The 72,089-nt window shown below is 42.6% G+C and overlaps 3 protein-coding genes and 1 long non-coding RNA gene across 4 annotated transcripts in view; 1 reads left to right on the top strand and 3 right to left on the bottom strand.

The window, feature by feature from the left end:
• The window catches only part of nsg2 (neuronal vesicle trafficking associated 2), a 36,034-nt gene extending 5,347 nt beyond the window's left edge, over window positions 1–30,687 (bottom strand). The window contains exons 1-2 of the mRNA XM_076102508.1: window positions 30,133–30,687; window positions 13,925–14,035 (exon numbers count right to left, since the gene is read on the bottom strand). Of these exons, the coding sequence (XP_075958623.1) occupies window positions 13,925–14,035; window positions 30,133–30,261 (240 nt within the window). The 5' untranslated portion in view covers window positions 30,262–30,687. The remainder of the gene's footprint in view (window positions 1–13,924; window positions 14,036–30,132) is intronic.
• Window positions 25,259–26,334, top strand: LOC142960229 (uncharacterized). The gene is made up of 2 exons (XR_012956298.1): window positions 25,259–25,909; window positions 26,007–26,334. It is a non-coding gene; the product is annotated as an uncharacterized LOC142960229 (long non-coding RNA).
• Window positions 30,688–31,981: 1,294 nt separating the features above from the next.
• On the bottom strand, window positions 31,982–60,211 carry ltbp3 (latent transforming growth factor beta binding protein 3). The gene is made up of 29 exons (XM_076102554.1): window positions 59,658–60,211; window positions 47,308–47,574; window positions 47,021–47,181; window positions 46,819–46,924; window positions 44,362–44,448; window positions 44,066–44,182; window positions 43,795–43,950; window positions 43,105–43,212; window positions 42,963–42,976; window positions 42,821–42,890; window positions 42,506–42,583; window positions 41,722–41,850; window positions 41,058–41,189; window positions 40,831–40,959; window positions 40,531–40,650; window positions 39,761–39,883; window positions 39,483–39,605; window positions 39,166–39,285; window positions 38,604–38,732; window positions 38,144–38,314; window positions 37,986–38,066; window positions 37,621–37,749; window positions 37,362–37,499; window positions 37,096–37,236; window positions 35,395–35,523; window positions 33,877–34,038; window positions 33,690–33,779; window positions 33,448–33,576; window positions 31,982–33,264 (listed from the first exon to the last, which is right to left on the bottom strand). The coding sequence occupies exons 1-29, from the start codon at window positions 59,893–59,895 to the stop codon at window positions 33,113–33,115; spliced, it is 3,729 nt and encodes a 1,242-aa protein (XP_075958669.1). The 5' UTR covers window positions 59,896–60,211; the 3' UTR covers window positions 31,982–33,112.
• Window positions 60,212–62,788: 2,577 nt separating this feature from the next.
• On the bottom strand, window positions 62,789–67,088 carry LOC142960133 (uncharacterized). Its single transcript, XM_076101774.1, has 2 exons — window positions 65,892–67,088; window positions 62,789–65,757 (listed from the first exon to the last, which is right to left on the bottom strand). Exons 1-2 carry the CDS (start codon window positions 66,604–66,606, stop codon window positions 64,817–64,819), a joined length of 1,656 nt encoding a protein of 551 aa, XP_075957889.1. The 5' UTR covers window positions 66,607–67,088; the 3' UTR covers window positions 62,789–64,816.
• Between the last annotated feature and the right edge of the window lie 5,001 nt (window positions 67,089–72,089).

Raw genomic sequence — 72,089 nt, 5'->3', positions numbered from 1 at the left:
AGAAGCACAACATGCTGCTATAATTTGGACTGAGAGCAACATGTCCTTAACAAGAATTGGCTCCATCAGAAAAGATTGGTTTGACTGCATGGCAGGTGACCGTGTCCGCTGGGCTCTATTTGTTTCACTTCCTATAATCCACCCAGGACTGATAGAAAATCTTCTCTTCCACTCTTGCCTCTTTTTTATCCCTATATAAAATAAATATATACAAATTACTGTAAAAGGATATGGACAAAGTTACAGTCCAAGTCAGTCGCAAGATTTGAATTAAACAAAATTGTTTACATATTAATGTCATGAGAGATCACATCCTACTTCCATCCAAGTGGCACCTCAAAGACAACTTAAAATTTGTAAACTGTATTAAAAAATAAAAATGCTTTTTAGAATTTCTTGATGCCCAATTTAATGTCATCTGACCAACAATCAAAAACCTGAAAATGTTCAGTTTTACAGAAGACAAAGATTGCTGGATTCAAACCTGCTAAACCTCCTAAAGACATTTTTTAACATTTTAATATCTTTTGCTAAACTAGTCGCTAGACTAGTATTCCCTGAACTGCATTATATCTTAAAAATGAACATTCAATTGGTTCTAACAATTGTTCCCCGCTATTTTTCTCTGTCAATTGAATTTATTATACTGCATATATTCAAACACATATTTTTCCTGTCCTTTGTTTTTTCATGGCAGTGTGTGCAGCTGTAGACGGTTGTGTGTTATAGAATAAGACAAACAATCACACCGGATAACAACAGATCCAGTAGGATTGTTCCTCTCATCTCTGACTGCAGATTAAGCATCTTCAGTCTACCTATTGTTTATGTTTACCCACATCCTTCAACACACACCACCTGCTTACTTCTAACGCTGCCTCCCTCTGGGTTGTAGAAAATAATTGATTTATAATTGATATTTTCCACAAAATACACTTCCCTTTGATTATTTTATGGCTGTACAGATATGATAAATTCAAAGGCAGTTTCCTTAATGGAAGTTCTTCTTCACAGCCTATTTCACCACCTTTCAACATATGATTTCTTTCCTTTTTTTTAACACCGTGCTATGTTAGAATGCAACACACCGCCCACACTCTCACTGCTGGAACTTGACAGGCCATATGGGGGGGGGGGGGGGGGGGGAGCAGACACCTTCTCATATTCGCTTGAGGAAAAGAGGAGAATATGTAAGTGTGTGCTTGAGCGAGAGAACGGGAAGTTAGGTGTGTGTGACAGGAGAGTGGTGTGAGAGAGGAAAAATGACGCTGATAAAAACAGATAACAGCGTGACAAAGGGAGCCAAGTGAGAAGTAAAGGAGGCAGCTCAATTCCCTAAATTTTCATGGATTCTTTTCTTCTGCTCTACCGTGAAGCCTTGTGCTGACACGTCAAGAAACATGCATAAAAAAAGAGCTGTTAATATAAAATGAGAAAGTTCTTATATTAAACGCATTTTATCTTGGCTGTAATAACCTCTGATGCCTTTAGGCTACGTTTGTTGATTAATGAAATAAATGAACTCGGTGACAGGGTGAGCTAGTGCGGAGAGAAAGCATCCTCTAAAAGGACAAATTAAAAACAGAAGCTTAAAGGTCACTGGTCAGATGGCAGCAAAAGCTTGTCACTGTGAGGTATTACTAACAAAATGACTAGTGCACAAACGCATACGGAACTTTATATATTCCTTGTAAATATAATTTAATTTATACGTTCTTTTATTTTTCTTCCTTTAGTGCTACTTTTATATAGTTTGCTCTATTTTATTATTTAGATTTTACTTTAATTTAAACATTTTCTAAATCTGTTCATACATTTTCTGTGTATGTATTGTGAAGGGGTTTCATTGTGTAATCCTTTATTATATAATGACAATAATACATAAATCCTTGATTAATTTAGGTAATTTGATATTCTAAACTGTTGGTTTGTTTACAGCCTGTTTGACACACTGAGCGTCTTTTCTAAATGGCTTAATTTTAACAACGCTGTTGTGTTTCCACATGTGTATGTTAGCGCAACAGATAAAAACAATGGACAAAACCACACAAAGAGGACAAGTTAAAATGAACTGTTGCTGTTATTCTTTATTCATTCCCTCTGGAACCAACAGTTAGATGGAAATGTGTCCCACTTAAGTGTCATCGAGACACTGAGCCCCCACCTATCCATCACATGTATAAGCGTTTAAGTCAGGGATCAGCTAGCTACATACAAATGTAAATTAAATTTTCTCCGAGGCAATTTTGTAATGATGAATTAATGAAGCGGGTAACCGCATACCTGTTAGGCCAAGTGGTTAGAATCTACAACCGACAAATGAAAGGTCATGCGTTTGATCCCTGCATGTCCTTGAGCAAAACACAGAGCGCCCAGCTACTCTGTGACGGTGCATGGAATATAAATGTGTCGGTTGTGGATAAGGGCATTAGATAACTGGCAACTGGTGCAGTCTGGAACAAGATAGCAGTCATCATTTGGGGTCCAGAAGATATTTCTAGACCTTGTGGGTTTTCAGTGGTGGAATAAGTATTCCGTTTCTTTGAGTAAAAGTACCATAATAACTGTATACAAATAAACATACTGTAGTCCTGCTTTACTTAAATTTTGAAGGCAAACGCTGCACTTTTTCTGAGCACCAGAGTCCCTTTAGTAAACATCTCATTTAACTGGCAGTCTTCCCCGCGCTATCCTGGTTCTGGTTCTCCGTGCTTCCCTTCCCTCCAGTGGACCCAGCAATACCACCTGGGCCTCCAGCAGCGTGGTGTTGGTTCCCAGCGGGGCCCGGCTGAGCAGTGAGGCGAACTCTGCTCCTGGCCGGAGCTGCTGCTGCCGGGCGGAGAGCTCTTCACCTCCTATCGGAGCTCCAAAGTCTGTCCACAGTGGACTCACTTTGGGCCCCCATCAAAGGGTCACAGGGTAAACCTAAGGGGTCATGAGGTGATCAATAAGATCTGTTGTGCAATATTTTTAGCCTGATACAATTAATTAAATTAAAAACATTATGAGACTTTTAGAGGAGAAATCATAAAAATCTGAAAAGGGGCACAAGCCAAAAAGGTTGGGAACCCCTGTTTTCTTAAGCATGAAAAGTATAGTAACTGTTACATAAATGTATTGAAGTAAAAAGTACAATACACCCCTTTTGAAATGCAATGAAGTAGCAGTATAAAGCACAAAATGTAAAGTACACACACCTAAAAATACTACTACCACAGTTCAAGAGAAATAGATTTTTCTAGCGCTGTATGCCAGAAAAGACAGTTTTTTTTTTCATTGATTTTCTTCCAGGAAGATTTTTGCAGGGGTGACTGCAAAAATCTTTGCTCCTAAAGTGTCTTAGTGCAAAGATCTCTTTGTTATTAGTCAGTGGAACAAAGACAACTCTCAAAGCAGGGATCTCTGGGGAGCCAGTACCTCAGAGCGGAGTGTCTGAGATGGGGAAGAGGGATGCCAAGGAGACGTGTACGGGGATTGGGGCTCTCGAGGACTTACTATCTGGTTGAGACGAGCACAGCTACAGTAGTGTGGCAACAAAGTGCAAACACTCCACTGAGGAGATGCATCGCAAATGCCAACCTGACAAAACACAAGATCTTCCTCTGATCTCGGGTCAGCACACAAGAGCACGTCTTGATGCTGTTTTTCTTTGTATGCGAGTGTATTTTGTCATAGATCTACCGTTTTGTATAAAGGTCTCATGCATGCAATAAAGAAACAGCTCCCTCGGCAAAGCTACATCAGGGTGTGTATGTAGAATACACCAGTCTTGGATCACAGAAGTCCAGGATTAAGAAAGATTCGATCATGTTAAAACTTATTTGCCAAATATACAGAAAAAAATACATAAATGCACAAGGTCTGGTATGAACAAATATAATCTCCCTCTGTGTGGTTGTGCACACCCAGAGGTGAATGACTTACAAACACTTTGTACTTGAATGTCCTCTGTAGCCTCCTCCATAAAAGACTTGCTGACTTTCCTTTTAAACCAGGTTGGCACATTGCACTGACTTGCAGTAGCAATCTGAGAGCTCTGCCTCCTAAAAACGGTGTGTTCAAGCTGTAAAGACGATATACCATTCAGAAACCAACTTCTTTAAAAATATTAATCACCCGTGTGACAACTGATTTGTGCAGATCATGAAAAATGTAACATTTCTGATGTAATCACGAAGGATCCATCTGCTCTGATGCTTAGCTGGGAGACAAGAGATTTAAACACTGCACACTAAGAGATAATTGCTGTCTGGTGACTTGGCCTATTTGTCAGAGATCTCTTTACAATCTCAAATAACTGTTTCAGGCCTTTTCTCAGGAATAATGCTTTTTAGAAACATTTAGAGACAACACAAGGTTAGTTGTATAATGACAGGGATGGACTGGAATATTAAAGGAGTTTTGTGGGTGTGTGTGTGTGTGTGTGTGTGTATATATATAGATAGCGTTATTGTAAGGTTTTACGTCCACTGTTTTGCAGTTACAAAAAAAGTCTCTCATATGCACACAGAATTCAATAGTTCAGTGCACAGTGAAACAGTGCATGTTCAGCAGTAGATAGATGCTAATTATGCTAATATATCCCAATTAAGCAAGGTCTCTATGGAGACAAAGCTTCAAAGGTTTTGTCTGAGCATGCTGTCATATTGGTTAGAGGAGAATGTGCTCTTGGGGTATAGACTCAAAATAGCAGGGGGCCTTAAAATGACCAACACTGTCACCAATAAAATGACTTTCCATACAACTAAACTGCACTCTCTATTATGTTTCGAGGGAAACGTATTCACTTCCGGATTACGGTTGCAGTTTGAAACAGTTTAAAACATGGATAACGTTGTAAATTAAAACAATACAAAACGCCAAAAAACCAGAATGCTACAAAACGGCTTCATTTCATTTAGTCAACAAAATCATCAAGTTTAGTAAAAAAGCATCAGGATTCGTCTTAAAATTACTAGAAAACTGAAACAAAACGAAACGCAACAAACGTACTTGGTTATGTAGAGGCAACACATGTGTGATTCAGACAGGATCCACCACCCTGACCTCCTCCCTGTGCAGATTTCTCAGAGCCATTTGAAACTTATTTGTGATAATTCAAAAGCAAACGTAATCCACGCCGAAATATGTTTCCCTCAAATCGTGATTCACAATGCAGTCTTGTTGTATGGGAGAGACGGGGCTGAAATTGACAAAAACGGGAAAGAAAAAAGGGTGACGAGACAAAGACAGAAAATGCATAAAACGGTAAAATAGAATAAACATCACGTTTCCCTTTTCCAGGGACATGACGATGCTTAGTTGCTCTTAAAATATAATCTGATACTTACCCTCACACCTATAAAACATGTACACTAAGGAAATAGACAGTACTAATCAATAGTGAGAATAAATCCAAATGCACCCGATAATGTGAGCACATAAGAGCACACACACAAAAACACACTCAAAGAGAAACTAATTATGAATCAGTAATACGTCTCTGAGGAGCCACTAAACATCTGGATTGGATTTGCTAATCAGCTCCTTCTCTGCTGGATGAAGATGTTGCAAGAGAGGAGATATTATTAATGATGGGACCCGCTTCCACACACACACACACACACACACACACACACACACACACACACACACACACACACACACACACACACACACACACACACACACACACACACACACACACACACACACACACACACACACACACACACAGGACATTTAGCACACCTCTAGAATGTTGTTTACATCATAAGACAAGGTTCATTACTCTAATGTATCCCCAGCTCTCAGTCTCCTGGGTATTTTTTATGGACCTGCATATGTTCACCACGTAGAGAGCTGTGTGTGTGTGAGCGAGTGTGTGTGTGTGTGTGTGTGTGTGTGTGTGTGTGTGTGTGTGTGTGTGTGTACAAGTGTTTGCAAGTCAATGTGCTGGGTTACTACTTTATCACTCTTAATGTGTGTAACTTTGCAAGTAGTTTTGACAGATTATTTGAAATTCAAGTCTTATTTTTTAATAGTTTGGTAAATTACAAAACGTTTTTGTCCTATATAGTGTTTTAAGTCGTTCTTATTTTCAGTAATTTAATTAAAATTCTTGCATTTCATTTTTTAATATCTAGATTTCTTTCACCCCTTAAAGCAAAACATCTTATTTTTCAGATGCAATATAACAATGTAGCAGTAGCAGCAGTATTATTATTATCATTAACAAATGCTATACTTGTGTTCCCTCTTAATGGCGGTATAGAGTTTACTGCATATTTTAGATGTTTGTGTTGCGCTCTTATCCAGAGTCAGTTACAGTTACTAAATTAGCTTTAGGTATTGGATCAGTCAACATTACATGCAAACAATACGAATGCCATGAGAATCACGGGATCCTAACAATCCTGCTGATACGATCACAAGAGAGTTGTGTTCAGAGAAGAAGTATAAGAAACAAAAGTTGACAAAAAGGATTTTTGTACTTAAGAGTAGATGGAGAGATTTTGAAGGTGGATATGATTCAGTGGGGAGTGTGAGGATTTGTCTGTTAGAGGAAACCTTTAAGGGTAAAACAGATTATGGGGTGAGACTCTAAGCTGTCTGCTGAGCTAACACACCATTGTTACCATTTCACAGTCAGTTGAAAGTGAGGAGAGTAAGGTATGTCAATCAACACACTTTACAATAAAAATGATGTTCAGAATATGTGGTGTATCAGCCTTCATTTATAGATAGGTAACCTATGGAACATGAATAATATTTATGAAAACTGAACAGAAAGATGATTCATGATAAATGAAAACATACCTCTGATGCCTGAACTGCGAGTGCAGCATGAGTAACCTATGATGAGACAGGTGGATTGATCGCAAAGACAGATGTTAAACTGAGAGGAAACAACAGCGACGGGAAGGGTCAGATAGTTATCCGCAGTCTGTCTGTCTCATAATTGCTCCCATGGCTCAGCTTGTCAGAACAACAGCAGCAAAGTGAAGGACTCTGGTTGAGGACAGGGGAGCACAAAGACTGCTTGCTTTCCTTCTTCGCTTTATCATTGTCAAGATGGACAGAACAAAGCCTGGCTTTGTCATGGGTTAATGTCTTCATTTCAATTGTGGCAGAATGAACAGATGTTGACTGGCCATGAAACGAGTATGTTGCTGTTGCAAACTACAATACATTTCTGTTCCGACAACGCTGATTAAGGTTTGTTTAGGCAAAGGTTTAGGAACATCATGGTTTGGATTCAAATAAGAATGTGTTGATCACCGGATCATTATCGATTCAGATACTGACCTTGTTAAGCAGATCAGGAATGTGCCAGACGTGACCGACCAACACTAAATGCAGTTTCTGTATTTAGGTCACGGTAGGCAGTCGGCTTTTTGTGCCACACACTCCCTGGCCTCATATCACATGACGTGAAAATATTCCTTTTCTTGGGGTGGACCGTCTCAAAGGTAATAACAATAATGCCTGCTTCAAATCCGGTAAACCCACACAACTACAGATGATGAAACATGGTCTATACCTCTACTTTTTTAAACCATAAAAAAAACGTATTGACTCCATAAACTTTTAGCAGTGTGTTTTTTTTTTACTAGAAAGCATTCAACACAACTCGGCTAAGCAACAGCCTGCATAGATCATAAGATACATGTGCAAGATGTTTTTTTCATTCAAGTAATTGCAATAGTTCATTAGAAAATGGCAACAACAAAAGAAATTCAAAATGCTTATCTTGCAATGTTAAGAAATCCTTTGAATATTGCTAGATCAGCACCACACACTTAATATTGTTTCCTCCGGCAATGACCTAATCCACCAAATTGTATTGAAATATGCTAACAAGTTTTAAAGATATCCTGCTAGGTATCAGAACAAATTACATCGTTTATATTAATGTTCACAGGCAGTTTTTATCGACCCAATTATATCTATAAAAAAAATAACTGTGACCTGATTTAATCCCCTGACTAAAAATCTGGTAAAACAGAATTGGATTAGATGGTGTTGTGATAATTAAAAACAGAGGTATTTCAAAAACATCATGGACTGTTACATTCCTATCCTGAGCTGACTGATACAGAACGCTTCAACCAATCAGGCTGCATGTGAATGTCAAGAGATGTAATGCTGTCACACTGTATGGAGTTGTTTGCCATCGATCAGGCCCAGAAATCATTTTTAGCCTCGGCAACCCCCAACAACTAAGTTATTGAGTTCAGTTTTCAAACAGTTTGGATGCAGCCAGCACCGCGTCCTTGTATAAAAACAAGACAAGATGGTCAATCTTAGATGGAGCTTTGAGATAAAATTTAATATACAGAACTATCAGTTCCTCGTATATTAAATCGGTAAGACAGATGATCTATACGTTTTCACATCTGCTGATGTTGATAGGCAGACAGTCTGCTGTCCTTTGAGGTGTTGCTTTATATGGGATGTGAAACAAGAAGTAGAGCAGAACAGAGACCATCTGGACTTATAAATCATCCCAAATCACACAGCAGCAATGTTCGTCTCTGTTATCTGTCGGTCTGCCTTCTATCTGTTCCTGAAGATTGCGACTTGTCTCTCCGTCCGCCCTGTCTAAGTGTCTGTTAGCTGACACAGTGGGCCTCTCAATGACAAATGACTTCGACTTGACTCGGCAGGCTGACCTAACCAGGAAAGTGTTTGTGGTTCAGCTGAGCGTGAAGACGCACGTACTGCACTATCATTTACAAAGTTTTATGATTTTCAGCCTGTTAACAGCATCCTCTACCCGTCTGCTTTACACTGATAACTGACTTTCTTGCCCACATAAAACCAATACAACCATCATGTTCATCTGAGGCCTAAACTGAGCATCGCAGCGTGAACCAATTCATAATTTAACAATGACAGCCAGCAGTTCAACGTGTCTATACTTCAAGTGTGTGTGCGCAAACCAAGGCTCTAGGATCTAGGGATCACAACAGGCAAGTTAATTTTATCACAAGCCAATTTAGAACAATAAGATGTCTGTGAATATCTGCCAATATGAGCTGGAGCAGTTATAATAGGAACTGTGAGCGTGTGTGTTAGAAATGTTATAAAATGCTTCCCAGAGTTGAATTTCACGAGAGAGCATCAGCGGGCTGCCACTGATTGTTGGCTTGTTATGACACGATGACGAGGGAAAGAAATGGCAAACAAATGTGAGAGATGGAGATGATTGGAGGGAGAGAAAGTAAAGGAAACCGATATCTCTGAGGTCTTTTGAATGCAGCACATATTCACTCTATATGAGTATGACAGATGTGTTAAAATTCTATATTTGTATCTCTCTTGAATGTATGTGTGTGTGCATCCGTGTGGATGTTTAACTGAGAGCAGACGACGGCTTTAAACACTCCCTATAATGAGCATACGTTTAGTCATCCATACGAAACAAGATAGAACAATATGTGGAAAAGGAGTCTGTGCGAGATTCCGAACCGCAACAGTAATTACCTCCAACCTGACAAACAGTGGAGGCATACTGTGGAGGTGGTAGATTGCGGCAAAGCTTTTATCAGAAGGCGAAGTGAAAGTAATAATGGGATAATTGTTTTGGATGATGGCTGCCTCTCCCGTCGCTAACCTACACAGGCCTGCTAACTTCTGCTGGCACCGAGCGGGTTCGGCTTGGCAGTCACGGCTCTGTCATGTGGTCAGTGTTTGTGTGTGTGTGTGTGTGTGTGTGTGTGTGTGTGTGTGTGTGTGTGTGTGTGTGTGTGTGTGTGTGTGTAATGTGGTTTGTGTTGTAGTGTCCTAGGAGTGGGTGGTGCACGTGGGTTTGAAGTGTGTGTATGTGGGGCAAGAGCTGGCTAAGTGCACCTTGTTTTCTAGATAGGAAGCAAGCCAGAAACCAAGCAGGGCAACACAAATTAAATCTCCCTTTCATCAATCTCTACACCTGCTTCTCTCAATCCCTGCACTATTGCACCGGACTAATCCTTTCCTCTTTTCCAAGTCCTCATTTTAAGGGACGCTCTTCATGGCATTTTCTTTGTATCAGAAAGTCTGCCGTTGAGCTTAATGGCAAAGATGGACGACAAATAGAGTAGATGTTTTTCAGCAAAGGTCATGAGCTGAATTTAAATCAAAACCACTGATGCCACAAGAGCGCACCTTTCTTCTATCCTCAATTCAATCTCTCTTATTGGATCCCAACCAATATTGAGTTTTTGAGATATTTTTAAACGTATTCACTGCAACAAATCAGTATATAGACATCATTTTTAGGATAGGGCCGGATTAAATCTTGTTACTATGAATTGACCAAAACATTCAGTTAAAAAATGAACTCTTAAAAACAGAACATTGGGAGCCAATATAAGAGTAAATATAAGACAATTAAATTGTTATCAATAGAAACTACAAATACAAAGTCAAAGAAAAGAGGAAAACATTTTATACATATTTTTTAATACTATAATAAATATTAAATAAAGTAGCATGTGATTTGACAAGTATAACTATATTAGTAAATTATTTCCTAATATTTCAAATCAACTGTTACCAGTGGCTCATTCATCTTTATGTGTTAACTTGCACATTCATTTATTTTTAATTTATCAGTATTGTTTTTTTCTGTCTATGTGATGCAAGCTACAAAAGAGGTTTTGCAAACATTATATATGTCAACAGACTGAACTCCATCTCACTGAGAGCTCTCCAAGGTCAGTTTGCTCGACATACAGTGAGAGCTTAAAAACCTGGCTTTATTTCAGAATTCAGATAGTTAATGAGGGGGAAAACGTGCCCTTCTCCGTTTGTTCATGGAACAAAACAACTATGGGGAATACTTTGTATCTCCGGCCTGCTGGGAGTAATCAGAAAGTCAGAGAAAGAGAGGGAGGGGAGGCTAAAAGGCAGGCAGCGAGGGACAGAATGAGAGTGGGAGGGAGGGATGAGGGAGGAGTAAGAAATGACACCTGGTCCAAAGGGAGGAATCTTTGGGAAATAGAGAGGGATGAAGTGAGAAGGGAATGAATGAAAGAGGCAGAGAGGGATAGCAGGGAGGAGGGAGCACTTGCGAGAATCCATCATAGTAAATCTACTTTAAGTCCCTTCTTTCACCAAAATATAACTGTATTTTATATTCTCGATGCTTTGTTCTTCAGGCAATAATGCATTGTGGATATCAACATGTCCGCCTTTTACCCTCTCCTACCATCTACTTTCCTTGCAGAAGGATCACTCTGTATTCACAGCAACACTAGCATGGCCATATGTGTCACTGTGGATTTAAAGCTGCAACTAAACACTTGTCTTGTATTAAAAACAAGCTGCACAAAATTTCAAAATCTCAAGCATTTTAGATCAAAAAGGGAAAAGCAATGGAGTAAGCAAAACATCCGAGGAGAGGAAAGAAAACAGCAGCAGGGAAGAGAAGAGAAGTGGAGGAAAGGATGGAGAGTGGTAAGCATGAGCGAGGCGGTGAGGGAGGGCAGATTAGAGAGCATTTTACACTCTGAGCTCTTCATCCATCAACACAATCTGCAAAGCTTTGAAGAGAGAAGAGATGTGCAAGCTTTTCATCCAGAAATGTTTGCTCTGCACTGCACAGCATGCTTTATGTGTGTGTGTGTGTGTGTGTGTGTGTGTGTGTGTGTGTGTGTGTGTGTGTGTGCGTGTGTGTGTGGACTTGCCTGTGTGGCTGCAGAATCAGCTCTGTCAGTCAAAGCAAGCCGTTCAGTTGAGCGCCCCAAAACTAACCGACGTCGCACAAAACCACACAGACTGAGATGCATTTTTGCCTAACAAAAGCTGATGCAATGTGGCAAGCCAGAAAGAACAGGTGAGTCTGCTGCAACATTTTTGAGAAGTCTGATAAGCAACAATTTCCAAAGAAGTCAGCTCAGCATTGCTGCATGGTAATGTGGACATTTGTAACACTGTGTCCTGATTTATTTCCCCCAATGGCAAGTGTCACACATCCACAAGTCTGCAAAACATCTGTCAAGTTTATCCATACTCCACCGATTTATCATTGCGCTCCAACCCTACTGTATGACATTGTCAGACTCACAATGGACTGCAGAAATATCAAAATTGATGCACAAGAACCAGAGATGCTGTCTTTTTTTTTTATTCTTCCTTAACAAAACATGGCACCTACATTACCCACAATCAGCTCCCCATCTGGCAGTTTGGTCAGAGGTTCTGGTGTCTTATGCCACTAACAGCTAATGTAGCCTTTAAAAACCAATCAAATGCAAGCATTGAACACCTTTCTAGTATTTGTTTCAAATGCAGACTTCTCATCGGTGCTAATCACTGTACAAGGTTGGACGATATGACAATATACACCATCAGATGATACACATTAATTAGTTGTCAGAGATCCCTTCTATATTTCTGGTTGTATTAGGCCTTTGTGGGAAACATTGTAAATCAATGTAAAATCAATGTGTGAAGTACCTTGATTGTTCAAGTATTACATTTGATATTAATCAAAAACAGACCTGTATACATAAAACATTACTCAATTGAATTTCTTATCTGTAAAACAAATGTACAAAGCTTTGTCTGTTGTTCTCACATAGATTTAATTATATTTTTGTTTACTTTACTTAAAGCAAACAATGGCCACTTAAAGTAAATTGTAATGTATTATAAAAATATTATAATGTATAACAGCAATGGGAATTATAATACACTATGATCCTTGCAACAAAAAGTCAGTGAGTGACCAGCAATTCTGAATAATTCTGAATAAGTCATTATAAAATCATCATATCGTCATAGAAACTGTCAGCCAGACATATAAAGGGGAGGAGGTCCTTCAGACAGGTTGAGCTATATTTGACATCAGACGGGTTGAGCAGCGATAAGAGTGGAGAACATTTTCTGCCACAGTCCTGACCTGCTTGTGCTGCCAATGCCCAAACACAGAGCTCATTGCATCGCTTTCGAGTGCTAAAGTGACCCAAGTGAGATAGTTTTTTTTACTTAACCTTGACAGTATGCTCTGACACGGCTTCAGTGTAGCAGTGTGTGAATATAGCGTGTTTGTGTGTGTGTGTGTGTCATGTAAACATGCTGTCTCATCCAGACGGATGTCACAGCCTCTTTTGGTGCCCGAATCTCATTCTGTCCTCTTCCGCTTTGAAGGACTTTTCAGCAGAGCTACTCCTCACTTTACACACACACACACACACACACACACACACACACACACACACACACACACACACACACACACACACACACACACACACACACACACACACACACACACACACTTAGACCGTTGCACACCACTTTCTCTCTCCTCTCTCTCGCTCTCAGTCAGGGTTGCCATGGAGGGAGGTTTTCTTTGCTGCCATGACAACGTGAATTCTCTTTGGTCTCCCCTAACGACAGAAGAATGGAACAGAGAGCGCCTGGGTGATGTAGATGCGTTCGGACCGGTAGCTCAGTGATTCACACACACACCGCTGGAGTGTGTACTCTTTGCCAGGGAAGAGCATAGTGGTGGAAGAAGTACTCTGCTCCTTTTAAAATCCTACTTATGTAAAAGTACTGCTTACTTTCCTGCGTGAGATGATCATGTCATTACCAATTCTTCCATTTGTTTGTCAGAGTCATTTGCAGGTCTATTTCTAAACCTGGTCACACAGATTTCATTTTGGGAAGCCAAGGGGGGAAATGTCAGATGACTAAATATTCTGCTCCTCAGTATTACTTCCAACCCACACACAGGAAATGTTATACTTTAGAGTCACAGACCCAGTGCAGTATGTTTTCTTTAAGAAAGCACCAACCAAACTTTTTCCTTCCCGATACCAAATTCAGGCTATCAACTGAAAGCAAGCACCGATCCTATATCAGTGCTGAGTGAATGCAACTGATGGCGGAAAACACAGATTTATTATTATCAGTTCATTCATCACAAGTTGACGAGCTCATTACATCTTACCTTAAGTCTCTCAGACACCCCGTCAGTAAAGCTGATGGTGAACTCCTCCACCTTGGGAACCTTCAGCCTCTTCTTCTCTGTCTGGTACTCAGTGCGGGTTTTCACCACCACCTGGAGGAGGGAGGTAAACCGTCAAAGCAGTTAAATACTCAGGTATGCTAAAGGTGATGAAAGGTGTATGGATGTTATTGCAGGAGGGAACTGTCAAATGTTTTCACATTTTGAAAAAGTCACCAGACCTTTCAAAAAAATGAAAGGCAACGACGGCGCATGTACATGCTGTCGCCGGTAATTCCCATGAGTTTTGCTACATTTTTGTCTTTGGTGTCTTTTAGTCTTTATACTGGAGCACTTACGGCATATGACCGAGTATACTCATCAACATCGGAGAGAAGTAAGCGTGGGGATTGACTAATTCGTGGGGAGCGGACCTTGAGGCGATCACAGTGCAAAGCCGCCCACCCAGCCAGAACTGCAGGACCAAACCCCAAATCTCCGCCAAATCCCGAAAGTGGATTGGACTGCCGCAGGAGGAGAGGGAAGAGAGTTGAGTTGTAACCAGCTAAGACCTAAGGCTATTCCACTACTCAATCTGCTGCTGGCGAATGGCCGATCGCAGGAAAATCCAGGCTGACCCAGCAACGGTTGGTCTGTGCCTACATCTTTACATAGACCAACCCCCTCTTCTCCCCCGGCTGTACCTGGTAGCAGCCTTTATCTGAGCAGCCGCCTTCTTTATTCAAACGTTGCGGAATCATGGCCATTATCCATGAACATTGAACTGACTCTGAATCTGGCACAGACATCCTTTCCTATTGATATCACAAGCTCATTAGACAGTTAGTAAGAGAACACTAGTATAACACAGATGTGAGAGTTATGGCAGCATGAAACACGAAGCAATTGACCCCACTACTTTCAGGCTGCAGAATGTGTCTGAGACTGTTTTCTCTGGTCTAACCCACTACACACTTTGACCACGTTTGGATCGACTTACAGCTGTGAGTCAGCTGTCTCCTCTATGAACATTATTAAAACCAAGTACTGATTCAGGCTCACCATAAAAAAGAAGAAGAAGAAAGAGAAAAGGGGATGCTCAAAGCTTGGTTTGCACTTTTTCTAAGAGGCACTTTTATTTTATTCAGAAGATTCTACCTTGTTTTCTTTTACTTTAAATGCAGGCCTTAAATCCATTGTGGTAGGACTCATTTTATTCGTGGTTAAGGCTATGTCTACACTACTACGTTTCCATTTCAAAATGCATATATTTTTGCTACGTTTACGCAGAGCGTCCACGCTAGACTGGAGTTTTAGAGCACCGGAAACGGATACGTTTTCAAACCTATCCGTCTTCACTTAAAAGTAGTTGTTGTGCAGCTAAATTCTGCATTTTATAGTTCTACTACTGCCGACATGCGAGGAAGCAGGTGTTATTGGAGCGATTAGCGAGCGGCGTGTCCAGTGGTGGTATCAGCCCTACGTGTGTTGACCACATTTGACACATAATCTAGTCAACTCTAATCTAGTCAACTCTGATTTGTAGTGAATTTGATGTGTGTGTGAGAGAGCGATAGAGCAAGACCTGCAGCGTTATAACTAAGTTTGAAAAATAAAACTTCGAAAACTTTCCACAAAATGTGTCTGTTTGAGTTTATAGAGGAAGATTTTAGAGAAGATCTTAAGTATCAAGCTCTCAACAACCTTTCATTATTAAAGACTACTATAATACTTTGTTGTATTTTCTGTAATTAAGCAACCAATCTACTTCCTGTTTACACCGTCACCCTCATGCCCAGTGTACGTGAATAGTCACGTGATATTCGTGTTTTAAACAAAAACGTATTAGTGTGGATGTAGCCTAAGATAGATGTTTGTTTTACATGCAAGTTCATAGTCTAATAATATTATAAATAGTATAGTCAGTACACAGTATCAATGTATATTGTAATAGCAGTGATTTCATGGACGCATAGGATCAAGCCTCAGCTTCAGAACATAAATTACACCCAACAGCCAACACAGCTAGAAACCATCCTACAGGCAACACCGATGCCAGGCATCTGTTCAAGCTCTACTGTATGTTAATAAGGTCCAGTGACCAGAATTTAAGACCCTCAGTCCAAAGGGGAAACACTGTGCTTCGTGCCGGCAGCTAGATGGTATAAAAAGAGCCATGCAGGGCAGTACAACCCTGCCCCAGTAATGTCAGTATAACTCTCCTCAAGCAAACCGGTTTAGAGGAGGAATGAGAGGGACACAGAGCGAAGAGACGAGGTGAAACTCACAAACTCTACTTTTTCAACACTTTGGAAAGTACTGGTTCTAAATGGTAAATGGACTGTACTTGTATAGCGCTTTACTAGTCTTCCGACTACTCAAAGCGCTTTAACAGCCACGCTGATGGCAGGGGCCACCACTACCTATCATTCCTACAACATTCACACACCGTAGGCACAGCTACGGGAGCAATTTGGGGTTAAGTGTCTTGCCCAAGGACACATCGACATGGACTAGCGGAGCCGGGGATCGCACCGCCAATCCTCTGATTGAAGGACGACCCAGCTCTACCACTGAGCCATAGTCGCCCCTTTTTTCTAATATTTTATATTTATAGTAAGTTACTATAAGGAACTTTAAAGTGGTTATGCAGTTGGAGCTTCGGTGGGAGGAGGACTGCTCCGCGCCCGGCAGCGTCTCCTCCTGCAGTCAGTAGCAAAGCTTCACCTCACTGCTCCGCCAGTCCTTTGTTACTACGATTATGTTTTGTTTTAGATTTTGCATGAAAAAAACTTGTTGTCTCAGCTTTAGTATCATCTCATCTTTTTGCAGCACTGACTTCATTTAACAAAATAATCGCTTTTACCAGCCTTCTCCTCAGCCCTGCACCTGCTAAAAAGAGAAAGTGTTCCTACTGTTTTGTGCATTCACTGTATATGAATGTGCACAAGAGGATAGGGCAGAGAGAGAGAATGTGTACAAATGACAAGTCAAGAGGAGAGGTGGAGGAAGAGAAAGAGAACAATGTCTCAGTGTCCTTGTGGCTAATTGCGCTGCCTCTGAGCAGCTCTCCTTCACTTTGAGACAAAGCCAGAAACTGCTGTGCTCACAAACTGGCTCCACTATCTGAATACCAAAGCCGTCAGTTGGCTCTAGAAAGCCCTTATCTAAAGAGTTGACGGCCGCAGTAGGTGCACTGAATACATTGCATTTGATTGGACCCCTGGGGCTTTGGAGCCTTGTGGCCTTCAGTGCAGTAACACCAGACATCATAGCACAAACTTATGTCTCAATTTTGCCTCAACTTTCTCTTTCTCTGACTCATTTCACAATAATATGCTCAGGGCCCACAGGTTCAAACACAGCAGCGCTCCATGTTGCTTTATTACTCTCTCCTCACCTGTACCTCTCACTCCTTTATTTCACATTACCTAATGACGGGGCTATCAATCAAGATTGCCTCATTTACACAGGCCTTTAGCTCTCAGCAGCAGATAGGAATCTACTTAACAAAGTGCAACCTTCTCTCATTAGACAGCTCCAAATAGTCCTTGGGAAACCATACATTTATAAATAATGATATGTTGTTTTACAAAGCTTGATGTAAAAAAAACACCAAATGAATGATGCAGCCATGAACAGTCATGATAGGATTTAAAAAAAAATGTAATTACAACTTACTCACTAATTATTCCACAGAGGGAGCGGCTCATTTTTCATTTATAATTTCTCTTGAGACTTTATTTATGTGTATTTAAGTGGTCAAGTGTAATATTTTTTACTGTGGCTTTGGGGATTGCAGTCAGATGAAACATCTAAATAAGTGTTGAGTGGATTGCTTTGACATGTGTACAGACATTCGTGATTCCCGGAAGGTCCTCCAAGAACCAAAATCCCAATGCTTAGGGCTGGGTATTGTTTCAAAAATTACAATATCACTACCAATACCAGTACTCTTAATGTGATACCAGTACTTCATTAAACAGCCATCATGTGAATGGGAGATGTGTGTCTGTCTACGGGTTAGCTGATTGCCGCCCTCTGCACTGTGCTCATGCAGCATTGTTGCCGTTTGAACTGTTGATGCTGTTCGCACTGTTCGCATTATAATCTTTTAATTTCACAAATTAGACGTATTAGCTGCCTATTTACAAATCCAACAGAGCAACACATAGTCAAATATTCACAATATTCCTTTTAGCTATGTTTTTGGTCTCCATCAACTCAAAATACAGAGTGAGTTTTCAGAGCTTTTTTGCTGTCAGCAACACCAAAAAAATGAGCTGAAAGATATTAAAAGGCTTTATAGAACTGAGGAGAACTGCAGAGGTGTAAATCGATCCGTATCCACACAGCTAGAATATAATCCAGCTGAGCACAGAGTCCTAAGGAGCAGGACTGAAAACCACTGGTCATCCAACTAACAGGCAGCACTGCAGTACTGTTGGATAACACAGTGTACAGTACAAGAGTATGAAATATATACATAAATGACCACTAAGCACAATATGCATGAATGTTTTCCATTACTTCAAATACTAAAGATTGTCCCTGTTGCAGCTATTTCTGTTTTGGAGTATTTGAAAACGTCACCTTGGATCTGGGATATTTTGATGCATATTTTTTCACTATTTTCTGACATTTCATTGAGTCTCTCCACCCTCCTCTGGTTGTTGTTGTTTTTTTACAAACCAGCAATCCAATCAAGATATTGGTGACCCAGCAGTGGCTGTGACGCATCCCTGCCCAGATGGAGTCAAATCTAATACCTCTCTAATGCCTCAGCCTCTGCAGGGCCGGCCGAGCAGCATTGTTATGAGCCGCTGTGTGCGTCCGTACGTGAATGAACTTTGCTGTGACTGCACCCTGCCCCTGTAAATTTCCGTAGGTAACCCTGTAGTCGGGGAGGTCACGCAATCATCAGGCAGGATCAGGGGGAAAACAGCTGGGGTCGTATTTGTAAAGCTGCTCAGAACCGCACTGCTGATCTAGGGAACTAGACAGGTCACATGACCCAATAAATCTTGCTTTAGCTTTAAAGGACAGAGAGAATGAAACTGGTCACAGATCAGATTCTGAAAGGCTGATAAAAGCTGATTAACAATGAACTCCTTCTGGCTGGGACGGGTGATAAAAACAACCTTAAATTCAGTGAGATTAAAGAGATTAGGTTTAGAGATAGAAATCACACAAAGGGTATGGCTTCCTACTGTAACCAAGTGAAACTGACGGGGTGACACTATTGGGTCCGGCGGACCAGTAATGAGGTGCACGGGCCTGATTAGGTGAAAAGATGCACCTGCTGGCAATTCGCGGCCGTTGTCTTTCTCTCCGCCGTCACGAGCGGCTGTGTGTGACTCGGCTCTGTCTCCGCCGCCACAAGCGGGGGTGCCGAGTCCAACTACTTCCTCTCCCACAACAAGCATAGACGTAGCGTGACGCCGCATGAGAAGTTGCGTCGTTGGCGCAGTGTCTGGGAGGCATCCGTTACGGAGGGGACAGCGTGTGTTCGGGGGAGGTTGACTCGGGTAAATATATTTAGAGTGGAAGGGTTTTTCTTTATGGATGTCGTATGTTGGGAAATTGGGTATAATTAAGAAAGATGTAATGTTGTGTGGTTTTTAGAGCTTCCTGAGCAGCTTCCAATGGTAGCTGAGGGGGAATCCAAGTGGGGGTGGCTGGGTTGCTGAACATTCGGTGGGTGGAATTACAATCTTTTTGGGTTTGTTTTCTGTTTATTGGCAGTTGTTTGTGATTACTTATGTTTTTGTTTTCATTTCTTTTCTAGTTAGTGGGACGTTGCCTTGGTTTGTTGTTTTGTTTGTTTTGCTTTAAATTGTTTGAGGCCGATCTTAGTGCACGGTCTGTGAACTCCTCCTGCCCGCTAAACCAGCTGTCACTGGTTGCTTCACACAGTTAGATTGGTATTAATAAAAGATTTATATTTGTATAACACTGCTTCCTGTGTGGACGTGCCTTTACGGTGTTTTGAATCGGATTTCTGTGGTAACGGGGGGTGCTACAGTTTGGCGCTGTGAGTAGGGTAAAATTAGGCAGTGACAGTTTGGTTGGGCCTAGTGCTGGAAGGGCAGGACTGGTGCGACGGCAATAGATTTTAGACCAAGGCAGTGGGTCTCACGAAGTCTACACAGCTACAAGAGCCGGGACAACATCAAATCCGGCCGGGGTCGTCAGCTGGCGTGGACGGTGCGAACGGTGAAGATGGAATATCTTCGAGAGGAGCTAGAGGCCCTGAAAGAGAGGGTGGTGTCAGACAAGGCAGCTATGTCGGCCTTAAAAGACATTAATGACTCCTTGAATGCACAGTTGCAACAACATGGGTCTCCTGTTGCATCCAGTGCCCCGTCTTCCCTACAACCGGAGGAAACATCAGGGGTAGTGGGGGATGGTGCTGCTGGTCCGAGGGGTAGAGAGCGTGTCATTTATGTACCAAAAGAAAAAAAGTGTCCGGTGTTTAATGGGGGGTCCTGTGCTGAGTTTTATGAGTGGTTGGATGAGATAAATGCAGTTTTGGGTTATCGTCATTTTGAGGATGCTGAGAAGGCTATGTACATTTATGACCATTTGGGAGGGGAAGCCAGACAGGAGATACGATATCGGTCTCAGAGCGAGAGGAGAGACCCTAGGCGCATTCTGGAGATTCTGAAGGAAGTATATGGACAGCCTGATTCACTGACCAGATTGCAAAAACTATTTTTCGACCGGAGGCAGCGAGAAAGGGAATCCGTCAGGGAGTATTCGCATGGGCTGATGGCTATTATTGATGATATTAATCATTGTGACATCAAGCAGGCCTGGTGTAGTGACTTTGCTTTACGTGATCAATTTGCAGAGAACGTTCGGGATTTAGCGCTCCGTAGAGAGCTAAAGAAGGTGATTCGGCAGAATAATAAAATCACTTTCTTTGCGTTACGCGAGGAGGCATTGACGTGGGAAGATGGGGAACCAGCGGGTGGTCAAAGTCGGCGGGTGACAAACTCATGTGAGATGGGAGCTGTGGAGTCCAATACAGTTGTTGCGGCTGCTCTCCCCGAACCTGACCCACTGCTGGTGGAGATTCTGCAAACTTTAAAGCAGCAGCAGGTCCAGGTTGAGAGCACGCTGAAGAAACAGCAGGCTCAGATTTTTGATTTGGCACAGAAAGTGTCTGATTTGTCAGGTCTAGGGATTAGCCGGCCGGGGGTACGTGGGGAGCAGCCAAGGTTTGACGCTGATGGTCAGCCTATCTGTTTTAAATGTCGGGTTGCGGGTCACATGGCGCGACAGTGTCGGGTAGGGGCTCCAAACAGAGGGGCAGCTCCGGTTTTGCGCCATGAGGTCTCCCGTGACAGGTTTGCCCATGTAGCTGAGCAGCAGGGAAACTCTCCCCCCCTGTGGTAATGAGTCCAGCTACAGGTGAGGTTCAGTCGGGCTCACACTTTGAAGTTCCAAAGGAGGAATATGAATGTTTGGTCGGCAAATGTCCAACTGTGGAAATTTTGTTGGGTGATGTGAAAGTTAAATGCCTCCTAGACACTGGGTCTAACGTGTCAACTATTACAGAGACATTTTTTGAGCAGCATTTTAGGCCAACTCTTAAAACCTGTGAGTGGCTTTCCCTGTCGTCGGCAAATGGGTTGGGCATTCCTTACCTGGGGTATTTCGAGAGGGATGTCGGTGCCTTGGGCAAGGTTGCAAACGGGAGGGGCATTCTGGTTGTTCGGGACCCTACGGACACCGCAACATTACATCGCAAAATAGCTGTTCCTTGCATATTGGGCATGAACGTAATCAAGCGGTTTTATGAAATGGAGCAGTTGGCATCAGATGCCGAGCAGGATTCGGCGTCTGATTCGGATGAAGTGTGGGGTTTGGCGTTTTCGGTTTGCCAGCAGGAGCAGGCTGTTTCACCTATAGGCTTTGCCTATTCCACCGTACCTTTCTGTGTTCCGGCTGGATCCATGTGTTTTGTACCTGTGTCAGTTCCATCTGGGCAGACTTTGTTAGGCTCATTTGTGTGTGTGGAGTCATTGGGGGCGGGGGAGGGGAGCCTCCCGGGGGAGTTACTCGTTTCCAATGCAGTGGTTCCAGTGGAGAATGGACAGGTTGCGGTGCCGGTGGTGAATGTAGGGCATGTGGATGCGAACATTGCATCTCAGACCTGCCTTTGCTCAATACATTCAGTGGAAGTGGTGTCGGGTGGTACTGCCCCTGTAGCCTTTGAACGAGTAGGGCCGCAGGAAGAGTGAGTCTTTTTGTGCGAACAGACTGGTGGGGTTGCGGAGCGGCAGCAGCTGCCCCCGGAGGTAGCCGCACAGGAATTTCCAGGGCTGACTGTTGAACAGGTACGGAAAGTGAGGCAGCTCCTGAGTAAACATTCTGGGGTCTTCGCAAAGTCAGACATGAATTTGGGGTTTACAAACGTGATAGAGCATGAGATTCCAGTTCTGGATGAAGCCCCGGTTAGGCAGCGCTACCGGCGTATACCCCCAAGTCAGTATGAGGAAGTCAAAACGCATATAGCACAGCTATTGCAGCAGGGCATTATCAGGGAAAGCAGTAGTCCCTACTCCTCCCCCTTGGTGATAGTGAGGAAGAAGGATGGGTCGCTAAGGCTCTGTGTGGATTACAGGCAGCTTAATGCGAGAACACGGCGAGATGCGTTCCCTCTTCCACGTATCGAAGAGTCCTTGGATGCTTTGAGCGGGGCAAGGTGGTTCACCACCCTGGATTTGGCGAGTGGTTACCATCAAGTGGGAGTGGCGGAGAAAGATTGCAGTAAGACTGCATTCTGCACTCCTTTTGGCTTGTATGAATTTACACGGATGCCGTTTGGGCTCTGTAATGCGCCAGGTACCTTTCAGCGGTTGATGGAACGAATTTTGGGGGATCAGAGGTTCCAGTCGCTCCTCCTGTATCTGGATGACATTGTGGTGTTTTCGTCTACCATTGAGCAGCACCTTGAGCGCCTAGATTTGGTGTTGTCCCGGCTGGGGCAGTTTAATCTCAAGGTCAAGTTGAGTAAGTGCTCATTCTTTCAGTCCGAAGTTGTTTACCTGGGACATGTCATTTCAGCTACTGGAGTGGCTACTGATCCGGAGAAGATTCGGGTGGTTGCAGAGTGGCGTCGACCGCAGAGTGTGGCAGAGTTGAAATCATTCCTGGGTTTCGCTAGTTTCTACAGGAGGTTTGTGAGAAACTTTGCTAAGTTGGCAGTCCCCCTCCACACTCTGTCCACACTGCTGTCAGCTAAAGGGGGGAGGAAAGCCTCTTCGTTCCTCGTGTTTGGCCAGTTGTGGGATGCAACCTGTGAAGATGCTTTTGAAACATTAAAACAAAAGTTAATTTCCGCTCCCGTGTTGGGGTATGCAGATTTTAGCAAGCCATTCTTCCTGGAGATTGACGCTAGCCATCAAGGGTTGGGGGCTGTTTTGTCGCAGGAGGGGGAGGGACAGCGACGGCCGGTTGCATACGCAAGTCGTGGCCTCCGGTCGTCGGAGCGGAATATGGAGAACTATAGTGCCATGAAACTGGAGCTGTTGGGGTTGAAGTGGGCTGTTACGGATAAATTTAAGGATTATCTGATTGGGAACAAGTTTACAGTGTTTACTGATAACAATCCGCTAAGCCATTTGAACACCGCAAAGCTTGGAGCTGTAGAACAGAGATGGGTGTCTGAACTTGCTCAGTTTGACTTTCAGTTGGTGTATCGGCCAGGTAGCCAGAATGCAGGGGCGGATGCTCTCTCTAGGCAGTATGCAGAGCAGAGGGGGACAGAGGGGGGAGGAGTGGCACAAAGTTTTCAGGACACACGTAGTGTTCTGTCCAAACCCCATCGAACGGCTCTGTGTCAGGAAACCAGTGCGAGCCCCCAGCAAGCTTCTATGTCTAGCTTTCCCTCATTTGACATGTCGGCCTTGGCTAGTCTGCAGCAGGTAGATTCCGTGATATCATCTTTTCGAACATACTGGGTGAGGGGTGTGAAACCTTGTAGGGACGAGAGGTTGCAGGAATGTGACAGAACAATTGGACTTTTGAGACAATGGGGAAGGATTGTGGAGCTGGGGGGTGTGCTATACCGGAGGCTGTGTGATCAGAAGGAGGGAGAGATTAAGCAGCTTTTGTTGCCAGCGGTATTACATCGAGAGGTGCTTGCTCGCATGCACACTGACCATGGGCACCAAGGGGTGGAAAGAACATTCAAGTTGGTTCGCAGTCGGTGCTATTGGCCGGGAATGTTTGCAGACATTGAGGCTTTCTGTAAGACTTGTGAACGGTGTATTGTTTCTAAAGCACCACAGCCAAGGGTGGTTGCAGCGTTGGGGAGTCTGTTGGCTTTTAGGCCGCTGGAAGTAGTTGCAATGGACTTCACCGTGCTGGAACCGTCGTCAGATGGACGAGAGAATGTCTTGGTTTTTACCGATGTGTTCTCCAAGTTTACGGTTGCGGTGCCAACCAAAGACCAGCGTGCAGTAACGGTCGCAAAGACCCTGGTGAAATATTGGATTCAGCCCTATGGGGTCCCTTCAAGGTTGCACTCTGACCAGGGGAAATGCTTTGAGGCTGGGGTTGTCCAGTGTCTCTGTGGGTTGTATGGGATGAAAAAAAGTCGAACAACCCCCTATCATGCTCAGGGGAATGGACAGTGTGAGCGTTTCAATAGGACTCTACATGATCTGTTGCGTACCCTGCGCCCGGAGCAGAAAAGGAGGTGGGTTGAGTACCTTCCGGAGCTGGTGTATGCTTATAACACCACTGAACATCAGAGTACTGGCTACTCGCCGTATTTTCTCATGTTCGGGAGGGCTCCAGTGGTTCCGCTGGATGTCTGGCTGGGACAGGATAGGGAGGATTTTGACGGTAATGTGCATGAGTGGGTTGAGGAGCATCAGAGGAGGTTGGGCTGTGCCTACGCTCGGGCTAGAAAGAACATGGAGCAGGCAGCGGAAGCTCGTAAAAGGTATGCAGGCACGCCTGTAGGTGATCATCCTTTGCAACCAGGCCAATTTGTGTATGTAAGGAATCGTCAGTTTTCAGGTAGGCATAAGATTCAGGATGTGTGGCTTCCCACCCCTCACCGAGTCATAGCTCAGCTGGGTGGTGACCTGGGTGGTGACCTGCCTGTGTATTCTGTTGTCCCGATTGATTTCTCAAAACCCCAACGCAATCTACATAGAAATGAGTTGCGCGTTTGTGGTCCAGGCGTACAGATGGATGGGCAGGAACCGGGGGACCGGGGAGTTGCTGGGTCCTCACTTCCTGAGGTGGAGTCCCATTCAGACGACTCTATGCTTGCGATGGTCTGGGCCGATGGGCCGGGGGCGCAGGGGAGCATTGTGAAGGGAAAGGGGGAAGGGGAAAGAGAGAGGGAAGTTGGTTTAGAAGGGCTGTCTCCCCCCCGTCCTACGGGGGCTACCCCCTCTGTGGGCGAGGAGGGACGGAGTGCAGGTGAGAGTACACATGCCCTGCATTCACCACGGACACTGCCATCACCTGTGCCTTCGCCATTACCTCCACTTCGGAGGTCCAAGCGTGCTACTGCGGGGGTTCATTCTAACCCGCACCGGCTGCCGAGGTCTGCGGTAAGCCATCTAAGGGGGAAGGTTGATGTGGGATCTGGAGGGGACATATGCCATCAGTGGGACACTGATTGATTAAGGGGGGGGTGGATGTAACCAAGTGAAACTGACGGGGTGACACTATTGGGTCCGGCGGACCAGTAATGAGGTGCACGGGCCTGATTAGGTGAAAAGATGCACCTGCTGGCAATTCGCGGCCGTTGTCTTTCTCTCCGCCGTCACGAGCGGCTGTGTGTGACTCGGCTCTGTCTCCGCCGCCACAAGCGGGGGTGCCGAGTCCAACTACTTCCTCTCCCACAACAAGCATAGACGTAGCGTGACGCCGCATGAGAAGTTGCGTCGTTGGCGCAGTGTCTGGGAGGCATCCGTTACGGAGGGGACAGCGTGTGTTCGGGGGAGGTTGACTCGGGTAAATATATTTAGAGTGGAAGGGTTTTTCTTTATGGATGTCGTATGTTGGGAAATTGGGTATAATTAAGAAAGATGTAATGTTGTGTGGTTTTTAGAGCTTCCTGAGCAGCTTCCAATGGTAGCTGAGGGGGAATCCAAGTGGGGGTGGCTGGGTTGCTGAACATTCGGTGGGTGGAATTACAATCTTTTTGGGTTTGTTTTCTGTTTATTGGCAGTTGTTTGTGATTACTTATGTTTTTGTTTTCATTTCTTTTCTAGTTAGTGGGACGCTGCCTTGGTTTGTTGTTTTGTTTGTTTTGCTTTAAATTGTTTGAGGCCGATCTTAGTGCACGGTCTGTGAACTCCTCCTGCCCGCTAAACCAGCTGTCACTGGTTGCTTCACACAGTTAGATTGGTATTAATAAAAGATTTATATTTGTATAACACTGCTTCCTGTGTGGACGTGCCTTTACGGTGTTTTGAATCGGATTTCTGTGGTAACGGGGGGTGCTACACTACAATACTGCCATCTTCCTTTAAAGTGGCCATAATCAATATGACATAAAAAAAACAATGTATGACAATGTGAAAATGATGTGGCAATGTGAAAGGGGTCACTCGTAAATATAAACCTACAGAGACAGTTATCAGCTGAATCTCAAGCTCCCCTCGGCTTTATGGAGCTTTATGGTTTCAGCTCATTGTTTAGCTGACCGGCCCACAACTGTATTGTTTATGTGTCCGGTCCCCCTCAACAAGATTTCCAGCAGCCTGAGATGTGCTGGGCCAATCACAACTTTTATCTATAATGGCCGTGTTTGAGACGAAGACTGTAATAAGGAGCTGTGTTGAGGCATTTTCAAAAACAAAGTCTACAGGAAAGAATAGTAGCCTATCATAAATACTGTACTACTTGTGCGTTGATAGTGGATGTAATGTACTGGAGGCCATGCGCACACCCAATGCGCACACCCAATTCCCCTGAATTTCGCTCATTCTCATCTGATGTACATTTGCTAAGTACATGAAAATGTTGCTCTCTATCTGCTGGTCGAGTAAATTAGAGCCCTACCAACAAATAAGAAAGGCCAATATATGGGCTGGTATTAGTTCATTGCTGATATATCGTATTGGCGTGTATGTCAATAACAAATGACAAGCAATTGACATACCGAACTTCTATGGTTTGTCCACCAGCAAGTAGTGAGTAGCTAGTATATTTTTCAACTGTAAAATGTGTTAAGAAAATGAATATGCCAGTATCATTATCTAATTGATTTTGAAACTCTCAAACCCTTTATTGTTATAGCCCTACGTTGTTTGCCAACAGGTTTAACTTCAAATACGATATGTCAATGTTGTGTCAACAACTTCTTTCCACCAATTGGCGAAAAGAAATCAGTTGATGCAAGTGTGAGGACTACTGATACTGAAAACTGGCCTCAAAAGGACAACAATAATTCCATGTGGTATTCTAAAAGCACAGAAGAGTGTGATCACAAACATACACAGTATAGGATGAAGTACAGGGTGCAGAATTCTCATTAAATGAACTGTGATAACCATCATCGACACCTCCCACGCTCTGATGTCTAATTACAGATTTATTAATATTTCACTTGGCCTCTGTTGCTTTCATGCATCACTTGTCAGGAAGACAAACTCTCATATCTAGAGCTGGAGACAAATTCAAAGATTTAACTGCAAATTGACCTTTACGACTCCCACACAGTCCCACGAAAAAAACGAGTGCACCCATCTGCATTTGCAGTATGATTTTTAAAAATGAGAAAAACATTTTTCGCTTAATGTCTGAAAGTGCAGATAACTTAAACCATCTTGGTATTTCTGTTAGCAAGTGAGCAGCATACAAACTCTGGTATCAGCTGTCAGCGAAGTGTATCCAGAAGCAACAAGCAACCCCAATCTTTGTGCCCGCGTCTCTCGAGGCATGTAAAAATTCACTGATCAAGAAAACAGCAAGCCTTCTTCTCTGACCTCTTTTCCTTTCATATGTCAACAACAATTACTCGCTGGTGTGTCGCAGGAGCAAACACTCCACCCAGCGTATTTTCTCTGTCGCTCTACCTGATCAGGAAATCAGTAAAATACACTTGACATGGCAATGTATGTATGTATGTATGTGTGTGTGTGTGTGTGTGTGTGTGTGTGTGTGTGTGCGTGTTTCATGATGGTAGCTTCGGCTACAGTACGTTGTGATGTTCTCAAGTCTAGTGGGACTGATTTAATCAGTGTAAAATGTCTGACAGCTCTAAGAATGTCATGTTGGAACTGTTGGATGCTGACAGAAACGACTTGTCACTCACGCACACACGTGCTCACATGCCTGAACGGTACTACACATACACTAGAAGGCAAGCATGCCTGTGTGTTCTGCTGTGTGTGTGCAGTGAATGACAAGTCAGTTAACAGGAAAATAAAATGGAAAGAGACTGTGCCTCCCTCAGCAGACACACAGTGAGGGTTCAGGCTGAGCTGTGGGTTTCTGTCTGCAGCAGCATAAATGGACGTCCATTTTTGGGAGTTTCTGAGAATTTTCAATGATAAAACCACTTGAAGAGATTGAACAAAAAATAGATACATTGTCATGCTTTTAAAGGCCAGGCAGCAGGTCATTTTGGTCCATAGTTCTTGTACCTTGGACACAATGCTATAAAAGGCTTTTGCCCTCTCAAGTTTGCTGTATTTTAAAGGCCCCACAAATTGATTATTTTAGTTTTTTATTTAGGAAAGAAAGCCTTTCTCTCTCTCTCTCGTTTATAATGATAAGATGGGCAGAGGGGTAAGACTTATTATTAAAAAAAATCTGATGTAGGGCTCAAACTCAAACGAATTCCTAAAATATGTTTTCGTGAGGCAATTGTTGTCTATGGAATATAAGAAAGCAATATAAAAAATGGCAATCTCATTTTCCAGAGCCTGAATGGGAGTCTTTAACAACTTGTATTGTCCGAATAAGCATGTACATGCTGCGGACAGCAGCTTCCATGAATTTTGCTACATTTTTGTCTTAATTTAGGTTATTTCGACTTCACTACTGGAGCACATATGGCATATGACAGAATGCACAAATCAGTATCGGAGAAGGAAGCATGGGGATTGGATTCATTCGTGGAGGGGGGGGCATTGAGACGACCACCCGACCAGACCAACCACTGAGTCAAGATGAGGAGAGCCGAGATGGAAGCAAAGCTGACCCAGCTAGGATCTAAGGCTATTCAACCACCCAATCTCCTCCTGGCTAATTTCCGGCTAATCGTTTTAGAACTATTGTATGGTTTGGTTTATGCATCCTTGTAGGATGATGTCACCGTGAAGGATGTAATGGTTTCCTAAAAGTTAGTCTCCACTTCATGTTACGTTCCTAAATGTCAAATGTTAAGTCATCGCAGTACTCTTGTTCCTATGCGGTCATGAAGGAGTACTTGAGTACTTGTGAAACCACAGGTAATACACAATGCTGACCGTTAACGAAGTACAACTAAAGGCTAATTGTGAGGGTAAATGCAAGGTGGCATAGAGGTTTGGACATGGATTTTATGGCATAAATACAAAGTATCTAATTCCTGTTTAAAACTGAATTGATTGTCCTAATAGACTCCTATCAGGAAGAGTGTATTGGTTTCAATAAAGTTGTATATTGATAATCCTTTTGAGTTAAATAACTTGTGCAATGATTCTATTATAAATAATGTCATCTTGCAGCTCTACAATCAGTAATTGATCAGTAGCTCAGGGTAGAAATATGGATTCATACCGCTGCAAAAGGCAATCATCACACTGTAACTGTGGTCTTGAAACAAGACAAACACTGTCACACAATTGAACAATTGATGCAATATGAAGCTTCTATATTGTCTAATTCCATTCATTTTTATAATGTGCAATCAATGCAGCACTCTGTCACAACCTCATAGAAGCACCCATCAGGCTCTCCACATTGCGCTGCCACCATGGTAACTGGATTAACGAGCTGCGGTGCAGTTACTATTGGATGTCGAGATGATAAATGACAGTCAGTCTGGCACCAAATCTGTCTCCTAATCTCAGCTGGAAAACAAAGGACACAGCTGGGCGACAGCTGAGATGACTTCATTTGTGAATGAATGAAAGGGTATGAGTGTGGGTATATATATATATTTTTTTTTTTTATTTTCTTTTTTTTTTTATTTGTTAGTGTGTGTGTTTCACACAAAGACTTAACCGGCTGTAGTCTCTCACCTTGTCAGGTGCTTGACTCTGGAGGCTGCCGACATCCAGTGGAGTGATGAGGGGCACATTCTGAAAGCCGTCCTCCACGCTCACAGGTTTGGCCCCTTTGTCTTGAAGATTACTCCCTAGTTTCACCATCTTTCACCGCCCTTATATATATCCCCTTTATTTCCCTGAAGACTGTTCCTGAATAGAGGAGGTGTTGAGAAAGAATGGATTTACCAAACAGCCTTTCAGGTCAATGAAACCTGGCAGACACAGGCTATTTGATGGAGAATATTCCAGTGTAACAGACGATTCAACTATTGCAATTTTAACTTAATATAAGCTTTAAAGAACACAATAGCGTGACTATTTTTTTTCTTTTTTGGTTAAATCAAATTGGGAGCATGCGATCATTTATTGAATGATAAAAGCAGCAACATACTCCCAAAAAAAGCACATTTTTGTTTGCAATATAGATATATCTATCTTATTAACCAAAAAACAAAAAGGGGAAAAACTCAGCAAAAAACATCTTCTCAACCTTTCCCCATCACAAAAAAACAACAACTACACTGTATCCCCCAAAAAGCAGTTACTTACAGCTGATCGTCCTTGTCCGTCCGTCCCCTCCTGTGCTGCGGCAGTGTTTTGTTTCTGGTCACAGAGGCGGAGGGAAGCGCAGATAGAAGCAGGTGAGACTGTCTGGAGACTGCGCTGCGGGTGTTGCTGCTGCTGATGCTGCGGGAAAGCAACGCTGCACCGCCGGAGTCCAACTGAATGTCTGTCGGCAGGTTTCCTACCAGCAGGCAGCCCAACCCCCTAATCCAAACACAGCCTCTTCTCCACCGTGCTGCTACACACAGCTGCTGGAGCTGCCACTAGGGGGTCTTTTTCCTTTCGGGAATCTAGTTTATTTGACTGAAGTGGAAGCCGAATTAATGTTGCCTTTAAAGGCTCCTCGTAAACATGGTGACAGCATATCCAACGCGTTTATAATTATATAATTCTTAAAACATTTTTAAAGATAAGTTATTGTGTCATGGTAAAGGCCCCCTTGCAATAGCTTTTCTTTTTCTGTTTAAATTTGATGACCAAATTGGACAGTTTGAGTTGTTTGTTGTATGTAAATTAATATGTGTTGACATCTCTAAATTTACCATGATTTAAAGAGAAAACAGTCAACTTCAGCAGAATGCCTAAAAATGACCGAACAATGAGGTTAATGAGTCTAAATCAATTACCTTTACCTCCCAACACATTCCAATTCCTCAGCAATCATAGAAATTGAAACTTTTCCAGCTGTTAATTTTGAAGGTAGAAAAATAAATCCTGGGAAAAAAAAATATTTGATATGAAAAATTCCCCACAGTACTTGAAAGCAGCAAAAAAACATGTGCCAGTCTTCTTCTTTTTTTGGTCATACAGCGCTATCTGGTGGTTAAATGAGTGACACACAGTCAGATCTGAGAGAATCTTTCCGTAAAACAGATAGATGCTGGTATATATGTTTGTTTGGGGAAACATAGAGCTTTATATGACATAAGTTGTTTCACTGGAGTCATTAGTTGTTTGTCTGAAAAATAAATAATTCATAAGAGTGAATAAGATACTAAAATGTTGGATAAAGGCAAGTAAAGTCAACATTACCTAAAGAAAAAATCATTTAAAATAGATTACATCAACAAATTCGAAACATTAAGTGGCGCAAATATATCCAAGAAATTGGCAGCACTGAAGGAACATAATGATTTATTCTCATTTTAATACTTGTTCAGGGTGAAAACTGAATCCTAAGATAAAAACAAAATGTGTCTTCATGCTGGAAAATAACTGGTTGCGTTGTATTTCACTGATTAAAGACACCAGTGTAATGCTGCAGAATGTATGTGAAGGAGCGAAGCAAATGTCCTATCAAGACAACATGCTGACAGCCAAACTTAATTCAGTTAATGAACGTTAAAGATGTGTACATTGAAGTAACAAGTAAAAAGAGTACAGATTTAGATCTAATGGAAGACCAAGGAAACCCTGGCATGTGCCGGGATTATTTGCTTTCTAGGCACGTGTGTGAACAAAACACCATCAAACACAAGAAAAACAAATGAATGACTGATTGACATCTTTCTTTTTAATCAATTGTCATCTCAATAGCGGCTTTGGTTTTCTAAATATTTTGATGCAGCAGTCATGAACTTTCTTGGTTTTGCGGAATAAGCTACATTTAGCAAATATTCCCACTATGTTCATTGCTAAGTGCATTACCTTTTTTCTAGCTCAAAGTCACTTAGCTGCACATGTCAAATTATACAAAAACTTCAGGTTTCTCATATTTTACATCAACAAATAAAGAGGGGTAGGACAGGGAGCATTTCTTACAGAAGTTGTTGATCCATCGGACAAACTGTACAATAACACAAAATCAACAATGCGTGTTTGAAAATATATCAGATGATGTCAATTTAGAATTGAACATGAAAGAATGTGGACTTAAATGGGAATGTAAAAGGCAATACGGTAATATGTAAAAGTTCTCATGGCATTCCTATTAAAGGTTAATATTGAATGGGCTGAAGTAGACAAAAGGAATACCAGATACATCTTTGAAACAAATTTCCGTATTTACATGAGGTGGCTTGAGATCTAAGATTCAAATTGATGATAAGAGATCATTTCAACAGGGAGACCAATGAAAAAAAAAATACAAAAAAAAGCACAATTTAAACTTAAAAAACAGTTTAAAAAACAATAATTACAAAAATGTTTAACAAACAAACAAACATATTCCTTGTCTGTATTGATTATTTCTTTAAATGTGAAATGAAATGAAAGAGGAGCAGACATCGACATGTTTTGTACATTTGATAAGATTTGGCTCCTGGTCTGGTCTTTCTGGGTTCACTGCCTACACGCGGTCCCACGTTCGTACTGTGAGATAGACGTGTGTGTGTGTGCGTGTGTGTGTGTGTGTGTTGCATATAGGGATAAACAGAGTGACACACGGAGGTTACCGAGTTCTGCGTCGCACACATGTGTTTGGCCTGCGTGTTGCCACAAAGCCGTGTTTGCAGAAGCACTTGTATGAGCCAGTGGTGTTCACACAGCGAGCGTTCTTGCATGGACTGACACGAGCTCCTGGTTCTGCACACTCATCAATGTCTGAAAAACAAACAATCAATAAGCTGTTAAAAAGGAGATCAACAGTGCTAAATACAAATATTAGTCTGGCTATATGCCTCTCTTGGCTACTGTGCATTCCTCAAAATGCATTAATTCATTATTTTTTTTAAAGTTAAAAAGGTTTTGGGATTATGTATTTTTGTAACAATAGCAAGTGCAAACCTATACAGCGGGTGCGTGAGTGGTCCAGCCTAAAGCCTGTGTTACATTCACACATGGTGCCCAGATAGGAGCGGACGCAGCGGCCATTTGCACAGCTGCACTCATCTGAATCCTCCTCTGAACTGTCACCTTTTAACAGGCAGGGCAGAGGTGGGGGGGAAAAAATAAGGATTAGTCGGTGGCAAATAGATGAGTGTGTCGGACATATGACTGCAAATGACACAGATAGTGTATAGCTTTACCTGGGTTGTAGTTGGCAAAAGCTGCCAGGAAATCCTGCTCCCCATCAGACTCAGTCTCCAGATGCATCTCACACAGACGACTGAACATCTCTGAAGAATTGAAATGTCTTTTTAGCTCAAAATAAAGAGAAAGCGGAAGTTGGCAGTCAAAGTTGAGCGGTCAGTCTTGGTCTTCAAGTTTGCTCACCTGAGTTTCTAGGTGGACAGGTGTTACACTCGGGCCCCCAGCCACGACCGTAATGACAGCAGCACTCCGAGTAGGTCACCACCATGCCGTTCCTGGACTCGCTGCAGATCAAGCCCTCATCAACTCGCAGGAAACACACATCCTTGTGGGCTGCAGTGCGATCTGGGATAAAAAAGGAGCACAAAAGAAGACCTGTTATACAGCACATAGGTTAAGAACAGGAAGCCTGTCTGTAAGCTATAAGATTTTTCCAAGTAAAACAGTGTTGTGCAAGTCAGTGGAAGATGTCATCAACACACAAAAATTGTGAGGCATATCAATTTGGAACTACAAAGACTAAAAATATAATGTTGGGTCAATTCAGCTTGTGAAAAGCAAGAATTAAGCCAAAAAATACACAGTATTTGGAAAATGAGTTTAGTGTTTGTGATGGATGTTTGTCGCATGTAAGAATATCTCAACAAATCTAACATGTATTATGAGAACTAATTGAAATCAAAGTGAATTGGCACAAAATGTACTCATCCATTTATTCTCTACACAAGCCCAGTATGGTTGGGTGCAACGAGGGTCAGGAGCCTATCCAAGCATGTCTGAGCCAAAGTGCAGAAATTTGTTCGCCCCGTAATACCTGACGTGCCTGTATTGCCTACAGTAGCCACTTTTTCAGATAGCTATGTTATACAGCACATGTCTTATGTAAGAAATAGACTACAGCAAAAAAGAAAAAAGCCTAACTAAACCTAGTATAAATTGTTTGCACAGTATGGAGATCTGGCCATGGCACATGGAAGCGAATACGCTTTAAACTCATTTGAAATCTACAAATGACACTGTAAAAATGATCACAAGCACTTATTAGTGAGTGTAAGATTAATGGCTGTGTGATTAAGTGGCTGCATGTGTTGCATTGATGATTAAGATATGCCGACAGTTAACTCTCATTAAACGAACAGTTAAAACATTAGGCCAACAGCTAATTGTTACAGCTCCTTGTGTATGGTTCAGTGTGCTTCCTTGTCTTCTGTAATTGTGAAGATAGAGTATAATAGTGTTCAAAGTCATTTTCTGGTCTGCAGGTTACAATGTGTCACACTTCAACAGTCCTGTAGCGTTTTTTTTACAGATGCTAAACCAGCCATATTAAAGACATTTATTACTCTGTGAAAATGGCAATTGAAAATATTACAGTACTGTGAATCACATCTATAACAGCACAGACACAAATTGTTTTGGGAAAAATAGACATGCAGAGAAAAAGCACACTGGACATGCTTTGACATGCTTTGATATCTGTGTGCATGAATGCAAACATTCAATATATATTTAACTAACTACACAAAGTGGAATCTCTCCAAAGAATGGGAAACTATAAAGTTGTTAAGAGGGGAAACACAAAGCCAGTACAGGCCAAATTGGGAGGAATTGCAAAGAGCAACATGAGTGGCAGATGAGGAGGTAAGCCAAAGCTCATTTGGATCGGTCATGCTCAGGTGAGCCGATGCTGGTTTTACCCACCGTCATAGACGCACTGTTTCAGCGCCGCACTGAAGGTGAGGGGAGGGTCGCAAAAACAGTGAAAGGAGCCGGGCGTGTTCTCACACCTCCCATTCTTACAGTACGAGGGGTCCTGGCACTCATTCACATCTGCAAAGGGCACCACAGACACTGGTTACAGTATGAACATCTGCTTGGGGCCAACTCTTAGTCTGTAGGTGGTGGACACAATATTGGAAAAAAACAACTTGTGCTACATCATGAAATTCGGTACAATAATCCTGCAATAAATACTCCCTTTATGAAGTCATCTTTAACTGGTGACAGTGAGATTGAATCATCTCCGATTCAATCTCAACAAAGACTGAGACAAAAACATTTTAAGACGCAGCATTCATTGCATTGATATTGTATTGGTTTGGATAACAATGTACAGTAGGTACGGTTATACCCCGTATGTCCCGTTTGCTTTCTCACCATAAATGTTTCATGCAATTTCTTATGACAAAATGAGCTTCGGCCATGCATAACACTGCAGTTGGTCTGGTTAATGGCAAATTGTAATGGTCGTAGTGGTTAACAGGGAGACCAGAGCCACCCGTACAAGAACTATCCTGGACGAACGGGTCAGATGAGGAATGTTAAGCAGCACCTTTTCTATGTTTGTATCTCTTTAATTTCAGTCATGACTGAATACTAACAAAAGGAGGCTTTCCAGGTGCACACCTGGAGTCCAGAGCCCACATGTTTGACCTAACAGCAAGAATGCAAACACATCTCACATTCTGAGTGTGAAGGGAACAAATGTTCGCCACATTTGCTGCAGACAACACTTTCCTTAAAATACCTCTGGCAACATGGTAATAGCATGGCCATCTGAAATGTGTCCTTCTTAGCCATTTAATACTCATTCCTCGCTGAATTTGCTTCTGCAAGGGAGCAATTTAACTGCATGTTCCCAAACTCTGGCCATGAGGAGGAAAAAGGGAACTTCAAGTACTCACTTGAGTTATATTAGATTATAGAATATGTAAGCCTTGATAAAGCCGTAGCTACTCTGTGGGATATTTTAACACTACTATTTCATTTCAGCACTTCTATATGTTTATTATAGCTAAAACAAATATGAGCACTGAGCTGCATAAACAAACAACACATCGCATGATAGTCTACAGTCTAAATGTATTTCTATCATCACATGTACACAATGTACATGGATGGATCTATGAATGGATATACATATCTTGTATGTTTATTTGTCCGATCACTATCTGTAACATAGTTCTTGATTTAAAATGCATGTTCTTAGTTGGTTTACTTCAGACAGTTATTTTATCATTTCGTGCAGTTTGGGTGGTCTAGCTAAAGATGGCTCTATCTATATTGTTTCTTCTGTCATCATTCTGCCTTTGCTGTACTGCATGAACTTTCATGGCTGTTCCTCTGTAATGTAAGTGATAAACACTAGAAAGCTTGATGCCTATTCTCGCCTCTGTTTAGTACGATGCAGCCTTCAAAAAAGTAAGCAAATTCCTTCACCTTCTTTGGTCAACCTGGCACGGAAATCAGTTTTGTCTCACATACACTGCCTCCCACAGGCGCAGACAGCCAGCACTATGATTTCAATGTTTTGTTTTTTCCTGAATAAACTGCTGTTGCCCACAACCGCCTTTTTGCTCTTCATAACACCCCCGTCCCCAACTGCACAGGGTCTGCACTCACCAGCCTGCTCCTCAGGAGTCACACAACTGTTACGGTCGGTGGCCAGGGTCCAGGGCGGAGAGCAGATGCAGTAGTACGACCCTGGAGTGTCCACACAGTGGCCGTTCTTACAGTTGGCTGGGTCCTCACACTCATTCACATCTGTAGAACACAAAGGTTTACTCTAAGATTAAGCTAAGTCCTCCAGTGGCTAGATAAATGGATAATAAGTTGTCATTAAGTTTGTTTTTTTGCGGTCATTGGGATATGACACTTTTTTTACTCACCTGCTACTGTTGCGATCACACACTTCTTCTTGTTGGAGTCTGGAGTCCAGGGCCGGTTACAGTTGCAGTAAAAGGACCCTTCGGTGTTGACGCAGCGACCATTATTGCACAGAGACTCGTCGTGGCATTCGTTCACATCTGACGGAGACAATGCAACCAAAAAGATCAAAATGCATCTGTTATGAAGCATTTACAAAATGATGTTTGGTTTTACAGCATTTTCTAGGTGCCATTTTATGGTGTGTATCTAAGCACTCACCAATGCACGCGAGAAGATTGCCGTCATAGTAGAAACCCTGTTGACAGTAGCACTCGTAGCCCGGCTGCGTGTTCTCACAGCGACCCTTCTTGCAGATTTCATCAGCAAACAAAGAACACTCGTCGATGTCTGCAGACAAGAAAGAAAAAGTCTCTTCTCAGGAACAGACTGGCGGTCTTCCCATAAAGTTGTTCAATGTAATGAGGACTGACAACTTATTTGGACAAGTACAAAGATATTTAACTCGGTTATATATATATTTTTTATTTTGAACACATCATTTCGGTGCAAATGCAGGAATATCTTATCACAGCGTGGCCCTGGTGTATGTGAATATAATGTGACCCATGTTGTGTAATATCTACCATGGTAGACAGGCAGGCTGTACAGGAGTCCTTCATCATAGTAGAGGCCTTGCCCGTTTGGACACAGGAAGTGGAACTCGGCTGGGTGGAGAGAATCAGGCAGAGTTTAATAAAGAGTAAGATATACAGTAGTACACTACACTGTAATGTAAATGTACCTGAATGGGAGACAGGACAGGGATAGATCTCACAGTGATCTCCCCATCCCACTCCAATGGAGCAGCAGCACTCCTGCTTGGTGACGTTGGTGGCCAGGACGCTGTCGCAGAACACGGTGTCATCGAGGTTCAAGTAGCATTCCTTCTTCTCGTCCATCAGCATTCGGACTGCTGCAGGAGCAAACATGGTGGATGTTAGCAAACAGGTTTTGGTGTGACTGGACTTGACCTCAAATGGGTTCGATAACCTGGCCTTTACTTTAATTGATGTTAAGTTTCTGACTGTATGATATATATGTTTTGGTACTGTATTACCAATAATTTTAATTGTTGTCTCAGATTGGTTTGAACTGATATGTTTTTGGTTTGGGACAGGCAGGGATCAAATGTTGAGGCCTGGTTTAAGCTTGGGGATAAATGTGTGTATACACTAAAGCAGAAGGAATCAGAGCAGGCTTACCCTCACAGCTGTGTTTGTCCTCTGAGAGGACAAAACCGTGATTGCAGTCACACACATACGAGCCTGGTCTGTTCTCACAAGAGCCGAAGGGCTGGCAGAGACTTCTGTCTGTGGCACATTCGTCGATGTCTGAAAGGAAAAAAATCACACATGCTTCTGATTGGGTATTTGTTTCAATCCAAACACCATCTGAATTGCAAGCAAATAGATTGTGTTCCTTCTTTTTAAAACAGCTTTGCTATTTATCTCAGAGTAAAGTAAGAAAACATTTGTTCAGACATTTTAAATATCTGGAAATGCAGTGTCCAGAGCATGTAAACTACTTTTTACCCACAATGCAAAGCACCGCCTTGCGTGAGATGAGAGTCAGTGATGACACAAAATAATGATAATTCATAAGTTAAAGATATGGGTAGAAAGTACAGATACTGTAAATAACAAAAAGAGTTACGCTGCAATTTAGCTTACCAACTCCTGCATATGAGTTAGTTACTAGTTAGTTACTAGCAACATGACAGACAGCAGTCTGTCTTCTTATAAAGGTCTGACCATGAACACTGACCTTGGCATCTCCTGCCTCCGACCAGGGTGTAGCCCGTCTGGCAATCGCAGTGGTATGAGCCCATACTGTTGATGCAGCGGCCCCTCTGACAGTTTGATGGCCTCTCACACTCGTTGATATCTGAGGGGGAAGGAAACAAAAATAATGTTGGAATGTGAAGCTGAGCAGGATTAAGGAACTGGTCATACTCAGGGAAATTATATTTGGACAGACCAGTGCTGCTTAGTTATCAAGTTACCAAGTTTCAGGTGATAAATTATTGCATATTGTGAATTCCATGTGAACACTTTTAAAATACATTGTTAAATAATTCATGCCTTCACAGTGGCTGCCTTCCTGTGTGCGCTGGTATCCCGGGTAGCACTGGCACTGGAAGGAGCCTTCTGTGTTGATGCAGTGGCCATAAGCACACAGCCTGATGTCCTCACACTCATCAATGTCTGTTTGGGAGAAGGAAATCCATGCGAAATACAACTTAATGACTACGAATTTGTCATTACACTTTCAGCACCAAACGGCCATTAAGTCACTCAGCTGCATTATAAGAAACTTAATCCAGGTAATGTCACGTAAAGGTTATGTAAGCATTACTCACCACTGCAACCTTTGCTGTCTGAAGACGGGAGGAAGCCCTCGTTGCACAGACAGCGGTACGTACCAGGGAGGTTCTCACAGCGCCCGTTAGGACAGATGCCAGGCTTCTGACACTCATTAATGTCTGGAGAAACACGTGGGAGACATAAAAAAAGAAGGTCAATTACAGCGATAAAATGACATGTTTGTAACAATGTTTTTATATTTGGACTCTTACTAAAATCAACTGCATATTTGGTTTTAACAAGGACTTATTACACAGTATTTCACAATCTTGAATCTATTCCATAATTTCCATGGTATTTTCCATAGTTTGGCTGATACTGGTACTAATATATTTTACATGATTGCAACACTACTACTTTATGTCTGGTTTATATCTGTGGTGTGTGGATTATTCAAACAAGCAACATGTGATGTGTAATATATATCATGACATAACACTTTAAGGAATAGGGTTTTCCTTCTACAGTAGGTTGATCAAAGATGTTTCCCTCTAATAAAACACACTATTGGCTCAAGTAATGCCCAATACTGACAAGCTGACTGAATTATCCTGCTCTCTACTAATGAGCACATTTGGCTTCTTTGGGCATCTGCTGCTGAGTGAATGCAGGGGAATTGCTGGTCATTGTGATCCATTTTCTACAGAGATCAATATTTTGATCTGATGGCAAAACACCCTTCACTAAAGGAGCCGGTTAACTTTTTCTTGAACTTTTAGCCTGGTAATAATGCCCTCAATTTGCAGTACGGCAGGGTTGCACTCACCAAAGCAGGTGCCGCTGCGAGCCTCGTGACCATGCAAGCAAGGAACACACTCGTATGAGCCTGGCGTGTTCTCACATTGCTCATTGGGACAAGTCTCGGGGTTCAAACACTCATTTACGTCTGGAATAATTGAGAAGAAGTGTCACATACCCATGTTTATGGAAAAGTATTCATCAACACAGACGCAGAGCACAGACACAGACATGTTATAGCGACATGACACACGCATAATAAGTGTTTTGTTAGTGGAGAGCCTGTGTACTAATATCTATTCTGTCATAATAATCAGTGTCTTTGTACCTTCACAGGCTGGGTGACGGTGTGACTTGCTCCTAAAGCCGCTGTGACATTCACATTTATAAGAGCCGGGCAGGTTCACACACTGGCCTCCGACACCACAGATGTCGTACTTAGAGCACTCATCCACATCTGCAAAACAGAAAGGATATAGTCAATGTAGGATCTCATTACTTCGAGAAAAGAAAAACAAAAACATTTTAACATGGAAATCACAAAACCTAACTTACCTACGCACTTGAGTCTCCCATACTGCACCATGTGTTTATAGCCCTGGCGACAAATGCATTTGTAACCTCCTTCCATGTTGACGCAAAGGCCTCGGCCGTGGCCGCACGGTTCTGAGTCACATTCGTTATTATCTGAACAACAGGAGAGAAGAACGATGACGACACAAGATGAAAACAGGGTTATTACAGACAGAGGGTCATAGAGGACACGCTGCTCCGATTCCACAAAGTGTTTTCCACCAGCCGTCCTAACATCGTTTCTTAAGTGTCAACACAAATGTATAAAAAGCATAATACTAGAATTGAAGTTTGTGCCAAATTTGAAGAAATTCCCTGCGTGCACGAGAATGGGTCGGACAGGAGCTAAACTGTTTTTGCAGGCGGACTTGTACTCAGTGAAGGGCCCCTGAATTTAATGCTGACTGTAAATAATAAATAATCTATGCATTAACATTGCGGACCAATAAGAGCTGCAATGATCTTTCTAGTTAGAATTTCACAGGTAAACGGACCTCTACGGTCGAGATACAAAAGGCATGATGAGGATCAGGACTCAGTATTTTCAGGGGAATATCGCCTGTCAGGGGGCACCCATGCATGAGAAATGTCTTGTCGCTATCCATCACCACCTCCTCGAGCCACTGTCTCTAGCATTTGCTCTTACCCTCACAGATGTTCCTCTGCGGGTTGAGATGGTAGCCAGGGTGACAGTGACAGATGTGGCCGTTCAGGCTGTTCACACACTCTCCGTGACCACAAATGTTCCTGCTTAGCCGGCATTCATCTGTCTCTGCTTCAAGAAGGGAACAAAAGCATCATATACATATACATGCATATGTATATAGATACATAGATGTGTTTGTGTGTGTGTGTGTGTGTGTGTGTGTGTGTGTGTGTGTGTGTGTGTGTGTGTAGATATCAAACACCCCAAAGATATCAAACACTTCTTTAGGAATTTGTCTTTTTATGGAAGTGTCTCACATAACCTGCAGCATGAAATTAGGGCTGGGCAATATGGAGAAAAATGAACACAAAATGTAGTTATGACTACACCTGCTTCCATAAAACACAAAGAGTGTGAACATAGCCTTAAGGCTGGTTCATGCTTCATGGTTGGATGCACACGACATGCAAAGTGTCCAAAACCGTCAGTTAAGCATTAAAGAAGCACGCATCTGACGAGATTTGAGACTCTATTTTTATCAACAGGGATTGCCTCAGGGTCTCAATAACTCTTTTGCATGCCGTCATAAATACATGCTATTACATTGAGAAAGTCAACATGCTATTTGTGAGTGATGGACCCAAAAGCTCACCACAATATCTTCTCTTACTGGGGAATGTGGAGAGCTGGGTTTTCCAGTTTGAGGTGCATGAAACATGAACCAGCTTTTAAAGAAGTAAGGTTGAAGGAGAATAGATGTTTGAGTCAGTTTGCAGGAACTCACGCAAAACTTTTGTCTGTGTTTCGAAGGGGTCATTGCCTGGGGTCATTCTGATGATTGTTGGAGGGGTGGGTTTAACAACTGAGGATCCAACAGAAGAGAGATAAAGCGGACAGATATGACATGTTGAACTTTAGTCCTGATGTTTTTGTCTTCACCACACATGGGGAACATTTCTCTACACGAGCCGTTGTTGCAGAAACCTTCCCCTCATTGTGACAGCCAAAGTACAGCAGCGAATACATTGTATCCTGCTATTTCAACATGTTCTATCACTGGAGTTATGGAGAATACATCTGGGGTTAGAGGTAAGTTTACCAGGCACACGAGGACTGCTGGTGCTGGTGGGAGACTGTTGCACAGCAGTTGCGGTCTCTGAAGGCCTCTTCTGATAGAAAGAGATTTCACATCAGCAAAAATGTAAATTCATTGATCATTAAAAACAGAAACAATGTCTTACCGGCCACTTTGGTTCTGAAAGAAAAAGAGACAGCGAGGTATTACAACTGTGAATCGACATGATTCGTACAAAGCCCAGACAAGTAGAAATAATAGACTTGTTTAAGAACTGTGAGTGGTGCGAATCGTGTTCGAGGACTCACCCTCCTTGAAGGGCTTGCGGGGGAAGATGATGGGAGGGAAGGCCACGATCTCTCTTATATTTTGGAGGAAGTATCCTTTCCCAGCGGGGCAGATCTTATTGAAGGCCACTGAGTCACCACATGGAGAGAGGACAGGATTTTAGTGTTACATTATTTTACTTTTTTATCATTTTGCTAAATAGCTTTTTGCTGAATTGCCCTTTTGAAATTTGCAAGCAGCACTGATTACTTCCTGGAATCCAACACAACATAGAACCTCAGGTTGAATGCTTCCACCAACCTTACGAGTCATGAGATCACAGTGATCTTTGACCATCAATTCTAATCGGTTCATTCTTGAGACCAAGTGGACTTTTGTGCCAAATTTGCCTGAAACCATAACGCCTCTCGCCGTGGCTGTCACCGGCTAGATAAGCATAAAAATGTATGACATCCAATTACTTCCACTATTGTATTGTAATTGATGACAGTGTAGACAAACGCACTGTATTTTGAGAGCTGGAAACATATGTATTGCTCCAAACCTGTGGTGAAAGTATGAAGTTCTGTTGTAAGTTCTTCAGTAATTGTGTTCTTGTTTACGTGCAGATGCACAGCCAGATAATGTCCCACATATCATGAACAGCAACTCGCGTTTGTTGAAAAGTTTTCTCGGCCTGTAACTGCTCTTCTCTGTCTCCGTCCACTCACCTGTGCCCACCTGAGGACATCTTTCACAGCTGCGACCCCAGGCTTTGCCCACCGTGCAGCAGCACATCTCCTGGGTGATGTGGGTGGGCAGCGCATGCTCGCAGCCCCTGGCCTCGGACACCATCAGGAAGCACTGAGCCTGCTCAGCTGGAGACTCTGACAAGAGGAGACACCGAGGTTTCATTTGGGAATCAGAATATGATGTAATTTAAGTGGTTATTCAGTGAAAGGCAGAGAATAGAGAAAAACCCCATAGAGGCCTCTAACTCACCAACACATCGATTCCTGTCCAACACCATTCCCGCCTTGCAGGAACATTTGAAGCTGCCCAATGTATTCAGACAGTCTCCATTCTGACAGACGCCCTGCATGGAGCACTCGTTGATATCTACAAGGTCGGAAGTTGGCGTGTAAAAATTAAAAGGTTATTTTGATATACTGTAAAGGATGATATCTGTTCATAAAGTGATACCAAGGGGAAATGTAGCTCTAAAAAGTACATGAAAACTGAAACAACTCTCAAACTGAGCTCCGTACTTGTTAAAAGCCAAATCCTGTTTGTGTTACCTTGACAGTGAGTGCTGTTGAATCTTTTATAGCCTTGCGGACAGGTAGAGCCGTAGTCTTCCACAATGGTATGCTTGACTGATGCATCTGAGGGAGGAGAAGACACATTACAGCACAGAGGGAAAGGTGAGAAAAGCCTGAGGGAAATAGTGTTTCTGGAATGAGAAGTTGAAGTTGTAGCTGCGGGTGAATGAACAAACTAAAAACTGTAAAAGCGACTCAAATCACAATAGACCTCATGTATAAATCGTTAGATGAGCAAATTTGTGCAAAAGGATTTTGCAACCTTAATAAAATCTCTTGTGACCCACATGTGGGTCGCGACCCAGTCTTCGTGAATCACTGCTCTAGTACTTTATATATGTAGACGATCCGATATGAGATGTCATAGAAAGCTGATATGGCAACTCTTCCTTGACTATATCACAGCACTGAGGCATATATGACACCTTAGTTGTTTTCAGTTAAACATTTCACTTTATATACTTTTCAAAACATTGTGTAATTGTAGAAACGGCTGACCATATGAAGAAGAGTTTACTTCTTAAGAGTTATTTGTTAATCACTTTAATGTTTTAATGTCACTTTTCTTTATCAAAAAACATATAGATAAAACATTAAGACAATAAAAAAAACAGTTTTAGTAGAAGTAGAATAGAAAAAAGATATTCATGCTTGTAAGTATTCAGCCTGTACAATATCTGGCTATGTTTAAAGTCGAACAATGTCAGGAAGCTTTACAGGATGTTTAGCTTATCTTTAAGCTCCCATGTGGAGTTTTCCTGAATTAACTGCATTAGAGGTACAACCGACAATTTTTGTAACATTCTGCAGCAGACAATTCAATATCACTCACTTTACACAGCCATTGGACCGGTGCGCAGAGGTGTAAAAGTAAGCAAGGTTTGAACCCCTCTCTCTCAAGCACTTTGTTTAAATAGGTCACACAACTCCGTCAGTGTTCATGTGTACAACCGACCGTATCACCATGAAAGCCTTCGAGGAAACACTGTCCGAAAGAGTGAATGTTTATGCAATCCCCCATTTGTTGTTTCTAAAACTGACTAATTAACATGCTGCATCTCCTTTGTTTTATCTATTTGCAAACAGATGTGTATAAATGCTAAGTTTTGGTTTCTGGCAAGAAAGTAAGTAAATATGTCACAGAATGGCAAATTATTTCTTTAATATGTGTATTAATATTAGTCTAAAAACAACAGCATACTAAGCTTCATTGCACGCAGTCACATTACAGAGGCAGACAAGCAAAAGTTTGACATTTTAAGAAGTACATTTGTTCACCTGCTGGCCGAGAATTAGGTGAGAACATTGACATAAAAGTGTTGTATCAATGTTCTCCTCCAACTCTCCGCCCAGAAGAAGCACGTTTCCCAAAATGTCAAACTACTCCTTTAACATTTTGGCCCGATTTTATGATTGGACAAACTAAGCTTTCCTTTCTTTGCCTTTCTTGTTCTTTTCTAATGACGTTTTTTACGAGGTCTTTGATGAAGTGTAGCTTGTCGTCACAAAATAGAAAAGTCTTTCATGAGGTTTAAACTAACAAAGCACTATTCTAGTTCTCATTCTTACCCTCAAAGAGCCGTGAACCTCTAACACAGAAGAATGTCCCTCTTTCCATGAGGGGGTAAAAACATGTTGGCAATTTTATTAGAGCGCTGTGGGATGACTGCACTCGCTAAAAACATTTTGAAAGCACAATGAAAAGAGGGGAAAGATCACATCTCACTTTTGCCATGATCTTCCTTAAAAAAGAAAAATACGATGAGATTATAAATGGATGTGAGAGTAACAAAACAGACAGCACTCCGGGCAGCAATCCAGTTGTCTAAAGACTAACCAGACGCACAGTATCAGGTTTTGTCAAAGGCCGCATTGTCTGAGTCAGATCTGAGAAACGGAATAATAGCGGAGTGGAAAAACGTGAGTAGCCAAGATTTTCTTGAAATTCAATCTCCAGCAATGTGATGACAGTCCTGCACTGGGCAGGCCCATAGGAACATGCTCAAGTAGAGGGCTATTTTCCACATTCTCTTTTTCTGCCTCACTGTCAGTGTAGTAATTCCCGTCATTTCATCCGTTTTCTCCTTCCCAACCGTTCACACACTCCCTACTCCACCTCACCACTAACTTTCATGCACCCATTCAAACACATTTTTTAATAGAGGTATGAAGTGATTGTTTTAATCCAGAGACATTTTTGGCTCAATAAACAATAATTTATTCCCTGGAACACACAAGATGTAGATCGAATAAAAATCTAACAAGAAGTACTTAAGGAAAAAAAATCACATCTGAATTAAAAAACTAGATTAAAGAGTAAACAACTAGAGGATGGCATCTACAACGCTGGCAAAAGTGAATCAGAGCAGCTTGAAAATGAAGTAGGATGAGTATTATAAGCAGAGGAGATATATGAAGCACACTGCAACTCACTTGGTAGTTTGGGGCACTGATAACACTTGTTTTGTCCCCATGAATTCCCCACACTGCCGCAGCAATCCTCCTGATTGGTCAGAACAGGAAGCGGGGTGCTGTTGCACTAAAGCAAGACGTGACAGAGAAATGTTATCAGTGCAGATGACAAAACAAAAGCTTTCAGGGTTGTCCATCACTGCAGCGTTGTGCCTAAACTCACAGCTTGCTTGGGCGTGGTCTCCTGGAAGCAGCGCCCCTTTGGTTTGTGTCTGGGGATCGGGCGTGGCTCCATCTTGTAAGGAGGCTTGACATCTGATTGGTCGAGCGGTTGAATGACTACAGAGGTGTCTGGCGTGTGGTGAACACGTACATTAAACTGTACTGAAAATAGAGACAAGAAGAGCATCAGAGGAACAGAATCCATCACAAATGTATATTTACCACATCAATCAAAACCAACCGGCAGATGCTAAAGTTCTGGCATTAGCTGCAGTGAATTATAGATACCTTCAGATGAGTGTGACATAGGTAAGGTGAGAACAGAGTGTGTTTGCGTCAACTGAGTTCGCCCTATGCTTATTAGGTCCACTAGTTTCTGGCCTTCTGGCTTCCAAGACATGGGGTAGACAGGCTGCTTGTTGCCTCGCGCTGCCTGAGCTTGCTGCGTCTGGTGGAGTGGAAACTGGCAGAGCCGACCGCTGAAGCCAGGCGGGCACAGGCAGTGCTTCCTCGAGCTGCATACTCCTCCATTCATACACGTCAGGGGACACACAACTGCAGAGAGGGGGACAAGGGGTAGAGTTGTCACACCGAGACAGGTCAACAGTTCATAGCTATGAATCACATGAGATGACAGGAAGATTAAAAAAAAACGTACACACATGAGCAACATAAGTAATAAAACAAAAAGGAGTCTCATCAGACTGGACTTTTGGATCCATTCACCTCAGAGACAGACTGAGCCTGATGAATTAGTGTCATATCACATAAATACGGCAGACAGACAGAAAAGTTTGTGGCCTGAGCAGGGCCACGTGAAATATTCACTTTGAGCTGCACCACTGTAAAAGTCACATCAGCTTGACGGACTCACGGGTCCCTCCAGCCAGGCAGCAGCAGCGTCTGAGCAGGAAAGCAGGTAAAGTCATTGATCTGCTCAACAGCTTTATTCTGACATATGGGAGAGATCTTGAAATCTATGAGAACGCTTCTGGCTGGAGAGAGATTCATGGCATATACAGTATTCACTGTGGTTTTATTAGGTCTCCCGTTGTGTTTATGTTCAGTCCAGTCGTTTTTTGAAATTCCCACAATAGAACAATCTGAGGAAAGAGAGAAAGAGCAGGACTGTGCCGAAAACTGCAAGGAAATGATGAATCCAGGGAAAGATGTGAGAGAAAACTCAAGCAATGCTAATAGTTGTACTACTATGACCACTAATGAAGTAATAGTAGTGAAAGTTCAGTCAGGAAGGCCACGTCATCACACGTGAGCCAATCCTCCCTGAGTTGCCTTACTTTGAATGCATGTTTAATTGTGTAGAAGTATATTTTTCCACAAAATTCCACAAAAACTTTTTTTTGTCATTCAAATCAAAGCAGCCAAAATTATAATCTTAAAACACAACCATACTATATCTCAGTAAATCAATAAATACCAGAGGGATTTTAAAATAATGAATCGATTACTACTGTGGTTTTCCCTCAATATAATGCATCACAGACCGACCTGGCCAAATATTTTCTGTGTAGTTTACTGACATGATTTGATGAAGACTGTTGACCTGAGGAGAGGAGACAAGAGATGAGACGAGAGGAGAGGAGACGAAAAGAGAAGAAACGAGCGTAGACGAGATGAGAGGAAAGGAGACAAGAGAAGAAGAGAGGAGATGTGGCGATAGGAGAGGAGACGAGGAAAGACGAGAGAAGAGGAAACAAAAGGTGGCGAGACGAGAGGAGACGAGAGGAGAAGAGAGGAGACAAGGAGACGAGAAAGGAGGAGAGGTAACGAGAAGAGACGACAGGAGAGGCCTCTTTCTGCTGCCGAGCCAAGTGTGCACACATGGAAGATATTATATGTGAACTGCCAGGGAGTCTGGGCTGTGGCGTAATTGGGGGACTAGATCACTTTAAACACAGCAGGGACATCCTCACAAAGTGAAAGTCTGGCAGAAAAATGAAAGGACCTCAATGAAACACCGCACTAGTGTGGTAACATTTTTAAATCTGAAGTAAGATGGATACTTCAGAAGCAGCCTTCTACTACCTAACACCATGTGACAGTGGTCTGTAACTACTATGACTTAGAGCAGGCAGCAACATGCAGAATAGAGCTGGAAGGCTCAGGCATGGCAGAAAAAAGAAAGTGCGCAGCGCAGACAGAAGACAGAAAACTCTACTTCAGAGCTCCAGTTTCCATGGCTCAGATTTCTTCTCAGTTCTGGATTTAGAATGAGAGGAAACTGGGAAAGATGCGGGGGTTGAAAATTAGGATTGCAGACACAGAAAGTCAGGAAAAGGACCTCTTTCCAAACGTGATTACACAATCTAAACCCACAGAGACGACATATCGTAGGGAAAGTCTGGGCCGAGGCCCCGTCTGGTTGGGAAGGTGTCTGAATGAGACTCTGATAGCAGTCAGGGTATCACAAACAAAACACAAAAGAAGGGGAATCGTATTCCACATTTTGGCTATAACATCTTGGGTGGGGGCCTTGAGAAGGAGAACCGGTTGCGAAATGAAGCCAGTGTGATGACATGCGATACGCAGTGCAAAGTACAATACACAGCTGCCAGCACACGCCTTTCTACAATCCTGACAGATACTGATTCCGATACCTCAAATCGGGATATGTGAGCACTGATCTGATACCCTTGCTCTCTTTTTTCCAAATTTAAAATCGGTACATCTTATGTGGAATGAACCTGAATCAGCTTAATGTAACGTGAGGCTCATAGCTGTCATTTATGTGTCTGGACAGTTCCACCATGAATAACTGTTTCATCCTTTTCAAGTGTCTACAGAAAACACATGCATACGTAAATTACATTATTTGTGTAGTCTTGATATGAAGGATAGTTCAGTTTTAGGGGTAATTGATATTGGAAGGAGGTTTTTGTCTGAGTGTGCAACAGTGAAATATGTCCACAGGATTAATATTTGTAAATACACTTCTGTAGCTGTGCAAAGTGAGATGGCAGCTCTAACTAAACTACACAATGTAACATTATTTATAAAGTCTCTATTTTCACTATAAACCCAGAATTGAATTATCAAATATTCCCTCACTGTTCAGGCAAGCTGCTTCACAGACATCCAGTAATTCAATAAGCTAAGCTGGTTGTTTTTTTCTTTTATATAACATGTTACTTGTTGCCAACACACAGCCATAATAGTACAGAAAATAAAGAAATCTCCCTAAACTCCAACAGATTGTATTACTACTGCACTTCATGCCTGAATTATTCTCATTATTGGAAACTGTTCAAATGAGCTGTCTCGCGTCTGTCTCGCGTCTGTTTGTCTTCAGCGCTCCAGGAGGACTGAATTATTTGTATGTTATAATAACATACGGTGGCTGTTCTCCTTCACATCTGCCTCCTTCATTTAAACTCCAGCCATACAGGCGATGCACTGGCTGATGATTTCTGCAGACCTTACATGTGAATGGGTGTGTTCGTCCGTGCGTGTGAGAGCTAATAAGTGGAGGGGTGTACTGTCTCCTGGAGAGCCGCTGCGGTCGGGTGACTGCACCACATTACATACCGAAAAAGAGCACTAGAACGCTTTAAAGCTGAGATCATAGTAAGGATTTTACTTTCCAGCGGACTTTCCCTTTAAATCATCACCTCGGAGTTCGTTAGCGGGATTTATGATCCAAAATCGCTCATCGACTCTCCTCGTCAGTTGGCTGAGCGTCCCAGACGCAGCCGCCCCCTGCTGTTTTGAGCCACGCCTTTGTCATTATGGATCTAACGCATTCCTCAGACTAGAGGTGGTATGTTATTAAAAATAAGAGTTATTTGTTTCCGAATGATTGCGAGGCATGAACAGGCCAATTGGTTATGAGTTATGTTATCTTGAACCTTATTTTCCACACGTCAAAGAAAATGGAGGAAACAGGATCCCATTCAAAGATGACTCATCTTGTATGGAATTTAGATCAGCACAAAGTAGTGGTTCAATAACTGTAACTTAAGGGTTTGAATGAAGACACACTGTACAGCCATTAAATGTATTTTACCATGTATGGATTCAGTCAGCATAAGAGAACATTCAAAGTTGACTTTGTCCTTTCTGGCTCTCTGAAACCTAATGTAATATTGAACGTCAGCTTGCAGGTACGTTCCAACACAGCCACGAAGCGTATCATTTTCCCATGCAGCACTCACTCCAAGTAGAAGAGAGAACTAAAGTGAAAAACGAGACAAAAAGAGGGGGGTGGAAGACTTTGTCTTCGAGCTCTTCTCGTTGGAGTATTTCATGTGACATACGAGTGGAAGCTCCTTCTTCATAATGTCATGAGTCACTCCGTGAGGAGAAAGACAGATCTCCTCACAGCATGACATCGCAGAGGGGAGATGTCTTTGTCATATACTGTATGTCATATATCTGGGAAAGGGATGGAATGACGCAAAAAAACAGGCCGAGATGTTAAATTCAGAGAATACAAAATAACGTGATGTTTCAGTGGGATTATTGTTATTCCCAGACACTACTTTTTTCCTTTAAAGAAAAACATACTGTGCATTCCTCAACTGCTAAGTAAGCAAGCCTAGTAGACCAAAAAGACACCATGTACGTCCATGAAAACATATAAAGACAGACTGGCACACACATTTTTCATATTTTTACCAAATTATGGGTAATGACTGGTAGAGGAAAAATTATAGTAGTCTGCACAGGTATGTACTGTATATGTGTGAAATGACAAATAGTAAAGAAATAAAGAGACAAAGAGAGTAAAGGGTGCCCTCTGAGTGCCCTGTGACCACCCACCCACTCTCTCCTGTCTGTCTGGAGATGACGCATCTTCAGCCCCCTCCCTCCACGGCGTCCTTTCAGCCGCAGCCGCACCCTCCCAGCACAAAAACAATAAATTACAGCCCCACAAACCACAGCTCAAAAGTTCCCCAGCCCACTGAACTGAAAGCTACTGCAGACATCGTCTCTCACAGATGTTGCAAAAGGCCTGATCTGTCCCTTTCTTTGAACACAGTCATATTCTGGTGGAATGAAAATAGCCAGTCTGCAAGAATCAGACACCCAAAATCCGTGATGATGCTCATTGAGTCACTTTCACAATGATTCAATACCAGTCTGAATCAACCCCCAATGAGTTGCCAACAACTTTTTGTCAAAATGCGTTGGTCACGTCAGCTGACATCGATACCACAATGAGCCCTGTTTCCACTGGTGGAGTTTTGTTAGTGTTATAATGTAACTATGATGCATGATGCAAACTTCTAAAACACATCACATAACAACTCACGTTGAAGTGTAAACAAACTCTCACACATGTTTCCAGTCCTTTTGCTGTGCTAAGCTTAATATTTCCAGATCGGAGAATAGCAACAATCTTCTCAGCATGAAAATAAACAAGCGTATTTTCCAAAATGTTCAAAGTATTTATTTGAAGTTGCTTCAAGTAATCTATTGACCAACTAGGGGACACCAAGGAAACAAAGCCCTGATATTACTACCAGCTTGTCAAACTGTTATGGCTACATTATTGAAGAGCATTGCACATACACAACAGACTCAGCGTACATGGGCATCTAGTTGTTTGGCTTAAGCCAAATATCCACTCAGCTTCCATTTGGTTTTCACCAACAATATCTGCATCTTAAGTTGGCTCGTTGCTCGAATGTTTCAACATCCATTTTTGGGTTTCAGCCCGCTGCCTCTTTTTGCTGGCCTTGTAACGTAAACCCAACTTTTCTGAGTGTGTTTGCTTAAAATTGGCTGCCTATGTTGTGATATTACGGGGTATGAGAGCAGTGAGGCTCAACCACAATGTCAATGTCCAGCCTGGAAAACCAAAACAATGAGAAGCTAAAGCTGCATACCAAACAACAACAAGGACCAAAACAACAAATGGATCATAACAATGACCTGTGCGCCAGAAGGAAAAAGAAGAGGAGGACCAAAGGTGAGAACGCTCTGTGAAGTGGACGGCCCTATGAGGGACCCTTTTACATTACACACTTTTGATGAAATATCATTGTCAAAAGCTTAATTGAATCTAGGTTTACAAAGTATTTCCATGAGTATTCCTCGATATAGTATATTGCTGCTATCCAACGCCACCTTTTATGACCTGAGAGAACCGTGACTAAACAACATTGGGTGCAATAAAGCGGTAAACACAGTTGCCGCTGGAGCCCCTGTTTCAAAAGAGAGTGGCTATCACCAAATGACGTGCTTGCCTTTACCATTAGCTCAAAAGCAAGAAACCACATCCCCAAATACGCCTACCATCGACTGGCCCTGTGAGACCACATACCACACCGAGTGAGAAAGAGCGACGCACGATGTGGGTCAGACTCCTGCAGCTGAGCCAGACGTTGGGAGTAAATGACATAATCACTGCCTTTAGAAACAAACACAACCCTGCGTAGGCATTCCTCCTCCCCCTGCACAACTCTCTGCCCTCTGACGACTCCCAGGAACTCTGAGCGGCCTCTATCCAAACAATGGTGCTGCCCTTTGCCAGTGTCGACCATTGTCACCAAAGCTATTCCTTTACCTCTCACAGTACGCCTAAAACTACAGTTTGTTGACCTCAACAGAAACAGGAGGACGAGCAAACTCCTGAGACATGGAAGTAGCCATCAATCGGGAAGATCCGATCCGAGTAAGGAGGTCTGCAATTATCCAAATCTAAATCAAACTCTGCTTTGCACAATGTGACTTTCACATGTCATGGAAATACGCAACGTGGTTTCCATAGCTCTTGGGTGGGCACGAGTCCAGCGTTACCCCGTCACTCCCCTCTGGCAGAGATGTTGCTGGGAAGAGAGCCAGAGAGTCAGACAGGATCTTGGCACATGTAGGGATGATGTCATACATATAATGACCGTCTAAAGACCGGAGAGCAGGCAGGTAGAGGAGTGCTGACAGTGCTCTGCTGAGATTATGTCAGATACCTGCCCTGCGGGGATACTCAGCATTCAGCACTGGAGCGCGTGGCAGGTAATGTCTGTAGGCTGCACAGTCTCAGGCCGTGTTATTCTGTTTACCCTGGCTAATCGCTTCGACTACAGGGTCCTGCACGATGTGGGTGCAGTCCGTAGCGCTCGCATTCCTCTGAGCGGCTTTAAATAACTGCTCCGTTTCTCCCCCCTCGCTAAGCAAATGGGAGGAGAGTGTTAAAGATGGCAAAGAAGGCTGTTTGTTTGAGCTGGGTTTAGTACACTGCTCTTGAGCACCAAATACACTTCGGCACACACACACACACACACACACGCGCAAATATACACACTGTTCCCTTGTGACGTTAGAAAAACATCTAATTGCTGCTTTGTTTTCAGAACTTCCTTTGCTGCAATTTGTTTTTTCAACCTGCCCAGCAGAATTGCCTTTTTTTTTTTTTTTTTTTTACAAAAAGTGATGACATGGAGGAGTCTGATTTCACAGGAAACTCCTGCTCAGGTCACGTGGATTCTTCTCTGAATGAGGGTTGTGGTGAGACTGCAGATTTAACCCTTTTAACAACATATATATCGTGTTTTTAAGGTTTTACTTGTAGACTCTCCTGTGAATAGTACCTGGATTACTGGAGGTTCTTTTTGAAAATGACCAAAAATATAAGTCTAATCTATGAAAAATGACAGTATTTTACATTTTCATATTCATGTAACCTTTCAAAGCATTCACAATCTGTCTGCATGGTGATAGTGTCCCGCTTGCGAAACAGTGCTAAAAGGTTAATGAGAACGGCAGACCCCAAATAACCTCATGTGTTAATTCCCCAACATGCATAAATAGACAGAGAGAGGTGACAGAATGTGCATCCAATGAATATTAAAAACGCACCCTTGTAAAGAGATAATGATCATGCTTACAAATTCACATGATCAATGTGATATCATCGACAGGAAGAGGCGTTCAGAGTTATCTTATAAATGTGCATGAGCCCACCACACAAATATGTGTGTTGAAGAGGCGGTGAGCACAGGAGCCATGCCCAGCTCCGCCCCCGATTTCAATCCAACCTGTGGCAAAAATACGGAGTGCTGCAGGTTTTTGGTTGCCTGTGTTAGACCGCCTTCTCCGGAGTCTGGCACGAGAGAAAGGGGAAGAGCAGAGGGCTTTTAAAAGTAAAATAAACTCACCTCCTAAATAGAGAGAAAGCAGAACCGGCTGTGTCTACTGCGTTTGTCGGACTTGTCTTCATTTTCAGGCTCCCATGGACCTCTGACCCATGCCAAGAGAAAACCCAAACAAACCACAGTGCTACTACTGTCACTTTACTCTAAATTAAGAACCACATGGGAAATCCTGAAATAGCCATATGCACTTCTCATGATGCCCATTTTAGGGGAGAGAAGCCAAGACAGGGGTATGATAAGAGCCCTTCTTCCTGTGCAACATGAGGCCCTGCGCTTTTGGTTATTCCAGAAAAAGAGAATCTAGAGTAGCCTGGAAGTCTGGAGCCCTGATAAAGAGGAGATGCTGGCGAGATGCAGAAGAGAGACGAGACTCAGAGTGCTGTCTGGGAGCCGAGCAGCTGCTGTCAGTAGGGCTGATAGATGGGATGCCTCTGTGCAAGCAACGGTAGACAAATTTAGACTAAAACACACAACCGAGGCATGTGGTCAAATACTGATTTTTTTTTTTTGTGACCACCTTATTTTGAAAGGATATCTTTGAAATATAAGTCTTCCTTTCACAAGTGGACAGAAGTGTGAGATAGATGCACATACATACACAACACCACCTAGTCTCCAAGGAGAAGAAGGAAAGCACCCTGTTACCTTCTCTACTCCACCCAATCCTGCAACTTACATGAAGCTTTCAAGTGCTGAGAATAGAAAAAGTTGGCCGATGGACATTTTGACAAACACATGGAGATATTTATAAAGACATCTGTTGATAAACAGGTTAAGCTTCCATAGAGGACAAAGATTCATTTAAGTTGTTGACAATTTTGTGATTTACAAATGTCACACATGCCTCAACATGCACTCGTTCTTTTTTTACTGACATCAACAATAACGATGCCCGCACCGCCGCGCACCCCGATGATGACTTGCATACAGTAGATACGATGTGGAATCCAAGAATAAGGCACATCAGGCTGTAAACGCCAACTTTTCTCTGCCTGCCAACATGCCTGCGGAGGCTTTCAAGTTTCCATGCTTTCATCAGTTTTAGGATGTGTACAGTGAAATATGGATCCATTCATGTGACTTCTCTGCAAACATATGACCGGAGCGTATCTGGCATATTATATCTTCACTGCTGTGATGTTTTTTTAGATTAAATACATTGAGTAAGTGTTGACTTGGTAATGAGAAAGTATATGATGTGTACTAGAGCTCAGAGGAACATGTGTGAAATAATGATTACATAGATGGTACACTATGCTGTACACTGTATATTAAATAGACCAATACTCTAACTGCTAATAACTTTAACTGCTACTTACTTGACCAGAACAGATATTCTATCATCTCTGACTGTCTGTGTGTAAGTTCTCTCGCATAGAGCATAAAGTGCCAACGATTTCTCCTCACGTACAGCATGTTTTTTGGCACAGAAATGTCCTGCTTTGGGTGCATCTCACAGCTCTGAGGCAGTTGTTTTCAGCAATAATGTCCTGAGGGGGACATGAGTGTCTGTAGAATATATTTCATGACAATCCATCCAAAAGTTAAGGAAATATTTTACTCAAAACCAAAACTGTCAACCTCACGGTGGAGCTAGATCAAAAAGTCAGGGGATCGCCAAAGACATTAAGATCCATCCTCCGAGTATCATGAATGTCTGCACCAAACATCACAGGAATCCAACAGTTGATGAGTTTCAGTCTGGATCAAAGAGTTGGACTGACCGACTGACCTACAGACAGACATTTACCATCTGTAGAGATGCATGGCTAACAACATCAAACATTAAATCTGGGGTTTGCTTGCTTTTCGCGGTTGCATATCACCGTAAATAGAACGATGTCAACAACTCCTTGGATGCACAAACCTCTGCCAACACTGACATGTTTCTCCAGTTTGCTCTAACGCTGTTTAACTCTGAGGTATCATTCATTCAACTGAAACTTAACATTTATTTCTGATCCTGTAAACATTCTGTTAGCATTTAAAATACGTGTTTTGGGAGCAGATGTTTACCATTCCACACAGATGTCCGCAGTTTCTTATCGCCGGGCTACGGTCACTTTATCATGTGCTTTCTCTCTCTGTTACTTTAAATGTAATGGCCATAAACATGTGTCATCTATTGGCCCGAAATCCCAGCTCACCACTGAAACCGAACCGTTCCTTAGTGCACAGCCTGCCTGTCCACCAAATCGAATCGAAAAGGTTTACTCAGATCGGGCCCTTGCTGTGCTGACGTCACAACAGCTCAAATATGGAAAAGTCTTCATATTGTTGCTGCTACAGCCAAAGCCGTTTTAACACGGGAGAGAGAAATTTCCACTTGTCCACACCACATTCCAGCCCTCACACTGAAAAACACACGTCTCCTCTCCAAGCTGAACCCTATATCCCCTGCTGCAAAAACTCACGCACTCTCGTGCACAGATCTTTTCAGGATACGTTGCCTGTGAAACCCAGGGAGACAGGTGACATGTCGAGCTGCACTATCCAGACCAAATGTGAAGCAGCGTTAGGTATCCCAGGAATCTAAATATGTCTCTCTTGAAATATTTGACACAGAGGCTCCGAAACGTGACGCACCACAAAAGAAATTGGGGGAGAAGAGGGAGGACCGGTGGCCGAGGCCAACTCTCCGACTCCACACAGCACTGCATGGTGTCAAGGAGGAAGAAAACTGTCAAGGTGCGACAAGAAGGATTCACTTGACCTCGATTAAATCCAGCCTGCTTACTTTCACATGGGCACACCGATGAAAGCAGCTGGAAAGGCGACATCTGTATGACCAACTACAACCTCTCTGTACTGCGAAACTGTGTTTTGATGCATATACGGCCATTTTTCATTCAGTACTACTGCATCTTCTCCTTTAAAATCCAAACGTGTGTAAGCATTCAGAGCAGGTCGTTAACACTGGACAAATTGAGAACAAGGTTTTTGAATAACTATGTTTTATTTCTTGCAAAACAGAGGAGAAAAGAATATGGCTCTGGTGCCAATGTGATGTTGACAGAAATAAGAAGCTGTTGCACCACGGCATGCTGGCTCTGACGTACAGCTGTTATCTATAATTTGTTACTTTTAGGCTTGTGCTACAGCTTAACATGGGGTTGCAAATACATTTTGGTGAAAGGGGATAAAGTGACTAATAATTTCAATCTGTTTATACAAAGAGAGAAATGTCCACCACAGGTATGTCACTGAGAAGTTAAAGCTCTTTTCTTTTCTTTTCTTTTTAAATCACAGCAGAACTACTCAGCCGATTAACTAATGTGTACTTTTCTTGTTTAGCATCTTATTCCCACTGCACCAAGTGAGAAGGAGAAATGAGGAGCAGTGAATTGCAGTTCTGGGCCGTACACTGACGTAGACTGCGAGGCTCCACGTCTCACCACAGCTGATCTGATACAGCGCAGAAAGGATCCACTCATGCCAACCAGACACTGGAGTACAGATCTTAGGAGAACATTTATATGCTATGTAATGAGCCATGCCTCAGTCGTTAAAGCGTAGTATGGGAACGTTTTCCAGCGATGCAGTGGAGGGTAAACCCAGCTCACCTCGTCTTAGCCACCTATTTATTTGCGGAGCAGAGTTTATACTCATCTTAATGGCATGTGTTCATGGTGGATATGAGTAGCTGGTGTCAAATAGATGTAAGCTGAAATAGAACCTTTTGAGGGAATAAAGGCCTGAATGAATCAGTTATACTTGTCATGTGCTCTACTCAAGTACCATCTTATGATACAGTATTTGTACTCTATTTGATTATTTTGATTTTAGAGGACTTTTTATTTCAATCCACTACACTAAGGAGGTACAGTTGGCACTTTTTACCTCTACTGGTCTGAAGTTAATTTGCAAGTAAAGGTTTTATATAGGCTATGAAACATAAGATCATTTAATATGATCCATTGTTACAGATTTAAGTACCTATTAAGATGTTATTCTAAGCAACATCAACCAAAACTCTATCAACAATTGAATACGTCAGACTGAAAGAGGTCAATGTGCATTGTGAGTACTTTCACTTTTGATACTTGTGTTTTTCTGCTAATACTGCTTTATTTCTTTACTGAAGTAAGAATTTGATTGCAGGACTTTTCATTGTAATGGAGCGTAAATGTGCACGTTTACTTAATCAAGTAGTTGATTTTAATGCTTTTTCCACCACTGCCTTGTAATAACATTGGGCAATACACACTAGGCCCATTTTAAGCATTTTATGGAGTTCCATGGAAGTAATTGGCCCTTTTATTGCCTAAATTGCCGATTCAAAGCAGTTATTCTCCCTGAATAATGTCTGAAATACTAGTTGTAGTGATAGTGTTACAGTCTAATTATCTATATAACATTTACAGATACATTAATAAATTTAAAAAAGTCCATTTATGAGCAACAGGCCTCCCTCGCCCCTATAAAAGGGAGAAACTATAAACCCAGAGGTCAGAGCAGCGCTATTAGTTAATCGCAGCGGCCTAATTATATCCCCTCATAAATAAACAGCATTGTTCCACTCACCGACCCTGAAGCCCTGTCCGATGAGCGTGTCGGCCGCCTGCCCGTTCTCTGCGATCAGCGTGGTGTTGTTGCCCTGCTCGCAGGTATCCTGACACTGTCCCTTCAGGCAGATCCGCTTGCAGATGAGAGGAGCGATGACCACCTTGAAGCGCTCCCGTGTGGAGGAGCGCTCCGTGCACCACACCAGCCTGTGGACGCTCAGCCAGATGACAAGCAGATGGGAGATCAGAATGGGCATCCTGGCATCCTTCGCTGCCCTCCACAGAGGCCCAGGGACATTAAATCACAAGCTGAGGGGTTCAGCTCCAGCTCAAACGCGCGTGCTTTGTTAACCTGAGGAAGATTTTTGACGTCTCGTGCGTTGGAGGAAGAAAAAAAAAGAAGGAAAAAAAGCGCGTCCTCCCTCCTGCTTTCTCCTTAAGGAAAAACAAATTAAATTACTTCCCTTGCGTAACCAAGTGATCCATGAGGAAAACAGACACGTTTGACATCTTTAAGAAGTTTATTGTTGCCCTCGTTGCTGTTTTCTAAAAGTTTCCCGTCGCTTTTGTCGCTCTTCCTCCTTCTCGCCTGTTGCTTTGGAGAGTAGGAGAGAGTGCGTATGTGGGTTTGGGAGAGAGAGAAAGAAGGGAGGAGAGGAGAAGGGGTGAGCCAACCCTCTCTGGAGAAAACCTGGCTACGGGCCAGCCAGGCGGTGCAGGAGCAAAGCTGAAAGTGGTTTCCTTGTTGGTTATTTCTCTCCAACACCCCCCCCTCCTCTCCTGCCCGCGCACAGACCCCCACTCTGCAAATCATAGCTGCACAGCTGTGTGTGTGTGTCACTCTGAGAATAAAAACATACTGACATGTAATGATGTATTGCTGTATACACCTGTGTTTGATTAGTTTATTATGTGTAAAAGTACTAAAATGAGCATGTGACTTAGCGATGGACAGTTATAAATCAGCCAGCCCTATGACTCAATTCTGCATTATATTTCTGAATTTCTTAGAAAATATATCATCATCTTTCTTTTTGTTTAGCCTTGTGTTGATACTTAGCATCAAGTAACTATATTACTTTTTTAAGTCTTGCAAGTCGGTCAAAGCGTGGAGACATTTTCTGCGATGGTCATCAGGGTCATAATGAGGTCATATGACTCCACCTGAAAGGATGCAGCCAGGTGGACATCTGCTTTGTCTCGTGATAGTTCAACATTTAGCTTATTCCCCTCGAAACAAAAGTATGTGACATCTGCACAACAGCTTTACAGATGTGTGTTGCATGTGCGTTGAGTTCACAGGTCAGTTTATCTGCTACCACATCAGTATATCTATCGCAAATGGCAAACCACAAAAATGATTGCCCTTTTCAACATGTCCGTATTTTTCCTGATGATAGATAAAATGCTCAAACGCTTTATTTAAGAAAAGGCCACGATAAAAAAAAAAACACCAAACTTAAACCAAAACATCTGCATAAAATGTTCATCTAAATAAAAGTTGTAAGCAGTGAAACGTACGTACAAATCAAAATGTAAAGCCTCAGTTTTGAAAAATGGTGAAAAAAACTTGCGAAACTACTTAAACTTTTTATTTAGAGGTTAATATACACACACAGTTGGTTCAAACTCTATCGTGAGCTTCCTGTGTGTAGTTAGTAACTACAATCGTCAGATCAATGCTATGGAAAATGAGTAGAAAATGAAATAAAGAGAGAGAGAGAGAGAGAGAGAGAGAGAGAGAGAAAGAAGTCACTTCCGCTCCAAAAAGTGAGTGTTTACCTTCAGTCGCTGAGGAAATGACTGCATGGGCCTGCAGAGTTCACAGGCCGCTCTCACATTTCTCTCTGCCTCTGGTACTCGCCATCACTACATCATCGGCTGCCAAGAAACACACACACACAATGCAAATACATCGTAGCTCAGACATAAACCACCCCAAGATAAGATACAAGATAGTTACTTCCCTTCTGAAAACTGAAACCTTAGTGTCACTCACTGCATCAGATAATCATGACAAACAGGAAAGAGAAATACACAGATGTATTACACAACCTAAAGATAAAACCCGCTTCTACATGAGAAAAAGTATCAACGCCACAATGTAAGTGTGCGCAAGTACGATCAACAGTAAGAATAAAAGCACTCACTATGCTGCAGACTGGCCCATGTCAGTGTTATGGTGCTATATATTATATAACTGGATTGTTATTACAGATTAACACCAGTATAGAAGTTCTAGTTCTAGTACCAGTACTAGAAGCACATCCTAATGATCCTTTCCTTTTCCCTCTCTAGCTGATGTCATTAAAATAGCTGTTGTGACTTGTTTGGATGCACCTTTCTCTCACCAACCACAGAGGCGCTTCACCAAGTTGTTGTTTTTTCATGAATCACAAGCTCGGCTGTGTGAACTTCAGGGAAATGTCGTCTTTGTGCGCCTTCTGCAGCACTTGCTTCAACTTGAAGTCATTTGTTGGAACAAATTTGCATCCTTCCAAGTGAGTCTCCGGGTTAACTTCAATCCGTTTCAGAAAAAATAAAATAAAATAAAAAAATAGTCAAATCCATACGAGGGCTTGACATATTCTTTAGATCAACCAAATGTAGGTCTTAACACCCACTGGGCCCCGAGGTCTGTTAGTTTAACGAACGTTGGTTTGATTTATTCCAATCAGATTATCAATTTGTAATTAAGCTGCTTTGGATATTCCTGCTCCACCGAAACATCACCAAAAACACTAGAAAAAAGTTAAATTAGTTTCATACCAAAGGCCACCTCAAATAGCAGTTTGTGTGTATGAACACAGCGGTCGTTGCTCAGCATCGGGAGGAGAGCAAAGTGTTATTTGAGACCTGTGTTTGGGCGCGTCAACAGCACCTACACAATCTGTTTGGCAACGTTTCAGAGCGTAAACTCTCCTCCGGGGTTTATGTGATGTTCCTGTCAAGATACAACGAAACAAACTGACTGAAACTGAAGTAATAACGCTGGGATGAACAGACTGGGATGATCTCAAATTAGCACGTATTCGTGGTCTTAGCTGTGGGCAAATTGCCGCATTGTCAATCTATTTAGTGAGTTTACTGCCGTTATAAGGAAGCTCTTTGTAATTTCATCTACGGAATAAACAGCCACAGAAAAAGAAGAAGTATAAACAAGGCCCTTTAATAGAGTAACATTTACAGCAGGTAACAGAGTGAATGTGATGTGGAGGAATATATGTCGGACACAGATGCATTAAAAAATTAATTTCACATTTTAACACTGACTTTTTTTTTTTTTTTTTAGGAAGAATGCCATTTCTGTTTAAACCTACATGCAAAGGCTCCCTCTGTAGGTAATACAAAAAACAATAAATATGATTATATGGGACTACCATGGCAAATCGTATGCTGGGTATACAGTAACAGATATTTAACATTTTTTGTGCCGTTTAAAATGACTCACACTTGTAAATGTACACAGAGTAGTTACACGGGGATCGTTATAGTTGCATACGTGGTAAATGACACCAGAGACCTACAGTATAGCTCAAAAGGCTGAGAAGATTAATGCTCTGCTGTTGACCCATGATGCATCAGTCGAGTCACATCAGGAAGAATTTCATTAAGAGTATATGTAATTACATTGCATGTTAGAATACTGACGTTTTCATAGCACGTTACTTTTTCTTTTAAGTCGTTGCACGTTAACTTTTCCACAAATGTTAAACCCTCATTAAACCAGATAAAATGGCTAAAACTACATTCTTATGTACAGAAACCGCCCGGGAGGCAATCGATGCCGGCGGAGGGACAGAAATGCACATGCGAGCACCCAAAATCCGTCCCACTAGGACTTGCTGGTTACATTAATACAGGTCCAGAAAAGGGAAACGCTTTCCAGACAAACGGTAGCAGCTTGCACAAAAAAGCGGAATGCTAAGATATGGTCCGTAAAAGAGAGATGAAAGTCAAGACTGGAGAAACAGTTCGCGCTGTTGATCCGGGAGCATCCTGATGCCAACTGACTGTGCCCTCTAACAGATAGATAAATGTACAGATACCTTCCAAATGAGATACGCTTGATGCAGATCACTTCAATTTGTCCGAGGACAGAGTAGAGCGATCAATATCGTGATACGAGACTAGATATCGTCTTAGCTTCAGGATATCCTCATAAGCATTACAGTAAAGTGATGTCATTTTCTGAACATAGCCGTTTAATTGTTCTAGACGCTCCATTATTTGCTTTAACCTACTTAGAAATTATATCTACGCTACTCATGATTATTTATCAAATATCTCATTGTGTACATTTTTGGTATATTGTGGTTTAACCCCATAATTTTGTTGCAATATCGATACTAACCTGACTAACTGACCATTTATTTGAGTTAATAAATATTGTGTAAAAAAATATTCAAAAACTCAAATATTATCGATTCATCAAGATTAAAAGCTAGACGTGAAGGCCAGGACATCTCTGCAGCATGACAATACTAAATTAAAAAAATGGTATTTTGGCAAACATTTTGCATTTAATGAGTATTGTAATTTCGATAAAAAAGCAGCCCTATATCCATCTCAGCTCAGTGTGTTGGCAAAAGCATGCCTAATTAGAAACTGAAGACAATTCAACAGCAGATCCAAACTCTCTAATATGTGAAACTATAAAAAAACTGATCAACACGATCAGAGTCGTAATGTCCAGGTGGGAACTATCTTGAACAGCAGCAGCAGTGACTCGGTTGATGGTCGAGTGTGTGCGTTCAAGGCACTTATATTTTAGAAGTGAGGAAAACGGCTCTTGTCCACTTCTGCCATCAATTTCCCAAATTATTGCCGGGGCGTTGGCAAAAACAGCAACTCTGTGCCGAGAACAACCTGTATGCTCCTGCTGCCGCTTTTTGAATGTCTGAAAAAGAAGACTCACTTCTGAAGAATGTGCAGTGGATATTTCAATCTTTTTTTTTGTGTCATCTAAGAGTGTAAATCATTAAAAATGCCAGATATAAACAGATCTCAAAGGCCAGGGTTATATGTAGCCTGAGTATTCACTTCAACAGCATGGAACAGAGATGACCGAATCCATCCATCATGTCTAGAAACTACAAACATCTTATTCCATGTTTTTCATCCGGAGAAGGTCTCACGGTAAGAATGCCAACAAACAGCTTCTCCTTAAATCAAGCCCTACACACAGTCCACCACCGAGCTGTCGTCCTCCTCGGGTCCCCACTCCCCAAACCTCATCTGAGGGGACGGAGCTGCCGGGTGGAGGTTGTTAATGTCGTCCATGGCATCTGGGTCCGCCTCCTCGGTGGGAGCGATCCCCATGTGACCGCCTTCCTCCCGGTGCGTGCGGATGTGCTTCCGCAGCGCCGCGGGCTCCTTGAAGCTGCGGTTGCAGAAGGGACAGCAGCACGGCCTCTCTCCGGTGTGGATGAGCTGGTGGTGTTTGAGATGCTGCAGGCGGCTCAGGCGCTTCCCGCAGATGGCGCACACGTAGGGTTTCTCTCCGGTGTGCGTGCGCCGGTGTTTGCGCAAACCGTCCAAGTGGCGGAAGCAGTTTCCACACTCGGAGCAAGAGTACGGCTTCTCGCCTGTGTGTATGCGCAGGTGGGTTTTAAGCGCCCCTGACTCGCGGAAGCGACGGCCGCAGACTCCACACGGGTAGGGCTTCTCTCCGGTATGGATGCGGATGTGCTTCTTCAGGCTGGAGATCAGACGGAAGGTCTTTCCACACTCCAAGCAGTGGTGAGGACGATCTGGAGAGGGCTCCCCTATCGTGTCGGAGGCCGAAGGTCCCGCAGAGTCCTCCGCTCTGCCTGGCGAAACACTGTCTACCCTCCCGGCTCCGGCAGTCCTGGCCAATTGTTTCTGTCCATCGAGTCCGCCCTGCTGCAAGGCACTGTTGCATTCTCGCACCGGTCTTTGGTGACGAAGAGGGTGAGTAAAGGAACGCTGGGAGACTCCCTCCCCTCCAACTTGAACGTAGCCAAGGTCACCGTCCCCGGCTCTGTTGTCACTACGCAAACCAGGTTCCTTCCTGCTGGGCTGACCGGAGCCGGCTCCCTGCTCCTCTTTAATCTCAAACCCGGACGCTCCACCTGGTCCCTGAGACTGCCTCTCATCTTAAGACAAATAGAAAGATGCAGAGATGGTTAACGTAGAAGCATTACTAGATCATATCATAATTTGAGACCATGATTATTAAGTATAACACACACACACACACACACACACACGGTACACATTGAAGATCTACCTTGTCTGCTGGAATCGGAGCACATATGAGACGCGTTGGAAGCAAAGGAGTCCAGAGCGTGGTTAGTCACAGAGCCATCGGGTTGGATCGAAAGCTGGCACATTTTGTAGTCGTCTCTGGGCTCAAACCCATGAAGCGAATCATCCACAGAGCCACTGAGGCCCATGTCCACACCGGCTCCGTTCACATTTCGGCCGTTCTGGTGGTCCCGGTCCAGGTCTGAAGTCATGGAAGCCATGGAAGACAGCGATGAGGCGAAGACGGACTGACTGATTGACTGAGGGCCCGTGTATGAGATCTGGAGCTGGTCTATGAGCTTCTGAGCACTGCAAAGACACTCCTGCAAAGTCTTCAACTCCCTCTCCGACACTTCAAGGCGCACTTTGAGTCTCTCGTTCTCCTGTTCCTTGTGTAGCAACTCCTGTTGAGTCTCATTGAGCACGAGCACCACTTCACCCAGAAGAGTATCCACAGCAGCGGACATGGCCGTTTGAATGGTCGGTGCGAGACGTGACTTCAGAGAGGTTATGGTCACGCCGCCCTGCGGGGCTCCGTATCCAGCCTTATCCGCTTTCCGATCATAACAAGACTCTACCCCGGTCCTGTCGGCGACGTTGATTATACTTTGTTTACGATTCCCACTGTGGACTGAGCTGTTGCCACTATTAGAAGAGGAATCCATGCTACCAGCGTAGCCTGTCCTCCTGGCAGTCATGATTTTTAATGTAGTTAGCTAGCTTTAATTCAGTTAGCTAACGTTTACTGGCTATGCTAAGTTTGAATGTGCTACTAAGATCTGTCCAAAAATATCAACAAACTGGATGAATCATGCGAAAGTATACTGCTGTGATATGTTAGAGCAATGAGTCGAGTGGCACCGATCACATCCGTCTCATTATCTGATTAACTGTCGTCGCTGACAAACACAATCAACTCTGTGAGGTGCGACTCTTTGCGGGGCCTGGCTCCGCTAGCTAACGTTAGCCCGCTAGCTTCAAAAACTAACAAACGACAGTCGGTCAAAGACGTACTCTTGCAAACAGTGTGTCTCTGCGGGTGAAACGCGCTGGTGGTCTCAAACGTTGATATTCAAGTCCGTAAATAAGTGTTGAAAGACTTTGATACCATGGCCCTCAGCAGCGACTCACCCATTTCCAGCTTCTGTCCAGAACTCGGCAGAACGCTGTACGCTGAGGCCTGTCGCACACGAATGACGTCGACAAAGGCGATCCGTGCAAAATTTGATGTGCCCTGGGTATTGACTTGAAGGGGTCTTTCTGCCCTTCAGCAGAGCCTACATAGAAGCCAGAGTTGCGTGGCTTTCCCTTATCTTTGATTATATTAAATGGACCACATTTAGCAACATATTCAACTACTTTACCAAAAGAAACACCAAGCAACTGTTACTTGATCACACAGCAAAAACACAACAACTGCACATACACTGAACTAGCAGCCAAAGAAGAGGAAAAATAAACTTCACCTTTTTACAGCCGTAACCATAAATGATGTCTTATCTTTGCTGTTTTGTGGTCAAAGTGTTCAAGGGAATACATGCTGCTACTACTCCAGTGTCTCAGGATCATTTGAATCAATTTCAGCAAACTGTTTTCATTTACATAGCATGGAGGAACATTTGTAGTGGGCCTTCCTTCAGCATCGAGGAGCCTATCCTCATCCATCCATGTGTAGACATGGTGGATGTCTCGTTCTGGTGGATGAATCATGGTACTATACTCATCCTGTAGGCATTGAGCTTCAATACAGGCAGGTGTCCTCATGGACCAATGGTTCATGGTTTTCTTTGAATGGGAACCTTTATAGGGCCTTTCAAAACAAAAATATATGGAATTAATACCATTGGTGACATGTAAATTAAATTAAATGATGCCTACAGTTACCTGAGAACAAAAGGGACAGATGGAATACAAATGTACCCAAATGGCCAACCTTAACATGCCTCCACTAAAATCTCTCCAACTTTGCGCTTACATATACCTAGTTTCATTCTGATGCTCACACCTCTGCTGAAATCTCACGTGTTACATTTATTATGATACCAAGATTATTAAAAAAAAACTTGTAGGCGCAGACACTGACTCACAACTTGAGCATGACTTTTTCGTAGAGGGGCTCTGCGCTAGAGGCCTAGTGTTTAAGAGGTTGATATCTATTTGGACAATAGAAACAGGAATGAATGAAATATTTTAAATAATAAAATATATGCTAATTAGCATAAGACTTAGTGACCTGTATGTGACGAGTTGGGACGAAAACCTGTTGGAAGTCGGGTTAGTCACTTGTCTCTTTTATTCAAGCCTGACTCCATGTCTGACAAATTTATTTGTCTTTTCTTTTGTCTTAGTTGCGTCTATGTCCAAGTGTAATATGCATCCTGTTTGTCAGCCTGTAAGATTGAATTCGGGGTGAAATGATATCAAACTTCATGGCAGTGCAGCAGCCTTTTGCGGAGAAAAGCTGAAGTTTTGCTCTTTTCTATCTAAAATTATAACTCCACGGTTCAAAATTGAAAGCACCCGCAGGCCATCGACCTCTCCGTGGGTTATGCAAACTCGGAAAATGCCGAACAAGTTTACAGATTATCCCACAGTCCTGTGAACAAAGGATGCTGTGAAACTGGCCAAATGTATCATGAATTCTCTGATGCTTCGCAGATGAACCGCTCATTGTCACAGTGCAATTCATTATGAAAAGTAATTACTGTCACCCACACCCAGTTGTGTAACTGAAAAGAAACAGACTTCGCCTGCCTTTTATTATTTTGGGCTCTAGGAGGCACTATAGGCTGTTTTAATATGACTGATACGGTCAAGCCCTACATTAATTATCTCCTCTTAGAATGACTCCTCACCAACACGAATAGACTGAGCACATTAACAGTTCATTTAAGTTCATGCTTTTTTGTTGTTATTATTTGTTCAGACAGATAAGGTGAATCATCAGGCAATACAGGCCACTGAATACTTCCAGAAGAATAAATTGAAAACGTCTGTTGCAGGGCTTCCTTCCTGCATCTCTTTATCAGCAGCTGGATCTTTTAGAGACGAAATACATTTTCTAAAAGTGAACTAGTAAAGAAGAATCTTGTTAATTCTAGTTTTATGGACCACATTTGCCTCATTCAGGGAGTGAATGGGACAAAGTTGACGCCTCAAATTATGTTTCTTTTCCCCCAAGGCTGTTGAAAAATAATGATCTACTTGACGATTCATTTGTGAAATGTGCATTATTGGGCCAATAGCCGATACGTTGCCATGATCTTATCTTTAAGATCAACTTTAAATCAAACACTATTTGTTCTGCCGATCTTACTAAAACAGAACCTTGTATCATTTTTATCTGCTTCCATTTCATATATAAAAATAATTGAATCCATACGCACTCGTTTCTGATGAGGAAAGCAGACCCATCTCAGCCACACAGTGGTTGGGTTAAAAGTGACCTGGTCCACGGCAAAGAGATTGTGGGATTATGTAACAAACCATCTAACAGTTACCATCTGCTTGAACTCGTGTCACTTCCAGAGTCACAACAGAAATATTTCTTACTCAGTGACTTCACCTCGGTTTCCGACTCGCTCACATTGCCTGTCACACCATCTTTGTTCCTATGACCTTATTAGAAGTGTTGTGTCACAGTTTCTGTCATGGGCTTGTTGTGGATGAACTCTTTTCAGACCTACAACTGACTCACTTCACCATAAACATGAATTATCATAAAATAAAGCAAAGCAGTATTGGAGTCATATGTAATACATAAACACAACCCGTATCACACAGTAAACCCACATCCCCCCCCCCCCCCCCTGTGCAAATATGTGCATGTCCTCCACACTGACACACCCACTATTAACTCACCCACAGACAAATGCTCTTACCAGACAGAAAGAAAATACACAATAATGATATCATATAAAAGTAATAAATCATTTATCTTGGGGGAAAAATAGTTACTCGTGATGTAATACCTCTCAACATGTCGGTTCCTGCAAAATCATATGAAAGAGAGAAGAGATATATGTGAATACTAAAGCAGGAATAAGGCACATACAGTCAGTAAAATGTCAACTGACATTCTCAGTTAAGCAGACTTTGACTGAGGTGTTGTTTCTCAGCAGCTGACTGAAGTTATTTCTTCTGCTGCAGGACAATGCGAGCTAATCTTGGTCACTTTTATTTGCAGACTGAGCTCAAAATCAGAGTGGAGATGTGAGCGGACAGCTGGATTTATGGCCACAGCTGTCACATAAAGTTTCTTTACCACATGTCACATCAACAAAACATCTTGTTCAGTTCTTCTCTTTCCTGGAAGCGCTGAGTGAAGTTTTCTTGTTGTGATGTTGGTGTTCTCTCAAGTTAGTTGCCACCACTTGTTATTTTACCTCTTATTTTCAACCCATTTCTTTTTTTTTTTTTAAAGAAAAGTACCAGCATGGCAATTTCACACATTACAAATCATTTCTGGTACAAGTCTAGTCAGGTCAATATCCGGCCTTTTGGTGAACAGATGCACAACCGTTTGAGTCCTTTCAGTTTTGCTGCAGTGTTTGGAGTTTAGTCATATATATCATAGGATTTAGGTGAGAGGTTATGTGGCTAAATGGGATGTGCTGTCTGGAGCCACTGGCATATGTCAGTGATGATAAATTCCAATGAATCAATGCCCTGACACAGAGGTTTCACAATCCTATTTAATTTCCCTCAGCCTTAAAAGGAAAACAAGAGCTCATTAACAAGCGAGACACGCTCTGAAAAACCTGCACACCACAAAGGAATGTAATCCACTTGGTTCACTTCACCAGAAAATGAGATAGCACTGATGTAACTAATAGCAGACTCTAGTAATACCACTAACAGCACACACACACACACACACACACTCAGTCACTCACAGTACTAGACCATTTAGCAAGGAGGAGGGGATCTGGAGCAGAAGGTTCGGGAATAAGTGGGGACTGTGGGAGGGCAGAAAGAAGGAGGTGATTGTTGGGGAGACGGGAAACGTATAAAGGTGGAGAGAGCCAGAGAGGGAGCAAGTGGAGAAAAGACGAGGAGGAAGGAGCTTCTTCACATTTCGATAGAGATTATACAAACTTTTGCGAAAAACAGGTAAGTTCATATCTTTTAATATTTTACATATTTTCACTCTTAACACAATCGAACAGAGCTTAGCTGTAGCAAAAGCAACAAAGAGCACAGAATTAATTAGTATTCAATAGTGGCTCCCGCTCCGTTTTCAATGAAGTCAAACACAGATTTATGTTTGGAGATTTATGAATGTGCTTCATTGTTACCTCTGTATGCATGTCCACCATAGAGCATATTTCAGGTATCTTTGTGTGGATTATTGTGGAAATAGCTCAAGCAGCTTTCCTGTAACTGGATCCTGCTGACAGGGCTGAGTTGAATCTTGGGTGTGTAGGCATGTGGACTTGTTGTGCAATACCGCCTGGAATGCTGAATTAGAGTGAAGTACCTCCAAATCTGAACAAATGAGGATTAGTCCTCGCAGCTATGTATACAAGACCATAAATCATCGGCAAACATGCCACAAAATTTAAAAAAACATTTCAACTAATTAAGTGTCCACAGTTTTGTCATTTGCTTACTCAAGAAAACGGTGTGCTCTGGTTTTGAGGAAAACAGTTAAATGCATAGGTTTTATATTTTCCAGCAGATGCTCAGGCTCACATTGAAGCCATTTGTTTTATTCCCTGCAGTCATATAATCTCTAAACGACAGCATCAGCAGAGAAATAACTATGTCCTCATTCGGGATCTTTCATGCAAGAAAAAAATGCAACTGACTCTGAATGTACATTTTGTTGGAAACCCAAGGGGGCTGATGCTTTTCATTCCTATGAAAAATAAAAAATAGATTTTTCCAGCTAACTGATGGAATTTTACTTTTTCTGATTTCCAGATAGCTCAATGGCTACCAACAGGGACCTTGCTTTCACCCTGGGGATCGTTTGCCTGGTTCTCAGAGGATACTCTCCCCTGCCTACCACATCGCAACTTGCAGAGACGAATTCCACGAGACCTCTGACACCACGTGGGTTTATGACAGAGACCTTTGAGTTCCCCACAGAGGACTACTCTCAAATGGAAGAAAACCCAGTTACCCCTCCACGGAATACAGTGTCTCCATATGGAAAGACCCCTAAGCGATGTGACTA

The sequence above is a fragment of the Anarhichas minor genome, unplaced genomic scaffold (genome assembly GCF_050575085.1).
Source record: "Anarhichas minor isolate MPS153535 unplaced genomic scaffold, ASM5057508v1 ptg000027l, whole genome shotgun sequence".
Classification (NCBI taxonomy): Eukaryota; Metazoa; Chordata; class Actinopteri; order Perciformes; family Anarhichadidae; genus Anarhichas; species Anarhichas minor.
The sequence above is the reverse complement of the archived record's forward strand: the minus strand, read 5'-3'. Positions and strand labels throughout refer to the sequence as shown.

What these genes read in the sequence shown, in the direction of transcription:
- LOC142960133 (XM_076101774.1), bottom strand. Translation starts at nt 66,606, where the DNA reads ATGACTGCCAGGAGGACAGGCTACGCTGGTAGCATGGATTCCTCTTCT. An exon ending in CTCCGATTCCAGCAGACAAG is followed by an intron (nt 65,758 to 65,891) that starts GTAGATCTTCAA and finishes ATTTGTCTTAAG; the next exon opens with ATGAGAGGCAGTCTCAGGGA.
- ltbp3 (XM_076102554.1), bottom strand. Translation starts at nt 59,895, where the DNA reads ATGCCCATTCTGATCTCCCATCTGCTTGTCATCTGGCTGAGCGTCCAC. An exon ending in CGGACAGGGCTTCAGGGTCG is followed by an intron (nt 47,575 to 59,657) that starts GTGAGTGGAACA and finishes CCCTCTCTGCAG; the next exon opens with TTGTGTGTCCCCTGACGTGT. An exon ending in TCGCAGCGGCACCTGCTTTG is followed by an intron (nt 39,884 to 40,530) that starts GTGAGTGCAACC and finishes GTGTTTCTCCAG; the next exon opens with ACATTAATGAGTGTCAGAAG.